The sequence below is a fragment of the Nyctereutes procyonoides genome, unplaced genomic scaffold (assembly GCF_905146905.1).
Source record: "Nyctereutes procyonoides isolate TBG_1078 unplaced genomic scaffold, NYPRO_anot_genome, whole genome shotgun sequence".
Taxonomy (NCBI): domain Eukaryota; kingdom Metazoa; phylum Chordata; class Mammalia; order Carnivora; family Canidae; genus Nyctereutes; species Nyctereutes procyonoides.
The window spans coordinates 36,341,710-36,413,798 of record NW_026575135.1 but is presented as its reverse complement, the minus strand read 5'-3'; the positions used below and the strand labels follow the sequence as shown (position 1 = coordinate 36,413,798).

The following is a 72,089-nucleotide window of genomic DNA, read 5'->3' as shown; positions in this document are numbered from 1 at the left end:
ATAATTTGAATCCTTTTAGGTTTATTGAGAGTTGTTTTATGGCTGAGTATGATCTGTCTTGGTAAATGTTCTATGTGTATTCATAGAGAAATAATCTTTCTATATATTTGTACCTTCTAAGTTTTCCTAGTCAGTTTGGATGTTGTTGGGTGGACTGCTCTATAAATGTCAATTAGATCCAGTTGGTTAGAAATATATTCTGTATATTTACTGATTTTTATATATTTAGTATATCAGTTATTTAGAGAGGGATATTACAATCTCCCTCTGCTATTGTAGATTTGTCTATTTCTTCTTGTGGTTCTATCAGTTTTTCTTTTATTTATCTGACACTCTTATTAGGTACATAAACATTTAAAATTATTATGTCTTTTTGGTGAATTGACCTCTTTTTCATTAATAAATGACCTCTCTATCCCTAGTAATAGCCTATGCTCTAAAATCTGCTTTGCTTTGTCTATATTAGTATTAGATAATTGTTTTTAATTCTTTGAGATTTTTCATATGATAATTACCTCCATAGTCCTTATACCTGTACTGTGATTTTCCATATTCCATTAGATTTCCATTATGATATGATTTCTTAATTCTCTTTTGTATTCTACTTTCACCATTCTTTCATGATCTTTTGTCACATTTTACATTTTATTAATATGACACTGAGTCAGTATTAATGAGCTAGAATGATCAGTATAGTATTAATGGTCAGTACTAATGGTCAGTGGCCAAGTAGTATATTATTATTTTATTTTTTCTAGTACATTTCATTTTTTAAAATCCAGATTTATTGAAGGACACCTGGGTGGCTCAGTGGTTGAACATCTGCCTTTGGCTCAGGGTATGATCCCGGGGTCCTGGGATCGAGTCCCACATGCAGCTCCCCACAGGGAACCTGCTTCTTCCTCTGGCTATGTCTCTGCCTCTCTCTCTCTGTGTTTCTCATAAAGAAATAAATAAAATCTTGTTTTTAAAAATCCAGATTTATTGAGCTATATAATTCACATATCACATGATTCACCTATTTAAAGTGCACATATCATGCAATTCACGCAGATTTTTAAATTATATCGACAGATGTGCAACTGTTACCTGAGTCAATTTTAGAAATTCTTGTCCACTAAAAAGAAACTTTGTACCTTTAAATGATCACACCTCTACTTTCTGCCCACCTCCTCCAGCCTCAAGCAACCAATAATCTATTTTCTTTCTTTGTAGATTTCCTTACTCTGATTTTTCATATGAATGAAATCATATAATATGTAAGCTTTTGAGATTGGCTTCTTTCACTTAGCATGCTTTCACTGTTTATCCAAGTGGTACCATATATCCTTATTTTATTCCTTTAGAGCTGAAAAAATTCTGTTGTATAGATAGATATACCATATTTTGTTTATCCATTTGTCTGTGGATAGACATTTGGGTTGTCTCTACCTTTAGGCTATTATGTAATGCTGCTGTGACAATACACGTGGAAGTTTTTGTATGGATATGTTTTCATTTCTCTTAGAAAAATATTGGGCAGCCTGGGTGGCTCTGCGGTTTAGTGCTACCTTCAGCCCAGGGTGTGACCTGGAGACCTAGGATGGAGTCCCACGTCAGGCTCCCTGCATGGAGCCTGCTTCTCCCTCTGCCTGTGTCTCTACCTCTCTCTCTCTGTGTCGCTCATGAACAAATAAATAAAATCTTAAAAAAGAAAAAAAAAAAAGAAAAAGAAAAATATTTTTAGGCTTTGTAGGCACACTGTCTCTGTCAGAACCTCTGCCTCTGTAGCCTGAAAGCAGCAATAGACAATATAAATGAATGAACTTGTGTTCCAGTAAACTATTTACCAGAACAGACAGTAGGCCAGATTTGGACCATGGGCCATGCATGGTTTGCCAGTTACTGAACCAAAGTTTCATGATGCTATGCCTTGGTGTGGGCTATTTAAATTCACCATTCTTGAATAGATCAATGCCCTTTTTGTGGAACATTTGTTTTCATATTTCTTTGATGAGTTCTTTTTTTTTTAAGATTTTATTTATTCATGAGAGACACAGAGAGAGAGAGAGGGAGGCAGAGACACAGGCAGAGGGAGAAGCAGGCTCCATGCAGGGAGCCTGATGTGGGACTCGATCCCGGGACTCCAGGATCACGCCCTGGGCTGAAGACAGGCGCTAAACCGCTGAGCCTCCCAGGGATCCCCCACTTTGATAATTTATTTACTGGCACCTCAGGTGTTTACTTTTTGTGAAACTCCTGTTATTAAACCTTCTGGATCAACCATCTTTCTTTTAAAAATCTTTTCTCTTGTCTTTATTATTTTTTTATACTTTTTTTGTAGTGGATTTTTAAGTTTACAAAATACATTTTTTATACTTAAAAAAAACATTTTATTTATTTATTTGAGCAAGAGAGCACACATGAGCCAGGGAAGAGGTATCAAGACTAGAACTGAAGGCAGATGCTTAACTGACTGAGCCACCCAGGTACCCCCCCCCCTTTTTTACACTTTTGAAAGATTTTCTCATATTTGTTTTTCAACAGAGTTGTCTTTAGGTAAGGTTTCAACCAGTATTTGTACTTTAGCCAAAGCTTCACCCCCCACACACACTTTTTTGCAGGACCAGATGCCTCCAAGTCTAAAGCCTTTCTGGAGTTTTACAGGCCAAGTGGTCTTGCTTCTCATCACTGTATCCCTTTGCAAGCAGAATTCTGCTAAGTCAGTAACAATCTTCCACAAATTTTCCATATTCCAAAATTTATTGGCATCTTTTATCTGCCGTTGTCTCCTTTCCAGTTCTCTTGTCATCTTTATTTATTGTTATTTTAGCGGACATTTGGGAGGGAATAGAGAAAATATGGTGTTCAATCTACCACATTGAGCTGAAAGTTAGTGCCATTTTTCTTCTTTTATTCTTTCTATTTTCCTGTCCTGATCCATCTCTACACACCATTAAAACTCATTCTAGTTATTGGACGCACTTTTTAGAGACTCATAGATTTCCCACCATATATAAAGCTTTGGTCAGTTTTACAAAAAAGATGGTGGACCTGAGGTCTAAAGACCCAGGTTCTAGTTCCTGGATTTACTGTCTATGCAGCGAGGAGTCAGACTTCTTCAGGAAAGGAAATGAGTGCTTACTGACTGCCTGCTAGTTGTCAAATGTGGTAATAGGTACTTTCTCCATTCTCATGCTTCTCTTTTCGTTTTTAATCTTTCAATGGACTTTCTGTCCATTTTCTGCTTAAATATATACAGCCAAACCTATTTGCTCACAAAGACAGCACAGAAATATTTTATTGTCTTACAAATTTTGATGTTTGGAGACAGTTTTATGAGAAAACACAGAGCTACCATCCTGTGAAGATCTGGCCCTAAAACCACGTGTGGTATTAAAATGTGTTCTCTAAGGTATAATTGGGCTTGGTCTCTTTTGTGGTGGAGTATGGAGATGGGGTGAAGCAAATGGGGAAATCGTGTTCAATAGTTAGTAATACCCTATCAGCTTTAATATTTGGTTTGACATGGGGATGAGCTCTAGAACATTATACATTTAAAAAAAATGTGTGTGTGTGTGGGAGGATGGAATGGGTGGTATCAAGGCTACATACTTGTTTTTGGCTCTGCTCTTGGCTATGGGGTTATATAGCCAGAAGAAGACTTAGGAAGTCTTTAGTATTGTAGGTCACAAACTTTATCATGCATTAGTCACCAAAGATCACCAGACTAGAGCTGTGCAGCTAAAAGCCTGAAAGCTTTAAAATGCAGATTCCTGGGCCTCACTCTCAGATTCTCATGCAGTAGGTGAAAGATAGGTCCTAGGAGTCTGCTTTTGTGAGGTACCCCTTCCCCCTGACACATATACCCATAGAAGTTTCGGATATAGTTGGACCAAAAGCCATATTTTGGAAGACACTGATTTGGTCTCTCCTATTTACAGAAGAGAGAAATAAGGTCCTAGGAAGTCGAGTGACATGCCCAGTTTATTAGTGGGAGCACTGGGAGTGGACCACACATCTCATGACTGTGGTGATTTTCCCACCAGAGCATACACTATTATTTTAGTGTCTAGTTACATCATGAACTAAAGATATGAACCACCAGCTTGAAGTGTCTTTATTTGTAGTAACCTCAGTTTTTTATAAATGGTTTTCAGATGTTTGGGAATAGCTCTGGGTCTCTGTCACTCTGCCTGCAGGGAGGAATGATGGGGCGTGGGGGTGGAGGGAAACCCTCCATCCTTACCCCCGCACGTAACCTGCTGGAAGCTGGCTTCTGTGTCTTTTCTCCTCGAGTCATCATGCCCCTGGAAGATTAACAGATACTTATTTAGAAAATCATCCACAGCATCCAGGAACTTGACACTTGATGAAAGGGAGAGTACGTGCTGCTGAACACCTTCTCTACCCAAGTGTAATGTAGCAACTGTTGCTACGTTCTTGGAGGAGAGGAAGGAAATGTTTCATGTGCCTATTATTTAGGATGTTCTTCCCATCTCTATCACAAACCAGCCAAACAAAATATACACATACTCTGCACTGAGTCATGCAGAGTCTATGATGTAGTACTATGTGTGGAAAAGAAAGAAGTTTTCTTCACTGCTAATAGTCATTGTCAAACATCTTGTACATTTCATGAAGAGTACTAATTGTGTATTTTCTTTCAGAAATCAGTTACAGAGAAATAAAGGGGTTTTTTAAACTACTAAAGAATATTTGTTGATATAATCTGAAATTCAAATTCTCAAATTCTCCTATTCTGTTCCTTATAAAATTGTGTATTAGTCCAAATGGGCTAGATTATGCCATGGTAACAAACAACCCCCCAAATCATAGGGACTTAACATAGGAAAGGTGTATTTCCCCTTCAGGCTTCAAATTCCTTGTGGATTGTCAGGAGGGTTTGGTACTTGGGATCCACACTGGAGGCAGCATGCTTCCTTAGCCCCCAGGGCAGGGAAAGAAGTGAATTGCTCTGCTTTCCCTTGGCAGTCAAATGCTTCCAACTCAGAGTGACTACATATCACTTCTGCTCACATTTTATTAGCCAATTCAAATTAGAGAGGGTTGAAAATGTAATGTTGCCATGAACCCAGACTTTAGGACTACCAAGATGCCTAGATGTTTGTTTCCTGACAGAAGTTTTCTTAAAATCACTGCTTAAAATTACCTTGACTTATTCACTAACATTTGAAAAAATTTAGAAGTGTAAAATCCATGTTGACAAATTTACATCTTAACCATTTTTAATTATACAGTTCAGTAGTGTTAAAATGCATTCACATTGTAATGCAATCCATCTCCAGAACTCTTGCAAAATAGTTCTGCAAAATAAACTCTATACCCCTTATATAACAACAACCTACTCCCATCCCCCCGTCACCCATACTATTCGTTTCCGTCTATGAATTTGACTACTGTAGGGTCCTTATACAGGTGGGATCATAACAGTATCTCTCTTCTTGTGATTGGCTTCTTTCTCTTAGTGTGATGCCCTCAAAGTTCATACCTGTTGATGTATGTGTCAGAATGCCCTTTTTAAGGCTGAATAATAGGCCATTTTACAGATGTAGCACATTCTGTTTATCCATTCATCTATCAGTGGGCCCTTGGGTTGGTTCCACATTTGACCATTGCAAATAGTGCCACTATGAATATTGGTGTTCCATTTTGTTTTACACAGGCTTCTTTTTTCTGTATAAAAGAGAAGCAGCATCTTCTTCAGACTTCTAGTTTGCTATTCAGACCAGTTAACAGGTATTTTAATTTAGAATAATGTTCTCATTTTGAGAATCTTTTGCCAGTGGTCACAAAAAAAGGTAAGCAAACTTTGACTACCCCCTAAGTGTTTAACTGAGTCAACAGATTAATGGATTCTTGTGTTTGGTCTTATATGTAATCTGCAAATCTTGACAGTTTTCAAGGTAGGTGACAGCATAAGGCTAGGACATTATTTTTCCTCTAAAAAATCTAGGAACACGGCAGAAAATTACATTTCATTTCTTTTTGTATATCTGACTCAAATACTGTGTGTAGTGTGGTCAATATGAATTATCATGTAAAATGTAGCCATGCAAACAAGTTGCATGTACAGCACAGTGTGTGCAGGGGCAGAGTAGAATTTTGGGAACAGTGCTGAAAGAAAAAGCAGTAGAATAGGATCCAAACTTTGCATACTAATTGCTAATGCATGGTTTTGGACACACTAGTTACAGAGCCTGAGTTTCATTTTCTTTTTGAATCTCTACAATGGAGAGCTTGGATTACATGATCTTAGTGGGTTAATACCAATTAACTGTAACTTCTAAAATGAATGGCAGTTTCTAAACTTTTCTAATATGACTTTTTAGCACAAAAATATTAACTCTGATTGAGTTTTTAGAAATGAACATCAAGTTGTGGCACTCTCTTGCTTAACACCTTCAGCCGATTCCTGTTGGCTTTGGAGCAGTGTTTCTGAGACTGTTTTTTTATTATTGTCTCTCTTTTTAGACATTTTAAAATACTTCCTCTTATTCCCCTACTACCCCCATAAAAATTTAATACCACGCATAAACTGTTTACACGTGCTGTGACACTTTGAAGGGACTCGTTGTATTGTCTTCAAACCGTTGCTATCAGGAAATATCCTCTTCTCCCCCATTCCCAGAATTCCCCAATTTTTCATCCACTTGGCATTATCACCCCCATTGAGAATATATGCTTTAGACTAAGATTGAAAATCCTTACTAGTGGTCCAGGCCTGGAAAGATCCATCCCCTGCATAGTTCCCAGCATGTCTCCCCTTCCCTTCCCCCACCTCTCCTCCACTTCCCCTTGCTTACTACTATCTGGCTACTGGCCTCCTTTCAGTTCTACAAGGGCATCAAGCTTGTTGCTACTTAAGGGCCTTTGCACAGTTCTCTTTGCTGGAGGGCTCTTTATTGTTAATTAATTAATTTATACTCATCCATCTGTTCTTCAGCTACATGTCCCTTCCCCTGAAGAACCTGTCCCTCCACTCTCCCTGCCCCAGTCTGTTAGGTCTCTTTTGTGACTCTCTCATGATGCCCTATTTGCTTCAAGCACTTATAATTTGTAATGATGTACTTACTTGTATTTTTATTGTGTTTCTGTCATCCCAGTATACAGTAAGCTTGAGGCCGTAGACTGACTTACTTTCCTCTGTATATGTCACATCTAGTTCAGTGCCTGGAATAGCTGAAAACAGTCAGTGAAGGGTTTTTCAGGAAAATATACAGTGAGGAAAAAACACCTCTGAACTTGGTATTGCTTTTTACATGAGCGTATACACTCCTGTTGAGTGTCCTTATGAAAATGAGAAATAAAATGAATGCATACCTTGTTAATCACAGCAGCACCCACGTATGTGTATCAGTTAAATATTAACTGCTGTAACAGTAAAATCCTGAAATCTTGGTGTTTTGACAAAATAGTGCTTTTTTTGTTCACATAAAATCTAGTTGGCAGGGCTGAAAGGTGGGGGGGGGGTGTTGCAAGCAGTCATCCAGGGATCGCTCTGATGTAGCCTGTGCTGTCTTTAATGTGTGGCTTCCAAGGTCACCCTGGCACCTATGACCAGGTGACCGAGGGGGAAGAGAATGTTGAGAACTGCATGGGAGGTTTTCTTGGGGTAATCTTAGGAGTGGAATGTATCACTTCTGCCCACGTCCATTTTTTGTGTTCCTGACGAGACTCAAACCTCCAGGAGGATCCCTATCCCTATGATCCCACCAAAGAATCCAGTCAGTCATGTGGCTGTACCCCCTAGCCAGGGAGGCTGGGGGTGGGGAGGACAACTGTGAACTTGGGACGTAACACAAGCTGGCCTTTGCCACAGTGCCCTTGGAAAGTCACACATGTGCAAGTGTGTAGTAGATGTCTAGACGCGTGTGGGTTTATAAATCATTGTCAGTAACTTAGAGGTCTTGGGAGCCTGAGACTCGGAGAATGGGAACCACGAAAAATAGGAGTATGTGAGTTTTATTTTGGAGGTTTCTCCCCTATAATTTTCAAAATTAGAAGATTAGATATGATGGACTGGGGGAGGGAAAGGGAGAAATGGGCTATGAATTAAAAATGCACTATATACAATAAACTGAACCAAATTTATCGCCATGCCACAACCAACCTTCCCAGGCTCTCTTGCCCAGCTGTGTTTGTGATAGTGCAGATTAGCATCTTGTCAGCTGAATGTCAGCCCGGGTGGGGTCCAGGCTGGCGGCTGGCAGCATTGGCCTTCATGAAATGGAGCCTTTTTTGCCAGTGGACTGTTTTCAGTTCCTCAGTCACCTGGTAAGTCCTATTTCTTTTGATGACCTACAAATAAAAACGAGTTCTCCATTCCATGGGGCTGTTAATCAAATAGTGTCTGTTTGTTTAAAGAAAAAAAAAAGGCCTATTGCATGTCTGGTTCATAAGACTACAAGGCGGTTGTAATTGATCTATGAAATCGTGATCCTATACTTTTCTCTGGGCCAGAGCTGACCCAGCCTTCCTGCAGGTGTCCAGTTCTAACCCACGCCGTGTGATGGGAGCAGAAATATGAGCCTGGGCATTTCTCTCCTGCACGGTTTGTGAGCCTCTCTCAACTGCTGTCCTTGGCAGAAAGGAAGAAAGAAAACAAGGATGAATGAATGGAAAGCATGGGTGGCTAGGAGGGCCGCAGTGTGACTCCTGTTTGGTTGTACTGGGGAGCTCTGGAGACTTGTTCTTTTTTCCCCTTCTGTCATCTATTGACCTCCATCATCTACCTTTAGAGAAGCTGGGAGGAAGAGCAGCATTTGGAGGCTTACATCTTAAATTCTAAAATTTCAAACAAGTTATTTGGTGAATTGGATGTTTTTTAACAAGTGTAAACATTTTCCACCTCGTGCTTTTTTCAGTTCTTGTGTTTTTCCTTTTGCATCTGATACAGATTCAGATCAGTGTTGTCCTGCTTTTCCTTCCTTCCTTCCTTCCTTTCCTTCCTTACTTCCTTCCTTCCTTCCTTCCTTCCTTCCGAGAATGAGAGCAAGCATGAGAGAGTGCGCTCATGTGTGAGAGAGCAGGGGAGGGGCAGAGGGAGCAGGAGAGAGAGAGAATCCCAAGCAGGCTCCATGCCTAGGGGGAGCCCAAGTGGGCTTGATCCCATGACCCCGAGACCATGACCTGAGTGGAAATCGAGAGTCAGTCATTCAACCAACTGAGCCCCCAAGGCGCCCCCGTTGTCCTGTTTTCTAAGCTTCCGATGAAGCTAGAAAGTGTTGGATTGACATTTTCAGAAAGTTGGGGGCAGCGGCGAACATTACCACTGAAGCAGGCCAGTAAGGTCACACTGGCATCTTTCCTGCTGCCTCAGTAGGATTACTAAAGAGGTTTGTGCTGAAGTTCCACCCAGGACCAGAGCTGGACAGGTGGCCTCCCAAGGCCAAGGTTTCACAGCTTGGTAAAACTTCACAGTGGTACTGACATGCCACAAAGTGGTGGCCACTCATTTCTCCTTGGTTTTACCCCAAATGGTCTCATTTAGAGCACGGTAGCCATGTAGAAGCTGGGTGGAAATGGCTCTGTGGGATCCCGGCAACCGCAGGAGTCTTACAGTTACGTCTAATTTGAATCTGCCTGTGAAGAGCCTTAAGTGTCCCTGTGTTTGGGAACATGCCCTTCCCTGCTGGATTTTGTTCTAGGTCATCCCACAAGTAGAAGATGACTGTTCAGAGGAATGCTCATTGAGTGGGAATTCGGGAGCCTGTCAGCCAACCATGAGCTCAAGCAGTTCTCTTTCCCTGCAGCTGGACTTGATTATGTCTTTAGCTGCCACTGTTAATGAGGCAAGCGCAGCATCTGCCGGGAGCTGGGCTGGCACTTCCAGGGCCCTCTGCCACCTTCCCATCAGTTGCTGCAAAGAGTGTTCAGGGTGTGGAGCAGATAAACCTGAATACTGGGCGTGTGGTTCTTTGAAGCTGTTTTTGAGGGGGGAATAGAAAATGACTGAACTTGACACTGAGTGGCTTGCCAGTGACAGTGTATACCTCTTATAATTTTTGTGTACTGGTTGCTTTTGTTTCGGTTAGGAGGTTTTCATAGGGGTAAGCTTGGTTTTGGTTGAAGGCATGGAAGATTCTAGCTCTGATTTTTACAGGTGCCTCCTATGTAAAGTCACTCATTTCTTGGGTGATTCCTGAAGCTGGGACAGATGACACCAAATTATGTCATTTATTTTATAAGTCTGTTCTGTGTTTGGTGGATTTACTTCATTCATTTGGTAAGTCTGTTCTGTGTTTTGTGGGTTCCCTTTCATGCAGGCTATTCCAGAAAATGTTTGCATTTTGAATACAGCACTGTAAGTGGTCAGGTCATCATAACTAAAATACTCTCCATGTTGTATTTTTTGAAACAAATATAAAGTACTAGCTTCTTGGAATTTATTCAAGAATCCCTAATCTGAATAACTCCTTTTGTTTTGTGACCTGACATAGGATCGTTTCAAAACCCATTTCTTCAAGGGGCTTGACTTCTTATTTTCTGGATTTGATTGACTTTTTTTTTTCAGATCAAACTTGATTGTTAAAATCTTCAAGAACTAAGGCCTATTATGCATCTTGTATCTTTCCAAAGTGCCCAATCTAGCATCAAGCCTAGTAGAGCCTCCAAAGATTAAGTTATCAGTATATTTTGGCTGCTATAATAAATTACCACAAACTAAGTTGCTTAAGAAAACAAGAGAAATGGGGATCCTTGGGTGGCTCAGTGGTTTAGCGCCTGCCTTTGGCCCAGGGTGTGATCCTGGAGTCCCAGGATCGAGACCCACATCAGGCTTCCTGCATGGAGCCTGCTTCTCCCTCTGCCTATGACTCTGACTCTCTCTCTGTGTGTGTCTCTCATGAATAAATAAATAAAATATTAAAAAAAAAGAAAACAAGAGATATTTATACCCTCACATTTCTAGAGACAGTAAACCCAAAATCAGGGTGTCAGCAGACCTTGTTCCCCCCAGAGACACCAGGGAACAATCTGTTCCTTGCCTCCTCTGGCTTTTGGTTGCTGGCATTCTGTGGTATTCCTTGGCTTGTGGCTGCATCACTCCAGTACCTGTCTCTGTCTTTATACCATCTTCTTTGCACATGTCAAGCTGCTTTCTGCCTCTCTTGTAATGGCATAGTCTTCTCATCTCAAAATCTGTAACTTAACCACATATCTGCAAAGACTCTTCCTCTCATCCCTGGGCATGACATATCTTTGGGAGCCATTATCGGTCTACCACACCCTTGGATGGTTTCTGGATGATCTTGTGGCCACTCATTGGATCTTCATCAAAAACACTTCACCTCAAGGATATTTGCTTCTGTTTTATTTTTGATGAACTGTTTGCTTCAAGTCATTTCTGTTTCATATCATCTTGTTCTTTATTCTTTAAGATATTATTTGCAGTGAAAATTACTTTCCCTGCAGTAGGAATGGCTATGACCTTGACAGTGTGTGCCATTAATGATGAGTCTTACATGCTCTTTGGGACTGAGGGCAAGGCATTGTAACTATCATCACTGAAACTAATGAAAAGCTGGGTGTGGTGGCCAGAGCAGGGTTATTGTGGATTTGTTGGTTAGATAACATCAAAGTCTTGGCATTAACAATAAATTTAATAATCTCCATAATCTCAGTGTCAAGGATTTTACTTTCTAAGCTTTACTCCTATCTTTTGAATTTGGTTCCTCTAGAATACCTGATGTCATAATTCTTCAACTCTACTGGGACTTGTAAGCGCTTACTCCCACCACCCTTTCACTGTACCTCATTCACCTGACTTCCCTCCCAGGCCAGCTCAGATGCCTTGGCCAATCATCATTACAACCCCCTCAGTTTCTTTCTCCTCCCTTGATGCACTCACATGACTAAACCTTCCCCCAAGTTCAGTGTACCTATCAGGTGGGTGTGGTCACTTCAAAGGGCCAGCAATTATACTATATTCCCCTTATCTATCCACTCTCCCACTCCCTCAAATTGACATTTTGCTGCTTTTCTCTTATCAAACCTCTCACAATATCTTCCTTGTCCCCACTCACAGCTTCTTTAATTGGGAAAATAAAAGCCATCCGAAGAAAATTTCCACATTTCCCCACCCACTTGCATCTAGTTGACATACTTTACCTTCTCTTCATTTGCAATGGGTAAACCATCCATTCTCCTAACAAAAGCCAGTCCTTCCAACTGACGTCCCAGATCTCATCCCCATTTGCCTATTCAAAGATACTGCTCTAATTATCTGCTTTACTGCATCCGATTTCTCTTGTTCCTTCTCCTTTTTTACTTATATGCTAGACTTTTCCCACCAGCCCATAGACATCCTGTTACTTCTGCGGTACTTAAAGCTTTCTCTTTATATGATTTGCACCTTCATTTACCACTCCTTTCTCCACTTTTCTGTACATTAAAACACAAATGATCGCTTCCTCTTCCTGTGAAGCCTTTTACCACTTGGCCTCCAGAACAACACATTCTCCTTTTCTTCTTCCTATGGGTTTATTCCTCTTCTGTTTCGCTGCTTCTCCAGGATCAGGGAAACTCTTTTCTTTCCACATTCACTTCTTGGTAATCTTAATCAGTATCATGGCTTTAATTGCAAATTAGATTCTGATATCCAGATTTGTACCTGTAGCATACAACTTTCCTAACCTTCATCCTCCTCTATTCACCACCTACTTAGCATTCCTACTTGAATATTTAATAGGCATCTCAAACATAACATGTAAAACTGAGCTTCTGATCCCCCTCCCCACAAAAAAAATAATAATAAAGCAAAATATGCTGCTTCCCCCATAGACATTCCCATCTTATTGGAAGCTAACTCAATCCTGTCATTTTCTCAGGTTAAAAACATTGGGGTTGTTTTTGACTCTTCTATTTCTGTCACACTGCACACTCACTAGTAATGTTCTGAGCTTCTTGTTTTATAAGTGCAGAAGAAAGTCACTTCTGACTACCTCTTTAATCCTCTCATACCAGTTTCCTCCATCCTTACTGTTCTCCAGCCACATTGGTCATCATGTAACCATCTTCATTCCTGCTCCTCAACATGGGAGGCATCTTCTATCTCAAGGCTTTGAATTTCATATTTACGTGTTTATAAAAACAGGATGAATATATTGTCTTTATGCTCATTTTTACTTCCTTGGTTTGGGAACAAATATGAGTGTGTAGGTGGTTTTTCTAAGGTAGTTTTTCTAATTTTTCTTGCTATTTGCTAAATTAAAAAATATTTTGAAATGAATTGACATCTGAGACTGTTGTGTTCTATATAATTTTTACAGACTTATCTTTCCCCTTTGCAACAAAATAGTTGAAATTCTCATGGTCTTGTGCATTTTTGAAAATCACTGTGACTCACTTCTCAATTATGATTCTTTTATCTTTAACTCTGTGGGGTATCTCCCACACTCCTTGGCACCATAGAAATAGCAGAAAAAGAAAGAAGGCACCCCTAAGTTAATAGAAGTTCACAGATGACAGAGGACATGTTAATGACCAAGTCTTCTCTCATCCAGAGCCTGCAAGGGAAAGAACTCAGGCTGGGTGGTGACTCAACCACATAACTAGCATTATGACAACAGACAAACCCCATAACCTCTGTGAGTCTTTACCTTCCATATCTGTAAAGAGAAAGGGGCTGAACCAAAGGGATTGATCTCTGAGGGCTTTTTTAGTCCTAACAATCTGTGCATGTAGGCAAGAGTACCACTCAGGTCATAAATACCTGTTAAATTATATTGAGGTCTCTCCCCTTTCATACCTGCTCTTTGCCAGCTTTTATGTTAAAATTTTCCACCAAACAGGAACACCAGAGGCAAAGGGCTTCCAGGCAGGTACCACCCTTTCTGATTGCCAAATGTCTCCCCAACCCAACCACTGCCTGCATGGATGGGCTTTTGCTAGAAATTGGCCAGCTTTAGTCCCCTTCTACAAATAAACTTTAAAGTACTCGCTTGAAGAGTGAGGAGCTGCCAGTGGTACTGGCAGTGAGTTTTATAATTATTTTTTGATGTTTTCCATGTGACTTTTGGTCTGAGGGCAGAGTGTTTGGTTGGGCTGTATTGATGGTTTTCCTATGGTTATGGTTTACACCTGCTGGCCATACAGGAAACTGTCGTAGGAGAGCTCCTTGTTCCTCTGGCCCTCTCCTAGCCTCGGGACATGCTGACTTCCATGTCTGTAGCTGTAACCATTGCCAACCTGTCCATCATTATTTGTGTGTCACCCGTGGCTGCTGCTGAGGAGAGGCTTGGACTACTCAGCTTAAACAACCTGAATCAAGCCTTGGAAGGCATTTTTCCTACCATGATGTTGAAGATAGTGATGAAGGGTAACCAAGGGTAACCACATTGCTGTGAGCCAAGGTCTGGGCTGGCCTTATCTTTAATACTCACAACTGCTCCTCCAGGAGTGGCTTTAGATCCAGGTAGGGAAAGATGAAAGTGACCTAGGTGTTAATTAGCAAGCAGTAAAAGGTTGAGCTAAATTGGAACTCAGACTTTTCTAACTTCGTAGTGCATATTCTCTCTTCTACTCTATCCTGCCTCTTAAATGTAGGTGGTGTTAGACTAAGATCCCTTATAGTTAATTTTGATGGGTTGACCAGGAGTCCAGATCTTTTAATGTGTATCAATTCTCTTATGGGGGAAAAAAAGGAATTCTTATTTTTAAACAAGCTTAGAAATTCTCTTTGGCAATATTAATCCTTTGTATGTTGGGGGAATTGTTTTACTTGTTGATTTAGATTCCATTGTTTGATCATTATTCATGCACATCTTCTAATAAAAGATGAAGATAATTGAGATTAGTTGAGAATTCGCCTACTAAAATTGTTGGCTGTATTATATTTCCTCATCTCTTTCTTGCGTAAGATAAAAAAAAATCACCGCTACCAACAAAATCATATAACTAGAAATTAGGAGAAGAGGGAGACTCTAATGCTTTCTTTTAAAACACATGGATATTGAGATTTGAATAAAAGTGATAATATTTTACAATTCCTATCTGTTTAATTGTGACAAAGTACACCTGCTTGCTTTTAAGAAGAAAAGTAATAGAAGTTTAAGGAGGGAGGAAAGTGACGTGGACACCCGATAACTCTTCTCCAGTGATATTCTGATGAGTTAAGCATAAATGAATCAGAAACAGATGGATTTTTTTTCCCCTGAAAATACACATGGGTTTAAAAACCAAGGGAAAATATGCTTGGAAAAAAATGTTCTTTGTTAAAGCCTAAATGTTTGAAATATAATTTAAAATTTTCATAGGATCCAGCAAGTAGTTGTGTGCACTCATCTCTAATTGAGATGGGGTGTGTGCATAAGTCGAGCATTTAAACTATTCTGTGGAGCTGCTGTCAGGGAGGCATAACAGTCCTGTAAAATGACATAAGGCACAAGGGCCTTATGTGCAAACTCGTTTCACATGGCTTCTTGGGTATTGAGTAACATGAATTTCATGTAATTTGATTCTTGAAAATTTCATAAGGTTTACCTCAACCTTTGTGTGTGAAAGTGGAAACAGTTTCAAAGGGATATATCCAGGTGCTGTGCTGGGCATCTTTACTCCCCATCCTTCTGCCAAGAGTGGAGTGTCATCTCCATGACCTTGTGCTCAACTGATTCTCCTTTACTTTCTTTGGTCATTGTTTCAGGTTTGATTGAGGCCAGTATTCCCTATAATTTGTTCTAGCTGCAGGTATTCCTATGGATGTGGACTTAACTTTGACTTTACTACAATCTGGCAAACTTGTGACTAGCAAGAGATGAGTTCTAGAAGAGATCACCCAGTCATCTTTCTTTGTCCAGGTCCTTCATTGTTGACTGGAGTACTTGTGAGATCTTTGAGGAACTGTGGTAATGGGTGACTTTTGAGAGCACACTTTTCCAAATTATGAAGCTATTTATCCCAAAGAGATGCACTACCTTCTCCTGATATTTCTGGTTGGGTATATTGCCCCTGTCCTAAGTTAGACATGGAGAAGATCCATGTTTTGGCAATTCATTAGGCTGCTTTTCTGCCTAATGCCTCTGCTCCTGTTAGGAGGAAAAATATCCCTTACACTTACACCTATGCTTGCTCCACACTGAACTCCCTAACATCTTTCCTTTCCTTTCTCACAAAAACCATTAGTTCCCACTTTTACTCTCCATTTTTATGGCTTGGTATCTCTGTATGTAATTTAGTCATCTGATTTCACAAAGACTGCCTTATTTTCCTTCAGTATTTAGAAAATTCTACAATTCCAAACCATTTTTGCTTCTTACATGGTCCATTCCCTTTTGCTGGCAAACTATTTCTTTCAGCATAAGTATTTCTTAATCTTGCAAAGACCTTCTTCATTAGATATAGTTTTTAACTCTTATAGTCAACATCTAGTTTTTAATTAGTTTCTTTGGTTCTTTTCAAACTAGTCTCTTCTTGGGTCCCTATTCATAGCTTTTCTTACTTGTGAGTTATGTTCTATACCATCCTCAATGTCTAAAATATCTTTTCACCTCATCAATGTCTTCATTTCACTCAAAAATCTTCAAGATTCTCTTTAAAAATAGAGTATATTTGGCTGATAACAATGATGTATGACTTCTGATATATAAAATTCCACCTCAAGGGAAGCTGTGTTCATTTAATGAAAGAATGATTATAATGATCGTGATGAATCTAGCTGGGATTTCTATTTTTTCAGCTGGTTTTTAATGTTCTGCATCATTTACTTACTTAAAGCCCATGTATTGAACATACGCCATATTCTCATTAAGCACTGGGGATACAAATATGAATAATATCTTACCTGGAAAGCACATAATTGGAAGAAGACAGGCATGTATAAGTTATAGTACAGTAGACTATATACTTTGAGGTTCAACTGAATCCTGTGGGCTCATGAAAGAAGGAGTCATAAAGTCAGTTCAGGAAAGGGATGGTGTGAGTGATAAAGTGACATCAGACTTGAGTCTTCTTGGCTGAGGGAAGAATGTGGAGAATGAGGGTAGTGATAGAGAAGAGCATTTCCGAGGCATGAGAAGTATGAGGTGCGGGTGGGGGTAAGAATAAAACAGTAAGTGTAGTTAAATTGTAGACTGTGGTAAGACCAAAAACAGGACATAATACAGACTGGCAGATTAGACCAGATTTGTGAAAAATCTTTGCACAGTGGTAGGGAGTTTGATGTTAACCTAGGGTTATTGGTGGTTGTTTCATGCTTGTGTATGTGTGTATGTGTGTGTGTTTCAGCATGATGAAATGATTTCTTCTTAAGATTTAACCCTTAGACCCTTGTGGAGGAAGGATTTGGGAAGGGAAAAGATAATTTGGGGAAATGAGTTAGCTTAAGTTTCCCAAGGATGTGGGTGAGAGAAAATGAGGGCTTGAGCAGAGGCTGTGGCAGTAGGATGGAAAAGAAGGACAAACTCCATGAACAGAATTTGGTAGCAGACTGAATTCAGGGCCAGATATAGTGGGAGAAACAGCTGATGACTCTCACCTGCACAGCTTGGGTGGATGGCAGTAGAGTTTAGTGAGACTGGCTTTTCTTCCTGTATCCCTATTTGGAGCAGGTAGGTAATTTAATTGTTGAGTTGGAATTGGCTGGGAGGCATCAAGTAGAGCTGCCTCGTAGGCATTTGGAGATGTGAGGTGGGTGCCCAAGAGGTAGGTGGCAATAGAAATAGCAACCTGCCATCTCCTTAGACTTCCACGGCCTGCAAAAGGTACTTTGTATATACAGTGACCCTTGAATAACATGGGGTTTATGGGTACTGGCTCCCTTCCCCCCATAGTCAAAAATCCACATATAACTTTTGACTATCCCAAAACTTAATCGCTAATAGCCTACTGTTGACTGGTAGCCTTACTGAAAACAATTACCACATATTTTGTATGCTATATGTATTGTATACTGTATTTTTACAATAAATTAGAAAAAGCGATTAAGAAAATCATAGGAGAAAATACATTTACAGCACTTCACTGAATCCATATAAGTGGACCATGTAAGTGGACCCACAGCAGCTCAAACCCGTGTTGTTCAAGGTCACCTTGACACTTAAAGTTCTCTAGGACAGCACTGTTGATACTCACATTACTCTCTTCTCTTAGCCATTTTCACATTTTCTTGACAAATTGTTCCATTATTTTCTCCTCTGTGGCTCTAGATTTTGATGTTGATCTCTTTTGTAAAAAAAATAAGAGTTATTATTTTTGGCTTCAACTTCAGACCTTTTGGAGTGATAACAATTGAATTTCTTTATTCCATTTTCAAGTTGCAGTTCTTTGGCCAACCATGTCTTTGTATCATAAAAAGAAGAACCCAAGCGTACTTCTCTTGGCTTAGACATTATAAGCAGGTGATTTTGCAGCTGTTGTCTCTTGGAAATCATCCCGCTCTTCTCCTTATCTCATTGGGCAAAAAGGAAACTCTCAAAGTCCGTGATTTTTAATTTGTAGTTATAGAAATTCCTGGTTTGATTTCCAACTAAAACAGCCAGTGTGGTAGTTAGAAAGTGTTACTTAAAAAGGCTTTAAGCATTAATCTAGTTTTTGAATACTTGTAATTTATTCCGTGATTGAAGAGACAACTTTATATGCAATTTTAGTATTGAATCAATACATTTTCTTAGTTGATGCAATCAACAGGGAGAATATCAAGCATATGTCAGACTTCATTTTTCAAAGATACTGAGATTTCAAGATAGAATCAGGACTAATATCAATAACTAGTATGTATAATAATATGCAAATGTTTATTTAAAATATATTGCCTACGGATATTGTATGGTTCTACCCACCTATATGAGGTATATAATAGATAAATTCATAGATATGGGAAAACATAAGTTACTAAGAGGTGAGAGGAATGGAGAGTTGCTATTTAATGGGTACTGAGTTTTTGTTTGGGATGATGGAAAAGTTGTGAAAATGAACAGTGATGATGGCTGCACAACACGGTGAATATACTTAGTGACATTGTGCACTTAAAAATATTGCCTTTTCACAAATGGCGAGATCCCATCCTTTTTTATGGCTAATATTCCATTTCACACACACACACACACACACACACACACCACACACTCAACCACACCTTAACATGGTTGGACATAGAGGGCATTATGCTAAGTGAAATAAGTCAGACAAAGACAAATACTGTATGATTTTACTTATATGTGGAATCTAAAGAACAAAACATAAAGAAACAAAAAAATGACCCTTAAATACAGAGAACTAGGGGTTACCAGAAGGAGGGCAAGTGAGGGAATAAGTGAAATAGATAAGGAGTAGATTAAGAGGTACGAACTTCCAATTACAAAATAAATGTTACAGAAATGAAAAGTATAGCATAGAGAATATAGTCAATAATATTGCAATGTTGTATGGCGACCGATGGTGACTACATTTACCATGGTGATTACTAAATAATGTACAGAATTATTGAATCAATATGTTGTATACCTGCAACTAATTATATTAATTATACTTCAGTAAAAAAAGTCTTGCATTCTCTAGATAAAGTATAAATATATATCATAAAATTGCTGACTGAGTGTAGCACAACTTATTCATCAAATTGGTATAATAATATCTAAGTTATTTGTTGATACTTAGAAAATTATCAATATGATATTGTGTTTAGTATATGATGTCTTAGTCTGAACTCTGATGTGACACAGGATACCTCATCAAACTCTTCCAAGTTCTCCATTAAAGCAGTGGTCAGTTAAGTGCCTGTCACTGGTGCTTTGTTACAACTGAATGATGACTGGTTGACATGCACCTAGAAGCCAGTCCTTCACACATGGCCTGGAAACAATGATTACTCTGACTCCCGTGGAGAATGTTACTACCAACCCACCCTTGGTTACCCTTCACAGACACTGAGGCACACATGTCCTTGTGCGGCCACCTCCAAGACATTTCAGCAGCCACTGGAAGTGACTCACGTCTGTGCTGGCACCATTCCAAGGCCCATTACCTGCTCTATGGCTGGCATAGTTAGGTAGCTTGTAATCTCAATGAAGGATGTCTTTTTACCAATTGGAATTGAAGTCTTTTACTATGTTTACCACCAGTACATGTGATCGCAATGTCAACTTTGGTTATTCACTACAAGATGTTTTATATAAGAGAGTTTATAAGAATAATGTTCACTGAGTCGATTATAATGGTTTATTTCTTAGAGCTTAACATTTTTTTCCTGGACTTGATCTAGATGGCAAGTTGAAGTCTTGGGTTTTGGGTAGTTCAGAGGTATTGCTATTGGTTTGGAGATGAGATAGAAGAGGATTATTATCTCATAATGGGTTAATGCAGAGTTTTTTTTTTCATAAATAATCTTTCTCTGGAACTCTTGGGAGGATAGTGGCAAGATTGCTTTTTAAATCATTTGGCTGTTTTATTTGGACATAGATTCACTTATTTTGCCTCTTCTTTCTTTGAACCACTTCAGAAATATGAAAACTGTGACAGCTCCTCAGATCATTCTTTAGAGACCTTCATCATGGTTCTAGAAATATGGCTTCTTGTTTGTGCTATTTTGCATTAAACTTCATTGGCGTCCTTTAGAAAATCTGCTTCTACCACAGAAAACTTTTATGTGTGTTTATAATTCTTCGTACTGAAAGATGAGCTCAGTGTATATGTGAACAAGGAGAATGGAATGAAGTAGCGTCACTAATTTATTAAGTACTTGTTCAAATCAATTGTGACAGCCAAATCAACATGGCCCAGTTAATAGTACTTACCATCTATTGAGTCAGGTATGTTAGGCTTTTTACATAAATTCTTGCCAGAGTGATTATAAAACTTAGTATTCAAGTAGATGAACTTGTGTGAGAGTGGACAGTAAAGAGTAAAATGATAGATTTCTCTGAAAAACAGTAGTCAGCAGGTTGGCTTTATTATATATAAAATGGTATTTTAAAATATTTTAAAAATCTAAGAAAGAAAACTCATATTATTTCATATTAACTTAAAATTTTTAAATTTCTGTTGATTCTCTGAGTAGTAGAATAATTATCCAAGTAACATATATACACAACTTAATTACATTGGCATTTCTTTCTCCAATATGGTTAGTATTCTTCTAAAGATTATTTATTTTTAAAAACATTTCGTTTATTTATTCATGAGAGACACAGAGGCAGAGACATAGGCAGAGGGAGAAGCAGGCTCCCTGTGGGGAGCCTGCTGCAGGACTCGATCCCAGGACCTTAGGAGCCAAAAGCAGATGCTCAACCACTAAGCCACCCAGGGGTCCCTGAAGATTATATTATTAAAGTATAGGTTTTATATAGAAATAGTTACCTCCAAACTTCTTTCAATTCACATTTTTAATTAATAAATTTCAAATGGTGGTCTCCTTCAAATGTCTCTTCCCTGTAGACCTTATTATTTTTGATAAAAAAATTTTTGAAAAAAATTTTTGCCAATTTATACACAGGTACCTGGTAAGTCAGAGAACATTCTAGTAAGTAGAATATATTCCCAATTTTATATTTTTAAATAATTAGATGTAAAATTATTTTAACCTGAATGAGCTTATCCTCCTTGAGTCTCCATCTAGAAGACTTTTCTTTCACAAATATGTTTATAAAACTAAATTCATCAAATACTTTGCCACTATGATCCTTTTTAATATTTTGTTAAATTTAAGTGCTGTGAAATTTGAGGTCTCATACTCTTCATTCTATTTAATGTAAATTTTCCAACTAAAGATAGCAATTCTGGGACGCCTGGGTGGCTTAGTCTGTTAAGCATTTGCCTTCTGCTCAGGTCATGATCCCAGGGTCCTCGGGTCAAGCCCTGCATCAGACTCCCTGCTCAGTAGAGAGCCTGCTTCTCTCTCTCCCTCTGCTGCACCCCCCGCCCTGCCCCCACTTGTGCTCTCTCTGTCAAATAAAGAAAATCTTAAAAAAAATAAAGATGGCAATTCTGGATTCCTTCAAAGGTATGTTCCCACTAGTGAAACTAATTCAAAGTACAATTAGAGAGTTTCAAATTAAATCTTGCACACTATCTGAGGTCTCATTTAATTAGTTCAGTTGCTTCCTTTCTTTTGTAGGAATTAATTTTAATGTCTTCCTGTTTAAAAGCTTTGCTTTTGGAATAGCAGTTTGTTCAAAGCTTCAAAAACCTAACTCTTGGTATTTCATTTATACTTTTATTACTTCATTAAAGATTTCTAATGGATTTTTAGCAGAATGCAATAAAATTTAGAGAGTTTGTTTACAATAATAGGTCAATACCATTGTAAGAAACTAAGGTTGACTTTATGAAGGGTCGAATCCATATGTAAGAAACTAAGGTTGACTTTATGAGTTTTCTAAAATCTGATTAATGTTTGAGAGCAAGGAGAAAAGCCCTACTACTATGTGGAAGTGTGTGTAAGCAACATCAGCTTTGCCACTAAAATTTTGTTTCTAGTTGCTTTGACTGTGTGTGTGTATACATAAACTATATAGTTAAATAGTTTATAGTTACTTAACTATAAAACTGTATACATATATATATAATTAGACAGTTACATATAACTTTTGGGTTACTTTATAAATATAACTATACATGTGTGTATGTATATATATGTGTTTGTGTATGCATGTATATTATAAAATATACATAAAATATATATGCATGTTAAAATAAAAATTGTAAGGCATTGTCCTTGTAACACACATGCATATACATACACTACACTTGGTAATTTTGTAAATTACATCTATTTTGATTGGTTGACTATAACAGTTGGGCACTATTTTATTTTATTTTTATATTTTTTGAGACTGAGAGCACACATGAGGGTGGAGGGTCAGAGGGAGAGGGAGAGGGAGAGAGAGAATCTTAAGCAGGCTCTATGCTTAGCACAGAGCCCAGTGGCCGTGCTCGATATCATAACTCTTGAGATCCTGACCTGAGCTGTAATCAAGAGTTAGAAACTTAACTGACTGAACCATCCAGGTGCCCCAGGACACAATTTTAAATCATTTCAAGTATATTTCTGCTCTATGTTTTTTTAATGTTCTGAGAACATTTTTTGCCAGTACGCTCTGCTCTACTTAATTTGTGTTTATATTTACATCATGAAAATAAATACTTTCATTTTCAATGATGACCTTTGAACTGAGTTTGCCCTGCATAACAATATTATACACTATTATCAGCTGTTTCACTTAAGACAGAGTCAACTTCCCAAAGCTTCTTTCCCAGAAAGTATTTGAGGAATCCAGTATATGAGACCTTCTCTTAACTGACTTCTCTGAAGTATCTTTGACAGTGATCACTTAACTGCTTGCAAATCAAAGCCAATAAGCGGAGCATTTAGTTAATTATATTGCTTTGTTTTTCTTTTGTGCACAAGAAAACTTGGAATTGAAATAAATGAGTAGAGAAACAGCTATTTTGCTTCAAAGTTATATATTACAGAGCCATGTATAAACACTTTATGTAGCTGCACATGCTGTACCATCATCTTCAGGTACCATCTTGGGAAAATAATTTTTGAAATAGATGTTAATGCTGTTGAGACACAGTGAGATCTCTGATGTTCACGTGGTCAAACGTTCATCATGGTGGTAAAGGTTGAAAAACATTCTGTTCCATTTACTTATTCATACTCAGTTGCATTTTGAAATGCAACCTCTGTACTTTGTTTCTTACTGTGTGTTTTTATTTTTTTGAGCTCACTGCTGTCAAAAGGATTCATCTTAATATTACAAAATATTACCAAAAAATTAAATAGTTGCACCTTTCCACTGCAATAAGTGATGAAACCACTATAACCAGAGTATTCAGACTACCCTCAGTGTGCTCACTAGTTCTTAGAACCACTCAGCCTTTATATCCTATACATAGTTCATCAAGTGGTTGGCTGGAATAGCAGTGTAGAGTACTCCCACCATCATCTGAGTGCAGGAGTAGCTGTCCCAAGCAAATGGTATTAGGGAGTGCCATGGATACTGTCCTTGTCAGTGAAGTATAATTTGTGTCAAGACAAGAAAGCATCTAGAAAACAGGATCAGTTGAATACTGGGTGACTCTAGATTTAACCCTGCATTACAGTGAGCACTGTTTTTTTTAAAAAGCAGCTTTATTGAGGTATAATTGACAAACTGTACATGTTTCAAGAATGTACAGATAGAATTGATATATTTTTATACATGTGCACAGGTGACATTATCATCACAATCAAGATAATGATCATATTCATCACTACCTAGAAGTTTTTTTGTACCCCTTTGTAATCTCTCTCTGTTGACCCTCCCACCTTTCCCCACTCTGTTTGAGGCAACCACATTGATCTGCTTTCTGTAACCATAGATTAGTTTGCATTTTTTTAGGATCTCATAAAAATGGAATCCTGCAATATACTTTTTTTTCATTCAGTGTAATTTTAAGATTCACCCTTGTTACATGTATCATTACTTCATTCCTTTTTATTGCATAGGAGTATTCCATAGTATGGATATATCACAATATGTTTAACTTTTCACCTGTTAATGGACATCCGTGTTGTTTCCAATTTTTGTTTATTTTAAGTAGAATAGTGAGAATTCTTGACTGCACAAATGTCTCACATATTAGTAGATAAGACCATGGCAGAAACTTGAAGTACAATGTGGTCTATATTAGAAGACTGCAATATTAGAAGATACTAGAAACTAGTTAAACAATTTTGGCTTAATTATTTATTTATTTTAAGATTCATTTATTTTAGAGAAAGAGGAAGAAAGAGAGGGCAAAGAGTAGGGGCAGAGGGAGAGAGAAAGAGAGAATCTCATTCAGACCCCCCACTGAGCATGCAGCCCTATGTGAGTCAGGGTTGTGAGATTAAGCCTGGAGCTAAAGTCAAGTGTTGGATGCTTAACCAACTGAGCCACTCAGATGCCCCAATTTTGGTTTAATTTAATGTAAATGTTAATAAAAATATTTTAAAAACAAAAACAGCACTAATAGTAGGACAAATGCAAAACTGGATGGTGTACCAGGACATTAGGTGTAGGCCATGACTGTAATTCAATCCTCTATGAGGTTGGTTCTATTACCCATATTTATCATGGGAGGAAACTGAGGCTCAGGCTGTGGAAGCATTTTATGCAGGATCATATAGCTAGTTAGGTACATATGTATGCTTCTGAATTTTTATCCCACCATAAATCACTGCCATTTTAGTATCTGAGGACCTTAAGTATACCATGAAAGGGTACAATGTCACAAAAAAAAAAAAAAAAAGAAAAGAAAGGGTACAATGTCAAGGAATCCGATACTTGCATTAAATGTTTAAAAGGGCACATACTTGTGGAGCCATTATATTGAGTATAAGATGGTTGCATAAGAGGTTACATTATGACCCCTGTTCTAAAGAGGGCTTCAGGATGCTGAGAGCAGGTGGTAAAAGTGGGGAACATGTTGTACTAGGGCCAGAGAGGGCAACTCCTAGTCAAATTCTAGTGTAAGCAAGCTCAGTGAGGGGATACAAGGGATGGAGGTGTTTGCCATAATGTCTTTCCCAGTAGGAATGGAAAGGCAGGCTAGTGGGTCAAGGAAAAATTAATTAGATAATTTCTACCATTAAGCAGGGCTTTGAACGAGAGTGAAAGTCTTTATTTATAGTTCAATGGGGAAGACATCCCAGGGCCCTAAGAAGAGGGCTGACTGTTGTTCCTGTGTTTCCTTTTCATTAATCAAGTATTGTAACTGTCTAAGACCCTTATTCATTGTTTGGAATCCAGCCACTCCAAACCTAGTTCTCAGGAGCATGGGCAAATGATATGTTTCTGTCGTACTCCTCTTGGGCAGGAAAATTGTAACCTGAGGACTCAGTCACCTCTCTTCTCTCTTGCTCTCTCTTTTTAAAAAGATTTTATTTTTTATTAGAGAGAGAGAACAAGTGGGGAGGAGAGGGAGAACCAGGCTCGCCTTGAGCAGGGAGCCCGATGTGGGACTTGATCCCAAGACCCTGAGAACATGACCTGAGCTAAAGGCAAATGCCTCACCACCTGAGCCACCCAGGCATCCCTCATCTCTCTTCTCTAGGCCTGACGTGCTTGGTGTCCAAATATGTCCTGCGCACTCTGCAGTAGCACTCCCAGCCAGTGTGTGGCATCAGTCTGTGCAGAGATGGCCACATGGGTTGTCAAGTTTCTGACGGGATTCCCTGAAGTGGTTCTGACAGGTCACCATGCCTTGTTTTGACACCATAAAAACAATGAGTACCCCCAATTTTGTTACATGCTACCATCATGTTTGTGTTCGTTTTTTTTTTTTTGGAGACACACTAAAAATCAGAAAAGTAAAACAATGGCATATATAATGCTATAAAAGATACTTCTGTACCTTTCACCTAGAATGAATGTGTATTACATTTTGTCACATTTCTTCTCACTTTATGAAAATATTATACATTACAGATAGCAATAAAGTCCTCCTGGAATCTTTTTTTCCCAATCCTATTTCCATCCTTTCCTAGGGACACCTGCTACCATGAATTTCATCAGTTCCCTCATCCCTCTTTTTATACTTTTAATGACATATATACGGTTGGATGTATTTTAAAATTCTAAACATTTATATAAATTATATATATTACACTTCATGAAGCAATTTGTAACTATTTTATGCCACGCTATGCTTTGTGATCTAATCATATTGCTACATGGAGATCTAGTCATGAATTTTAATCACTGTTAAATATTTCCATTCTATGAATATATCAGAGTTTATGCATTTCTGTTGAGAAACATTTGGTTTATATCCATCAGAGTCACAACAGAAAAGAGATGGCTGCACTCATGCTGGGTAATTGAGGACAATTTAATAAAGGATTTGTTTACAACTCTGTGGGCAACATTTTAGAATCCAACAAGGGAGGGTACAGTATCCTGCAAAAGCAGAAGTGCACTATGACCACCTGATGCATGACACAAAGCTGTTGTTCCGAGAGAGAGAGAGAGAGAGAGAGAGAGAGAGCTATTTACAGAGGCCTGACATGAGCTGTATCCTTTATAGAGATGCAGCCACATGTTTCCTTGTGATCCCTCACAAAAAGGGATCCATTCTCTTTTATTCCTCTGAATTCTTGTTGGGATTCCCCATTCTCACAACTGGAAGAGAAAGGGCCAATGGAGTCATTGCTGTAGTCCTTGAAGATTAACTTCTCACAATAGGACATCATGGAGAAGGTGGATTCTGGATCTAGGAGGGTAAAGAGGAGATACAGAACACACTTTAGTTTCATATAATTTGCTACTGCACACAGTGCTTCAGGGGCCATCTTTGTCCTGCATCCATACCCACCTGTCTAGAGTTTCTCCAAGGTGCACGTATAGCAATGGAGTTACTTAGTCTTAAGAAATGAAGATTTTCATTTCATGCGTATTGCCATCTTTTTTTTTTTCCTCCTAAGTAGTTGTATTTTCATCAGCTCTGCACAGGAATTCCTTTTTCCATGTCCTCACTGGCACTTGGCATTTTATTTTTGACAGAATGGTGAGTTTGAAATGGTGTCACAATATGAATTTTGAACATACCTTTTCTGGTTATCTGCGAGGTTGATTACCTTTGCTTATTTTTTATTAGATATTTGAGTTTCTTTTTCTGCGTTCTACTATTCATATATATTACCCATTTTTCTACTGAGTTGTTAGTTCTCATTGATCTGTAAGAATTCTTTATGTAATATGGATTCTAATCCTTCCCTTCTTATATATGTTGCAAATATCTCCTCCGAATATGTGGCTTATCTTATAATTTCCTTTATGATCTTCTAATATTTTGCATTTTTATAAAGTTATTCATGTTTTTCATGTTAAATATTCAATTCTTTCTGTGTTAAATTTTAGTTTCTGTTTATGAACAATTTTCTGACCCCAATATCATTTATTTTTATTAAAGTTTTGCTTTTACTTGTAGGTCTTTAATCCATTCGGAATTTCTTTTTGTTTCCTGTGAGAGACATCTAACTTACTCTTTTCCCATTGAAAATTCAACTACTCCAATATAATTTACTGACTAATCTATCCTTTTTTTTCTATTTATGATGCCTTCTCTCTCATACTGTTTCTCTTACAAGTATAGGATTTTGTCTGGGCTTTCTATTCTACTGCATTATTCTTTTTGAATATTCCTGCATAGATACAACCATATTTTAATTACTACAATTTAGGGGCACCTGGGTGGCTCAGTTGGTTAAGCATCTGCCTTCCTTCGGTTCAGGTCATGATCTCAGGGTCCTGGGATTGAGCCTCACATTGGGCTCCTTGCTCATTGGGGAGTCTGCTTCTCCCTCTGCCCATCCCCCTGCTCATTCTTTCTCTCTCTCACACAAAAAATAAATTAAAAAATCTTTAATTACTACAATTTAACATGTTATATTAAAGACATTCTTCAGAATGTCTTCACTGTGTTCAAACCTCAGTTCTTTTGCATGAATTTAATTATTAATTTGTCAATTTTCATAACATTTTTGATTGGAATTATGCCAATTACCTACATTAATTTGGGTAGAAATAAAATCTTTATGATAGTAAATCATCCCATTCTTGAATTTAGTTATTTCTCCACTTAAGATCTACCATGCCATTTGATCAAGTTTTGTAATTTTCTCAGAAAGGCTTGCACATCTTTGGTTGGATTTCTTCCTAATTGCCTCATTGTTAATTCCTAGTTATTATTGAGAATGAGCTTTTTCTTCTGTTATATTTTCTAATTGGTCATTTTCAGTGTGAAGGAATGCTATATAATTACCATGGAGAAATGTTATACATTTCATTTATTACTTTTGTATCAGATTATGTTATTCTTTGCTTAAAGTCTTCCACAGGCTTTCCTGTGGTTAGTGTAACATCCAAAGTCATTATGGTGACTTGTACAGACCCACTGTCATCTGGTCTCATGACCCCTTTTTGGGTTTATCTCCTTAGCTCCCCTGTTCCTTTTATGAATCTATATACTGTAACATCCTCTGCTCCTCATTTTCTCCTTTACTATACTTTATTTTTCTTCTTAGGTCTTATTGCTAACTGGAATTTTGTTATTTCTTGGTTCTCTTCCTACTTCCCCACACTATAAGTCACCTCCACAACAATGCAGACTTTGCTTTACCTTCTGCTGTTTCTTCAGTATCTAGAACAGTGCTGACACATAATAGGCTCTTAATAAATACTTGGTGAATGAGTGAATACATGAATCCAGTAACTTTGCTGAATTCTCCATTAGAAAACTCAAAGACAAAGTATTAGAAATCTGACAGTCTACAAGTCACAACAGTATTGAAAGAGATGTACCTTTATTGTGCCTTTCTTCCCAGGACCCTGATGTGAGTGCACATAATTGGCCAACCGAACACCTTAGTGGACACATGTTACTTCAACATCTTCTCTGAAGCCTTTGAACCTTCTTGTGTACCCCGGCCCTTCTTCCCATAGACTGAGCTGCCTTCCCTCAACACACTAGAAGGACATCCCTGGTGAACTTCAGTGTTTCCCCTAAATGTATATTCAGGGCCTCCACATCTACTTTGATTGTACCCTTTGTAACACCGAGCTGTATGGCAATTTGGCCAATAAACTACAGCTGCTCTTAGGAGAAAGCTTGGTCACTACGTCCATGGAATTTCAGGTTGTTTTTGCTGCTCCTATTGATGGTTGGCAGTACATTTGTCACAAGGTACACAAATGCCTTTGTCCATTCCTTCATTTATTCATCCTATAAGCTTTGATTGAACAAAGGGCAGACTTAAGGCACTCTATAGGGTGGGTAGATTGTATGGTAACTGTGGTACACCCCCGACTCTTGGGCAGTTCATACGCTTATGGAAATATTTAAAAAGTGTGTTCAGGGAAACCAGAGAAGAAGAGTAATTCTTCCTACCTGGAAGAATCTTGGGAGAGTTCACAGAAAAGGCAACAATGGAGCTTGGTCTTGCTTGTTAAAAGTTAAGTAAAATTTCCAAGAAGAGAATGAAAAACTATCTTTATAAAAGCAAAGTGTTTTTGATCTAGAATTTCACTTATAGCAATTTGTCCTACTGATGTACATGTGCACAAAGATTTACTTCATTGAATATTGTTCATAAAATCAAAATAATGAAAACTATTTAAATGTCCATTATGGTGGCACATGATGTAATGAGCACTGGATGTTATATACAACTGATGAATCACTGGACTCTACCTCTGAAACTAACAATACATTATATGTTAATTAATTGAATTTAAATAAAATAAAATTTGAAAAAGAAAAAAATCAAACTAAAGGGGTGCCTGGCTGGCCCAGTTTGTAGAACATGCAATTCTTAATCTCAGGGTCTTAAGTTTGAGCCCCATGTTGGGTGTAGAAATTACTTAAAAATAAAATCTTTTAAAAATGCACTATAAATTGTACAGTTTTTCATTTATGCATAAAAAATTTGCATGACATTTAATTATGATTTTATTTTTATCAAATATACCTTACAAAGATTTCTCAAAGGAAAAAAATGTCCATATGAGACTGGTATAATAGTGAATTTCAACAATATTAAGTAAATCTGCACTGATTTAGAAAGATAGAACATTGAATTTGAAAACAAAACTCTTAAGTCTTAGAATAACACATGAAAGGAACATGATATGCTTATATGTGCATAGAAAAATTCTGGAAGGATACTGTTTTAGTTATCTATTGTTGCAAAACAAACCACTCCAAAGCTTAGTGGTTCCAAACAACCAAGGTTTTATGCTCTTGACTTTGTGCATGAAAAATTTGGGCAAGATAAACCTAGGAAGGCTTCCTGCTTCTCCAATTAACTGGGGTCTCCCTTCGAGGTAGAGTGAATGGCTGGAGTTGGCTGGGTGGCTTGAAGGGGACATCTGTCTGGATGTTGATTGGGTTTCTTGGTTCATTTCCACACTACATCCATATTTAATATGCCTTCTTAACTCACAAGTCTGGTGTCTACGCCAGGGTAGTTGGAAGATGAAGGGCTAGCCAGAGGAGTCACTCTCTGTCCCCTCCCATCTCTCCCCAAGGGGTATCTTCCCATAGGAAGCATTGGCTTCCTCACAGCCTGGCAATCTCAGAGCAGGAAGGCTTCTAATAAGGCAGCTGGCTTCTCCCACGGTGAGCATTCTGAAAGGCCCAGATGGAAGCTGCAAGGATGCCTGTAACCTGGCCTTGGAGGTTCCAGAACATTACTTCTGCCACATTCTAGTCTTAATGCAAGTCACTAAAACCAGCCCAAATTCTAAAAATGGGAAGCCACCTCTCAATGGTAGATGAGCAAAGAATTTTCATCTGTCATTAATTGATCATAAATCTATTTCTTTTTAAAGATTTTATTTATTTATTTGAGAGAGGGAGAGAGTGTGTGCATGCACACATGAGTCAGAGGGAGGGGCAGAGGGAGAGGGAGAAGCAGGGCAATGCCAGGCTCCATGTGGAGCTCCATACAGGGCTTGATTCCAGGACCGTGGAATCATGACCTGAGCTGAAGGCAGACACTTAAAGGACTGAGCCACCCAGGTACTCCAATCTTAAATCTGTTTTTAAGGTAGGTTAAAGATAGTCTTTATTTTGGTTTCTATATCTAAATTCAGTTATATGAGATGTTTGTTAATAGTAATTGCCTCTGGAGAGTGACTCAAGGGTATGGAGTATTAGGGAGACTTATATTTTATTGTATATTTTTTTCAGAATGGTTTAATCTGAAAAAAATCATTGTATCTGTATGACATTTTTAATTAGAAATCAGCCCCCAAACATAGTCATTCATAACAAGCTCAGAAGGCATAGAATTGTGCTGTACTCAGCTTTTTAAATCATCCCTCAGTGTGCCCATGAAGCATTTGCTCTCTTGCACAAATAAAAGGGTTAAATCTTGAGAAGAGAGGAAGTAGAGGACCAGAGTTTTAGTCTAAGTTAATAACTTTAAGTTCTAGATGGGGGGGTGGGGGATTGAACACAGTTAGGTCTGTTTAGGGTTTTCACTGAAAGTGGAAATCACTCTGTACAGGAGAGGTTCATGTTTCCCCTAAACTTCCTGACTTCCCATTCCTTCCAGTTTAGCCGTTTGATGGTGCTGGACCTGGAATCTGTCATGCCTAAGGTGAAAAGGTCCTGGGCTGCTCTTGAACTTCTGAGCCCCCTTAGGGAGTGGAAAGAGCATCCAGCCAGCAAGACGGGGGCTAGGTGCAAATGGGTGTGAGCTCAGTTCAAAATAATAAAGACAAAGGTAACGGACAGTCAGAGAAAGATTTAATCCACCACCTTGCATGTCCATGCCATGACTTTCTCCTCATAATGTGGAAGAGCCCACCTCTCAGATTGAGAGGTCTGTTTCCTGTGGTCCTCTAGTGCTTGGCAACCTTTCAGGCTGTGGAGTGACCAAAGTGTCTCCTCCTTTCCTGAGACGTGGAGTAAGGGACTCTTTTGGCTCTACTGTCAGCAAAAGGAAAGGAAGACTTTTGCTTTTTTAATTTGCTTGGTTTGCTGAGACATGACTCTTAAAAAAATTCCAAATTTAGGATTGTGGTTATAATGGCTTTTGGGCTTCTAATTTTATGTTTCTTCATTCGATTTTTATTTTAAGAAATATATATTTTTTTTAATTTTTGAAAGCTTTCAAAGGAGAAAAGAATTTTTTAAGTATTGGATGAAGTTCTTATAAATGACAACCAATACCATGGAAAAATCTGAATATTTCATTTTTTAAAAATCTCAATAGGCACAGTTATGCGTGAGACTAGAATTATGTAAATCAAATATTTTATTGGATAGAAAGTTGTATTTTTCATGAACCCATTTTACCTTTAGTGTTTTTTTTTTTTTTAAGATTTTATTTATTCTTGAGAGACACAGAGAAAGAGGCAGGCTCTCTGCTGAGAGTCTGATCCAGGACTCAATCCTAGAACTCCAGGGTCATGATCTGGGTCAAAGGCAGACACTCAACCACAGAGCCACCTGGGTGCCCCACATTTTAGTGCTTTTTGAAGAGATTATAATACTTTCCTTGGAGACACATGCCATCAGTGTTTTGCAGAGAGTTGACCCAGGTCTTAAAATCAATTATCCTATGTATAAAAAAATGTTTTGAACAAAGAATTCTGATCTCATTCGTTTGTTGGGCTATGCTGCTTGGTACAAATAGTGTTGGTAGTAATAAACTATTGATAGTATTGATGGTAATATAGATTATTGGTAGTATTGTATAATTGGCAGTATTGTTGGTGCTGTGCTCTTCTCCATACAAAACAATTAGAAACTCTAGTGAGGTTTTATATGAGTTAAGCAAAAGAAAAAAAAAGATTTGAAAATAATAAAGTTTCAGAGGCACCTGGGCAGCTAGTTGTTGAGCATCTGCCTTTGGCTCAGGGCATGATCCCAGGATCCTGGGATTGAGTCCTGCATTGGGCTCCCTGCAAGGAAGCTGCTTCTCCCTCTGCCTATGTCTCTGTCCCTCTCTGTGTCTCTCATGAATAAATAAATAAAATCTTTTTTTAAAAAAACCCCAAAGTTTCAGAGTAAAGCAACTTATTCATGAGAAACAGTTCACTATAACAGTTTCAGTGGGCTTAGGTGCTGGCAGGCCTGCGTGATTGCAGGATGATTTCATGTCGTGCTCCTCTTCTCTGTTGGGACTGCCCAAAGCCTTCTCTGTGTTGTCAACTGCAGATGTTCTTTCCTTGGCTTGAATTGGAAAATGTATGTATGGAGTTCACTCTTTTTCTCTTTTCATTAACTTGCAACAATTAAAATCATCCTGCTTAGGTGCCTCTTACTAGTTACCACTAACACGCATGCTAATATGGCATGGCGATCAGATCAGATCATCTGGAACATATCTCGTATTTTTCTAGATTTTCATGAGAATGAAAACAGAATATATATCTATATCTATAGCTCTGTATTTTAAATCTATGAAAATAAATCTTCCAGAAGAACTCACAGACCCAAACACCCTCAGTTTGAGAAATTCTATTGGAGAATTAGAGCCCAGAGGAGCCCACTATTATCTCCTTAGAATTCTATCCTCTGTCCCTTTCTGCCTTCCAGATACTCCTGGGGCTTCTTCTCTTTAATCCCCACCTGTTATTACTGCTGATCAGCCTGTTTTTGATACCAGTGGACTCTGACAGATAGGGCCACCAGGACAAGGCTTCAAGGCTTCCATGTTGGCCTTCCAGATTTTTGGGCTTCTGACACCTTCATCCACAAGCTGTCTCTTCATCTCTACTTCTCCAGCTACTGCTCTATTGCCAGCCTAATTTTTCTCTCTCCAGAGGTCAACCTCCAAAGGTAGGGGAAGCCAGAACTGTGATCTGGCTTTTGTTCCCCATTATAGTAAGTTGATTAGTGTCCCATCAAATTCATGTCCACCTGGAACCTCAGAATGTGACCTTACCTGGCAATGTGATTAAGATGAGACCATTCTGAATTGGGGGTTGACTGGTGTCTATAAGAAGAGGGAAAGACCATGTGAAGAGGGGGGCAGAGATGGGAGCAATGTAGCTACAAGCCAAGGAACCCCAGCCACTGAGAATCACCAGAAGCTAGGAAGAGGCAAGGAAAGATCTCTCTCCACCCTCAACCCCCAGATTTCTTCAGAGGGAGCATGGCCCTGGCCACACCTTGATTTTGGAGCTTCTAGCTTCTAAGACTGTGACAGGAATACATTTCCATTATTTTAAACCTCTCAGTGGGTGGTACTTATGGCCGCCATGGGAAATGAATACACCCACCTACCAAAAACACACTGATCTTACCCTTTATCTGCCTTTCCTCTAGCTGGTTTTCTCTTTAGTCTTCCTTCTAAATGCCTCTTCCTTTGTTTTTCCTTTTTGTGTCTTGAGGCCTTTGGCCTCTTCCTAGTTAACAACACTATTTCAGAAGGGATGGGTAAGTTTTAGCGGTGGAGTACAGGCAGGCCATCATATCACACAAAACCCTCTTCCTAGTGCCTAAGAACAGCCCCACAGACAATACAGCTGCGATAAATGGTGTTAAGATCTGTTTTTCCATTAGACACTCAGATGAGATAATGGGGAAAAGAAGCAACTTGTAGAAACATTCCCTCTATCTTGGGAAATGCAGTCTTGTTTATTAAAGGCTCAAGTTTTGTGAGCAAGTTTATCACATTAATTTCTGTTACAGGAAGATTATTTTAGCTGATGTTTTTCTTCCAAGTAAAATTCATGGAGTGCTAACAATGTCTTAGGCTGGGTCTGGAGCCAAAATAATTTGCTTATCCTTAGATGAAGAATGGCTCATTAATTGGGCATTGGACAAAATGTTCTTTTCCTCTGTTTGTCCTTAATTACATTAATTAGCTGCAATTTCTGTGGCATTGTATGTTTTGTGCATAACACATTCCAGGCGAGTTCAAGTAAGGTGACTTAAAAATTGGATTTGTATATCAAAACCCAAAACCCAAATCAGACCAAAACCCACATCTCTCCCATGCCAATGAAAAGGAAAGTAAGCCTTAAAAATTACATCTGAGCACATGTGAGATCTTGGCTGATATAAACAATATGTACTATTATAGAAAAGATAGCCCCGTTAAATTCCATGGGAAATTTGGGCTTGTCATGATTCTGGGCAGAAGTTGAGAAAACCCATATCAGCTTGGTATTAAAACTGTCATATTTAAAATCAGAGCTAAATCAAATTCTGAGTAGGCAGAAATGTAATTTTTTTAAGTTTTACCAGAACCCTAAAAGTATGGAGTAGATTACCTTACAAATATTTTTCTGAATCAATTATCTTTCCTTAAATTATTCTAAAGTTTTCTGTCTGTAGGAATATTAACTCAAAAAAAATTACTCTTTGGGGGTTACCTGAGTAGCTCAGTGGTTGAGCAGTGGACTCTTGCTTTCAGCTCATGTCATGATCTCAGGGTGGTTGGGTTGAGTTCCGAGTCAGGCTCCACGTTCAGCAGAGAGTCTGCTTGTCATTCTTTCCTTTTCCCTCTCCTTCTGCTCCTTCCTGCTATCACTTTAAAATAAATAAATAAATCTTAAAAAATAATTACTCCTATCATACTTTATAATTTCAAATGCCAACAAAAATTCTGTATGTGGTTTAAAATGTGAAAACCTTGAAAGGACTTCTAAATATCTTGAATGTGTTTAAGTTCTCAAAGAAGGTAAAGGAAAGTTGACTTTGTGCCTAGGGTTTTGCTGAACAGCATTTAGACTTTTGGCTATATGATTAATGTCATTTTTCATTTAGTGTAAGCCTTAATGTCATACTTTTCCCTTCATCTGCTGCCTTCAGGGTCTGCTACTTTTGGCTTTTCTGTATGATTATTTAATGAATGCTGTAGAAATAGATGATAGTGGTAACCCTTCTTTCCCCACCGACACCTTCATGGAGTATTTGAAATATATGACAGTCCTGGTAAATTTTTAATCTGACCTGTTTTCCTTTTTTATATTTTCCTCTTTCTTCTACCCTGACCCCTGCTTCCTGTTTAAGAGTGCAATGTTCTCAGTTTGATTTTCCAAGTATGATCTGACTTAACCCATAAAATGGGTCTTTATGACCATCTGCTCACAGTGGTTTGGGTCCTGCTTATCTTTCGGCTCTATCTCAAGAGTCACTGAAAAGAAGTGTAGCATATTTGTTAGGATGAAGTTCAGCTGTGATAGAGTACCCAAAGTATTACAGTGCCTTAAACAAGATGTAAAAATACATTTCTTTTCCTTATCAAGCATCGATGGTCCAGGCTGGCTTCTGGCTTCATGGTTCCTGGCTCCCTCTTTCTTGAATCTCCGTTGTATTGTCTTCAACACAGTTTTTAGGTTTGGTCCAGGATGGCTGCTCCTATTCCATTGTCATGGCTACTTTCAGTCCAGCAAGAAGGGACACAGGGATAAAGGAAGGCTTGCCCTTCCCATGAAGGACACTTGTGGGAAGCTGTATGTATCAATTGGCTTGCATCTTATTGGTCCAAACCTAGTCATATGGACATGCCTAACTGAGGGAGATATGGAAATGGGGTCTTTATTCCAGGTAGCTATTTGGCCAGCTAGGGACTTGGGATTCTATTACTGAGGAAGAAGGAGAGAAAGAATACCAAGGAATAAGCTGCAGTCTTGGTCACTGTTACAGAAAGAAAAGTCAAGATGCTTTAGGGAAGGTCTCAAACTCTGCCACTGACTGTGCAACTTTCTCTCAGACCCCCTCTGGGTCTCAGTTTCTAATCATCACTTATTTTGTAAACATTAATTGATTTTTGCTTTGTGCACAGCACCATACTCAGTATGGAGTGGATAGGGAAGCACCTTGCACAGTGGTTGGCATATGGTAAATGCTCAACTAACAGGAGCTATGTTGGGTTTCTGGACTGTTCATGCTTTTCCTTTCCTGATCCTAATTTAACATGATTATAGTTCACTTGTACAAGTCTTCACTAAGTTAATATCATTCTGGAAATGAATAGTTCAGTTAGGACAGAAAGTGGTTTTAAAGTGAACCTTACACCATTTTACTCTTTACGTTTTTTATTTAAAAAACTTTACTTTTCCCTTGTATGTTCTAATTGCCTTGGAAACATACTTTTCAGGCAACTTAGCATAATGCACCAAAGGGACTTTGGCCTCATTTGGTTCCTTTTTATTTATTTTTCAAGATTTCATTTAAATTGGAGTTAGTTAATATATAGTATATTATTAGTTTCAGGGGTGGAATTTAGTGATTCATCAGTTGCATATAACATCTAGTGCTCATTATATCAAGTGCCCTCCTTAATGCACATCACCCAGTTACCCCAACCCCCCTCTCCTCCAGGTACCCTCCATTTTTTCTGTATGATAAAGAGTCTCTATGGCTTGCCTCTGTTTTTATCTTATTTTATTTTTCCTTCTATTCCCCTATGTTCATCTGTTTTGTTTCTTAAATTCCACATATGAGTGAAATCATATGGTATTTGTCTTTTTCTAATGAACTTATTTTGCTTAGCATAATACCATCTAGTTCTATTCATGTCATTGCAAATGGCAAGATTTCATTATTTTGATGGCTGAGTAGTATCCTATTGTGTATGTACACACACACACACACACACATACACCATTTTATCCATTCATCTGTTGATGGACATCTGGGCCCTTTCCATAGTTTGGCTACTGTGGACGTTGCTTCCATAAACATTGGGGTGCATGTGCCCCCTTGAATAGCTATTTTTGTATCCTTTGATAAATATCTAGTAATGCAATTGCTGGGTCATCGGGTAGCTTTATTTCTAACATGTTTTGAAGAACCTCCATACTGTTTTCCAGAGTGGTGGCACCAGTTTGCATTACCATCAACAGTGCAACAGGGTTCCTGTTTCTCTGCATCCACAGTAAAATGTGTTATTTCCTGTGTTGTACATTTTAACCATTCTGACCAGTGTGATGTGGAATCTCATTGTGGTTTTGATTTGTATTTCCCTGATGAGTGATGTTGAACATTTTTTCATGTGTCTGTTGACCGTTTGTATATTAAATGGTTCTAAGTATATATATAGGCTCTGCTAATTTTCACTATGTGAACTTGGACAAGTTTTCAATTTCTCTGAGCTCGTTTTTTTATCTTTCTGATAGGTATAATAATAACCATTCGTGAATTTTCAACTACTTATAAGGAGATGTTGAAGGATGGTGGTGCTACACTTGTCACTCTCTTCTTTTTGTTGCAACAGTTCTTCAATGATTGCATGCAGTTGGCTTATTCGATTTCAGTTTCAGATGCATTTTGCTCTCAAGCATCCTTTACCTTTGTGTGAAGTACCAGTGGTAGAAAGGAGCATGCTTTGTGAACTTACTATACTGGCCTGTGACCCTTTAATCTGGAGGCTAGCCCATTCTGGCCAATTCCAGTGTCAGGGAGCTGTAGGGTGGAGCAGCATTCATGTGTTTGCCTGGCTCTAGCCCATCCTGAGAACTCCATGAATCTGGGTTCCTTTTCAGGACTTTGGGGACAAAAGAATTCCCATGCTAATGCTAGAAACAAAGTAACTCATTTTTTTTAAAGACATGGGGGATTTTATTTTTTATTTTATTTTTTAAAATTTTTATTTATTTATGATAGTCACACATTGAGAGAGAGAGAGAGAGAGAGAGAGAGAGAGAGGCAGAGACATAGGCAGAGGGAGAAGCAGACTCCATGCACTGGGAGCCCAATGTGGGATTCGATCCCAGGTCTCCAGGATCGCGCCCTGGGCCAAAGGCAGGCGCTAAACTGCTGCGCCACCCAGGGATCCCAAAGTAACTCATTTTATACAGAACTTTATCATGTAAGGACATGTCTCCTTGCAGTAGGGAGATTGATTATCCTTACTATACAGATGACAAAAATTGAGTTTTGTAGAGGCTGAGCTAGCCAGAGATCACAAAACAACTGAAGGGCAGAGCTGGGGATTGAATCCAGGTGTCCTAATTCCCAGGTCCCTTTTTATTAGGTGTGTCTTGATCTCCTGGCAGACCAGATTGGGAACTACAACCCAGGCAAGGTCTTACCAGCCTCAAGGGATACCTGAAGGCCTGTCATGAGACCACACTCTAGGACTGGGAGGGTAAGGAAAGCTTGACCTAGAAATGTACTCTTCACTATGAATTTGCTTCACAGTGTATATCACAGGATACTTTCTGAATACTTTCCTGTCAGTCTTTTTTTTTTTAAGATTTTATTTATTCATTCATTAGAGACAGAGAGAGAGAGAGAGAGAGAGAGAGAGAGAGAGAGGGAGACTGAGAGAGAGGCAGAGACACAGGCAGAGGGAGAAGCAGGCTTCCTGCAAGGAGCCTGATATGGGACTTGATCCTGGATCCCGGCTCACACCCTGAGCTGAAGGCAGATGCTCAACCACTGAGCCACCCAGCTGTCCCTCCTGTCAATCTATTTACATTTTTCATCCTGATCATTTGTTCACTATCAAGTGTTATGATCTTTGTAGAAGTAAACCCTGGTTAGAGTGAGTTTTCTGACATCTCCCATATCAGTACTATGCTTTACCTTATATATCCAGAATTAGAGCCAAAATCCAGGACCAGCTTAATGTGTGTAAAGAAAACCTCCTATAGCATGATATCTGAATCGTTAATGGGTGTAATTGTTACTGAGTGGGAAAATATGAGATCCTGGCAAAAGCAATACTTAATGTTCAGAGATTTCAAGTTCTAGATCTGTTTGTGATCTTTGTGGAGTTTCCTTGGACCAACTACATAATTTTCTCCATATGATATTTTTTAAAAATTTTAATGTTAAAAAGTGATTCCTGATATCATTGTATATTTTTCTAAATTTCAAGTATGTTTTCATCTATTTTTCTTAAGAATTTTTTTTCCTTTGAAGACAACCATGCACAGCATGTCGTTATTTCATTGGTTCAGCAGTGACGTCATACTCTAAGTACACATCCTTGTTGCCAAGTTTCCTGGTGAAGTAATTGTCAGTTGGTATTTCAGAACCCACATCAATAGAAACTATTTCTCATGATGTCACCCTGCATCAGGGCAGGGGTCCAGAAGATAGGATTCCCTTTGACCTTCAGGGCCCAGAACTGTGCAATTAGCTACCTTTTGGCAAACTGCCCTTGAGATAAGTACATGAGGTTAAGAGGTCTGTTTGAACAGTCCCATTAATGTACTTTTTAATTTTTTATTTATGATGATTTTTCCAATTCTATCCAGCTCCCTTTCTGAGGCTGTTTTTTTCCTCATTTTTATTATGGAAAATTTCAAACATACAAAAGTCAAACATATAAGAGAGATTACTATGAAAATCCATATGCCTCTGCATTGATTCTGCAAACAACATTTTACTGTGTTTGCTTTGTCACATTTATTCATTCATCCCTCTATATGGGTGGAGTTTTTAAGCATCACTAGATATAGAAGAAGGCTAGCTGTAGACTATAGATATTTGGAAATTTTAGGGGAAAATTAGAGCATAGCTATGAGTCCTCCAAGAAGATAGTTTATTACAGAAAGAGTAACTTAATACTCTTTAAGTTAATGATATTATTAATTAATAATATATAATAAAGATTATATAATTGTTATAATTAACAATATAATACAGTTATTGTTAATTATATATTATATTAATTATTATAACAATATAATGCAATTATTATAATTATTGTTGAAGTAATATGGCAGCAGTATTGTTGACATCAGTGTACTCTCATGTCTGCATGTTGTTGACTACAAAGGGATAGACATTCAATTCAGGAAGCAAAGTTCTGGTGGCTTCCTGCTTTCTAATGAGTCTCATTATGTAACATCAAGTAGTCCAGACTGACATCCAAATTGAAGGACACTAAAACTGTTATGGCTCTTTATCCCTCTAGCCTAACAGAAATCTTTGTTAGAAGATCCTTTCAATTTTGTTGTTGAAAGATTCCCAGGAATAACAGAATTCTATACCCTGTCTGTTCATTTTCCTACTTAAAAGCCAAATTAAAAAAAAAATCCTCAATGATGACTTGCATAGTCATGCTGGCTCTCACTTTTCAATTCCCTTTCATGACATTTAGCTGTGCCTTTGACATCAAATAGATTCCTGTCCCACAAATTACTAGTCTTTAGTTTACTAAAACTAAAAACTAGTCAAACATACACCATAAAAATGAGTCAAACTTTTACAAAGCATGAAAAAAAATTGAAAAGTGAGAAAAGCATGTTCCTTCAACCACCCTGGTCTTTGAGAATTGATGAAGTTTACAAGGTTTGTTATTAGTGATACATTATGCATGGAAAAATAGCTTCCTGGGTAGTAAAAGTATTCTGTTGGTATCTTAATGTAACACTATATGCTCTGGGTGGCTTTAGTTAAAAATGGCTGCTGTCTTGTTTAGAAAATGTCATCACTGTGGGGTGCCTGGGTAGGTCAGTTGGTTGAGCATTTGACTCTCAACTCTTGATTTGGGCTCCAGTTGTGATCTCAGGATCATGGGATGGAGCCCTGCCTCTGGCTCGGTACTCCCTCTGGGAGTCTGCTTGGGATTTTCTCTCCCTATCTCTCTGCCCCTCCCCCTGCTTATACCAGCTGTTTATCTCTCTCTCAAAAATAAATAAGAAAGAAAGAAAGAAAGAAAGAAAAAGAAAGAAAGAAAGAAAGAAAGAAAGAAAGAGTCATCATTGTGTAGATTCTTTGCCTTTAAAACTCTTTATTTCCTGGAATCATATATTCTTCAAACTCTGAAAAGAATATTCCAATTGCATGATTCCATTTATATAACATTCTTGATAAGATAATAGAGGTAGAGAACTGATTAATGATTTCAGGACGCTAGCAAGAGGGAAAGAGGCAGGAGGTGGGTAGAGTTATAAAGAAGACAACACAAGTGATCCTGTATGGTGATGAAACTCTTCTGTTTATTGACTGTAGTGGTAGATACATGAACATACAGGACAATATTGCACAGAACTAAACAAATGAGCACCTGGGTGGCTCAGTGGTTGAACATCTGCCTTTGTCTTAGGTTGTGATCCTGGGGTCCTGGGATGGAGTCTCCCCTCTAAGCCCTGTCTTGGGTTCCCTGCTCAGCCAGGAGTCTGCTTGTCTCCCCCTCCTTCTGCTCCTCCCCCCTCACATTCTCTCCCTCTCTCTCAAATGAATAAACAAATCTTAAAAAAATGGAGGGGAGGGGACACCTGGGTGGGGCAGTGGTTAAGCATCTGCCTTTGGCCCAGGTTGTGATCCGGGGGTTCTGGAATTGAGTCCCACATCAGGTTCCTTGCAGGGAGCTGGCTTCTCCTTCTGCCTATGTCTCTGCCCTTCTCCATGTCTCTCATGAATAGGTAAATAAAATCTATTTTTTTTAAAAAAGGAACTAAACACATATATACACCCAAGTGAATGTAAGCGCACCTATGGAGATCTGAATAAAATAGGTATATCATACCCTGGTTATGCTACACTTGATCTTAGCCAAAAGGCCAAGAAGCGATAATATGCTGGTTATGATATTGTACTATTATTATGTATACTATTGTACTATTTGTTCCCATTAAGATAAACTGTTTGAAGGGCATATGGGATGTCTCTATTATTTCTTACAATTGCATATAAATCTATAATGATCTAAAAATAAGTGTAAGAACTTTTATTCAATGACTCCTTTGAGAGAAATAATTTTGTTTAAAAACAGAATTCACACGTTCATGTCATCTAGCTTTTCTTCCATCTAGAATTTTTACAATTACAATAACATATATTGGACAACTTGGAAGTGAATTGAAATCACAATAAAGTAAAACTTAATTTTAAAAAATCTCATTGTAATTTTTATTTCTATTTTCTGATGTATATTTCTGTAGGACAGGCTCAGTTTCTTCCTTATGAACAGTACACAGAAGAATATGATTTTATACCAGAATAGAAGCGAACAATTTATTAGAAAGAAGAAATACGATACAACTAAAATCTAGCGTATTTTATACTTTGTATCTCTAGAGAATATACTTACATTAAAGAGCAATGTATTATAGACCATAAAGGCATGCATATTGATTTCTCATTGATTAAATGCTGAATATTTGGTATTGTGGAATAAAAAATATTCCATCAATGTTAATTACTAACTGATGTGCTGGATATAGACTGATTTTTTAAAAAATTAAAACAATCACACCACTTATTATTTAAAATTTATCTAATCATTGGAGACAAAGCAAACCAACTGAATCCTGGTAAAGATTGCTATGGTGTCCTTAAAGAAAATTCCATTAGGCATAATTAATTCAAGTATTCAAGGTTTTGACAGTTTCTACAACTAAAATTATTTTCATAATTTCAGTTGAGTGGGGCTTGAAAAATTGGTTCTGTAAGAGTTGGAGGCCCCAAGTGTATGCAAGTACCCATCCAAGTGCATGTGGTTGACTGCTTCTCCAGGCTGCAGGAATGCTAGATAGCTTTGGTCCTTAGAGGAGCCAATTCAATACCCTAGAAGTCAAGCCAAGCAGCTTTTTTTTTTTTAATTTTTGCTTATGACTGCACATCTATTAGCCAGGGATTGCTGCCTGTCCAGTCATTGTATCTTCTTTGTTCTTCTCCTGCCAAATTTTGAACAAGTGAAAAGAAGCAAATTGATTTCCTCTTACTGAGTACCAATTTAGTGGAACAAAAGCTATTTGTTGTATTGTTGCAGCACTAGTTTAAAGTATACACATTTTAGGAATGCAGAGGCCCATCAACAATTTGTAGGATAGTTCCAGATAAAGATGGAACTCTCAGGAGAGCTTCTGAATATATGAAATGAGCACCTCAAGGCACAGTTCCTGCTTTAGCAAACAAATCTGTTGGGAAGACAGAGAAGGAATGAATGATTATAAACATTGCTGCATTGGAATGCTATGATGGAAGATGTATATTGTTTATTTACTGATTTGCTAATTTTTTGTTTTAATCTTTTACTATAAAACAAAACACAGACACAAAAAATCACAGAAATTAAATATATAGCTTAATGAATTATAAGGTGAAAACTATCCAAGTCAAGAAATAGAACTGTTTCCATGAGCCACATGAGGCACAAACCCTTCCCTTTGGTAATAACCTGGATTCTGCCTTTTGTAGTAATTTTTTACTCCTTGTGTTTTACCATCAAAATGTGATTGTGCAAATGTGAACCAATAGATAACATGGTTTAGTCCTGCCCTTATAAAATAAGATATGCCTTTTGGTTTTCTTCTCTAATCTATAAATCCACCCATCCCGCACCTCACTCTTTCTTTTGCTTTCATTTTTCCATCATAGAATGAGGGCTGTTTGACCAGTAGAGTTACCTATGCCCAAGTTTTGTTGATTCCCCACTCATACATAGTGGGGAATGTTTGTGAAGTGAAGTTTGATAGTGAAGTGAAGTGAAGTTTGATATGGTCCTCTGTCCTTGATATTTCTGCAAACTCTCTATTAAACCTAGAGACTGGTGAGACTCTGGTTGTATCTTTTTGGCAAGACTTTATCACTTGTAGCATACACTGTCTTGTCTTTTTTGTGACTTTAGCAAATGATACTTTTTTTTTATAAATTAATTTTTATTGGTGTTCAATTTACCAACATACAGAATAACACCCAGTGCTCATCCCGTCAAGTGTCCCCCTCCGTGCCCGTCACCCATTCACCCCCACCCCCCGCCCTCCTCCCCTTCCACCACCCCTAGTTCATTTCCCAGAGTTAGAAGTCTTTATGTTCTGTGTCCCTTTCTGATATCTCCCACACATTTCTTCTCCCTTCCCTTATATTCCCCTTCACTATTATTCATATTCCCCAAATGAGTGAGAACATACACTGTTTGTCCTTCTCCGATTGACTTACTTCACTCAGCATAATACCCTCCAGTTCCATCCACGTTGAAGCAAATGGTGGGTATTTGTTGTTTCTAATGGCTGAGGAATATTCCATTGTATACATAAACCACATCTTCTTTATCCATTCATCTTTCGATGGGCACCGAGGCTCCTTCCACAGTTTGGCTATTGTGGACATGGCTGCTAGAAACATCGGGGTGCAGGTGCCCCGGCGTTTCATTGCAAATGATACTTAATGCTTATATCTCTTTATCCATTGAAGGCTGAAATGGTGATATTCTAATTCTAGCATTTCTTTTCAATTATTAGTTGGATTACATTTTATTTTATTTTTTAAGATGTTATTTATTTATTCATGAGGGATAAAGAGAGAGAGAGAGAGTGGCAGAGACATAGGCAGAGGGAGAATCAGGCTCCCTGTAGGGAGCCCAATGTGGGACTCAATCCCAGGATCCTTGGGATCATGACCTGAGCCAAAGGCAGATGATTAACCACTGACACCCAGGTGCCCCAGTTGGATTACATTTTAAAGAGATATTTCTTCTTGTCCTTTTTGATCATGTAGTAGTACAGTTCCTGTAAAAAAAAAGTGCTTAGTATTTCCTTTTATTTAGCAGTTACCAAGATAATGACTTAGTTTTCAATTATCCTTTGAAAGTGACCAATATTTTAAAATTTCATTATGAACTCATGGATTTAAAGGTAGATGGTGTTGGTCCATTGGAGTTTTTATTATTGAAATTAAGATTGACTTAATTGAGATACTTCTCCAAAAGCCATGATTACTTTTTGTGAGAATGATATTTCAGGACCATAATATGAGCCCTAAAGAAAGCTTATTGCTATGAGGTTAATCATTGTCTCTAGGACTTTCAGTAGACGTAGATGGGAAATTAACAAAAACATAGGTATGAATTCATTCCTAGATTTGGAATTTCTGGGAATTCGTGGTATATTCCCCTTTATAGTTCTTGATGTGTGTGTGTGTTTGTATGCCATATTCTTTCCAGATAACTTATACTAACCTGTATTTATACTGTTACATTATTTATAATTTTATGATTAATTTAACTCTTTTTTGCCAATCTGATTTGCAATGGTTTGCTGTTCTATGTTCTTAATTTAGATTCATTTCTAAGTTCCTTAGTATAATTGTAATTGCTTAAAGATGGGCAATAATAGTAATAATAACAACAATAACTACTAACATTTCTTGATCAACTACTGTGAGTCACTCTACATAGCATTTACACACAGTCCTCAAAGCAACCCAAATTAGATAGGTACATGTTTGACTTTTTAAATGATGAAAATGGGATGTAGGGAGGTTAAGTACTTCCAATTAATATATAATTGAATTTTTAGTTTCTAATTTTTAAATTTTAGTTTTCTTATCATACTCTACCTGATTTAGTTTACTTTTTTTAAAGTCTGCTTTTTCTTTCTTTACACAGGTCTTTTTTTATGTCCTATTGAGGATATAAACTGTTTTTATGAAATATTCTTTTGGTTCCTTTAGCAAAAATGTTTTAAATGTATACACTTTTCTATATTTTCTCCAAATATTGTCTAACGTTCCTTATTTTGCTCAGGTTTTTTTTCTTTGTTTTTTTCACCCTGGGACAATAAAGAAATCTATTCAGACTTGGTATTTGCCAACAGACTGGGTGTGTAGCTTGCTCTTGGCCTTGCTCACTGACCACTTGTGAGTTGTCAGATCTCATTTTCTGTTACACAGCTAGAGGGCAAGTTGCTATGCACTGCTCTTACTGCAGATATTGTTGAACATTTGTATAATATAGCTTCAGTTGTTGAGGAGGAATCTTCTCTTACTCTCCAGTTCTCTGAAACAGAACTGATTAGTTACATCAAAGATTACACATCTTAGTGTATATTGGGTTCATCATATCTGTGTCCTCCACCATCTCATGGTACTACACATCTTGATTCCACACCTCCCACTTTGCTGCTAGTGGTTCTTTGTGTGTGTGTGTGTGTGTGTGTGTGTGTGTGTGTGTGGCGCCCATGTGTGGTCTATGTATGTGTTTTCTTCCTGAGTATTGCAGTTTCCATATACATGTTGGAAGAGAAGAACTGACAGGATGGTATGAGAACAGCATGCTGGACCTTACAGATTTCTTATTCATGCTATAGAGGTATGGCTGCCCAACCTTCTCGTTAGTTCAAATGCTAAGTCTTCCACAAAAGGCTAGGCAAAACAGGACAGATGAAACTAAATCCCTATATCCCTTCAGATAGGCAAGTGTACTTTGTTTCAGCTGGTAAAGCAGACATGGGCTACTGAAACTTGATTCTTTGCTTACCTCTATTGGTAATGTAGTTCACAGAATTTTTCCCATATTCTCACATTGTGTTCTTTTCATTAACTAGAGCTGGTTTGTGTCTGGATTTTCATAGAGATTTTAGTATATTAGTATTGGGAAGGGCTGTGTTACACACGAGCTAGCACCGTGCCATTTTCAAACCAACATCCATAAATGAATTTTGATTAGTGGTTATTTTTGGAAGACTTCTACCATGTTGACCGTCCTTCATTGAGGTTTCAAACATAATTTCTTTAAATGCAGAATAATGTATAAGTAACTCAGAGACATTTTATATAGGATTTTATCTACCCTATATACTCTTAGTACTGACTTTTAATTGTACTGACCCTTAAGATATTTTTGATGTAATTCACCATTTGTTTCTTTTGAAGCCACTTTCTGAATTCTGCTTAAGGAATTCTGCATGATAAAGCTCTGTTCCTCCTCTGATAGCCTCATGATTAAATTATACTACCCACTGCTTAGAATTTTTTCTTTCCATGTATATATAATTGTAATATAGAACAAATAGAACAGAAATGGAGTGTTTAAGTACACTTCCAGGTAAAATCAAATTTCTCCTTTATACTGGGGGAGTAAGCTTTACAGGAAAGAGGAAGGGACGTGTGATATTAGAGAATGATATTTTGGGGGAAATTTTTATCTTTCCTCAGCAAGGAATAAAATGTTTTTCTGGAATACTAAATGAGAATGAGTTATAAGCAAGGAAGATCTGAGATAGAGGAGGCCAATTTTGCCTTCATGAGGTACCAGGTTTCAGACACATCGTTCAGCCATATGTTAATAAACAACAAGGAATCATAGTAAATCAACACCCTTGGAAAGATTTAAGGTCTTATGCAGTAATAATCTCTCCTTTCCACATCTTACCTTTTTATCCAGAGCTAAAAACTGTACATGAAATTCTCTCATTAAATACTGTTTATTGTCTAAAAAGGAGATCACAAGAAATATGTGAGGTAAAAATGAGGAAGAAAACCTAGTGGTAGATTAAAAACATATGTCTTATCTACCCATGAAGTTATTCATAGTGCTTTTAATAAGTTGTATGTAGTTAATTTTTGAAGTCTAATATTTGTAGCTTAACAGTGAAGTAGAAAATGATGTTCTAAAGGAAGAAGTTATTTTAGCTATAAGCAAACTTTTGTTTATGTTAAGAATCTATATTGCTTGCTATATTAAAAAGTCTGTAATAAGGGCACCTGGGTGGCTTATTTGGTTAAGCGTCTGCTTTCAGACACTTTCAGCTCAGGTCATGATCTCAGGGTCCTGGATCGAGCCCCACATTGGGCTCCCTGCTCAGTGGGCAGTCTACTTCTCCCTCTGCTCCTGCCCTGGTCATGTTCTCTCTCTCTCTCTCAAATAGATAAATAAAATCTTTAAAAAATTAAAAATGTGTAATAAAATTCTTAATAAAGGTAAAATTATGAAAATAATTCATATAGCACAACACTAAGATGAAAAGATATGATGCTGGGTGCCTGGGTAGCTCAGTCAGTTAAGCATCTGCCTTCGGCTCAGATCATGATCTCAGGGTCCTGGGATCAAGTTCTGCATCAGGCTCCCTACTCAATGGAGAGCCTGCTTCTCCCTCTGCTACTTCCCCTGCTTGTGCTCTCCTGCTCTCTCATGCTTACTCTTTCTCTCTCAAATAAAACAAATAAATATCCTTAAAAAAAAAGAAAAGATATGATGCTATCAGTATATAAAGTTATATATATGTATATATATATAACCAGTATATATAGCATATATATGTATATACATATATAACTATGTGTGTGTGTGTGTGTATATATATATACACACACACACACACATATACACATACATATACTTCACCTCATAGACAGTTTACATAATTTCAGATAGAATTTGGTCAGGACCCCAGGTTTATTTTTTTTTTTGAAATAAGGCACAATCACATAAACTTTTGTGTGTGCACCTTTGAAAAGATAAAATGATAGTCATATCATATTATGTTATATTACACTACTGTAAAGTACTTGGAATAGATATACACTTACTTAAAATAGAAGATTATTGGTTTTCTATTTCCACCAATGTCCTCTTTAATGCCCTCTATTTAGAAATGTTATGTAAATTCAAGGACTTTACTTAGAGTATCCACAGAATGACTATACATAATAAAAAAACACAGCTCTCTTGTTTGTATAATGAAATGAAGGCTTAGGGGAGCATGTGAAAACAAAGGAATATAACTGGGATTTTCATATAGACTGTATGTAAGAGTGTGTGTGTGTGTGTGTATGGCTTCACATAAAAAATTCAGTGACTTGGCATTATCCTATGTGACATTGTACTAATAAAATAAATGTTAAGTCCTCTTGGAAATTTATTTTCTTGGCCACAAGGAGGGCAATGTTAAAGGAAGACATTTTTGCCACATTTCTCTCCTACGTTCTGGAAGTGGTTTACATGCAGGGTCAATGACACAGCAACATATTTCTTAGGATCAGTCAGGAGAGGCTGTATTTTAGTTGCTGATTTATATCCATAGGTTCTTAGGCCCACTAAGGTTTAACTTGGTTTCAGTATCAAATGTCCCTGTGTCTGGTACTGGTGGCTCATTCTTTTAAAATATAAATTTAAGTACTTCCTTTTTACCTACCTATCTATCTGCCTACCTAATGAAAAAATTGGGACAGGTATGGATCACTGAGTGAGTAACCTAACCCTGAACTTCTGGGCTGACCTCTTTCCTCAGCTTTCATTTCTTGGCTGATCTTCAGATTGTGTATTCAGAGGCCTGTTGTACATTTCCACTTGGGTTTCAGGAATGATTTTTCTTATTTAATGTGATTTCATTGTCTTTGCCCAGCTCCCATTTTTTGTTTTAGACCATCAGTATTTCCTATTTCAATTTATATTTTACTTTCTATCCAGTTACCTCAACAAACATCATGGGAGCTATCTTAGACTCTTGCTACATGAACCCATTATTTCCTATGAACAAGACCTCAAAGCCATCTCCTCCATTCTACTCTGACTGCGTTGTTGGCTGTTTTTCTGAACAGGATGCTATCCTCTTCACCTGGCCAATTATTCACACCTATTTTCCTGTTTAAAACTCATGTATAACTGACCACTGTCCTCAGGGTAGCTATGGAGGACAGACCTCGTGGTGAACTTTCCCTCATGCTTTAATTTTATGCTTCGGTGATTCTGAGCCATGTGGGTGTTGAAGCTACCATACCGACCACCCTTTGTGCCAGTGCTGTTTCCAATGAACAGAATGACAGTCCCCTTCTCTACATGATGTGCTCTTTCTCACCCTTCAAGTTTCAGCTCCTGTGTCTTCTACAGGATGTTGTCGCTGGTTTCCCTCCCTTCCACCACTTAGATTGGATGAGGTGCTTCTGTATTCCACTGACACCATGTGCACTCACCTGAGTGTACCTCTGGCATTGCATTTGCCAAAAATTATCTGCTTATGTGTCTTCCCCATGATACTCCATGCTTCTCGAGGGTTGGAATCAGGTCTAATGCGTTTTGTACAGCTCCTGGAGCATAGGAAATGATTAATTTTTTAAAAAAGATTTTATTTATTCATGAAACACACAGAGAGGCAGAGACATAGGCAGAGGGAGAAGCAGGTTCCCTGCAGGGAGCCTGATGTGGGACTTGATTCCCAGACCCCAGGATCACATCCTGAGCTGGAGGCAGATGCTCAATCACTGAGCCACCCAGGCATCCCTAGAAAATGATGAATTGAATTATATATACAATTATTAGTATGCCATGCTTTGATTAATAGATGTTTTCTTGATTATTTATATGTTTACTGTTTGTTTATTAACTTTTTTTTTTTCTTTGAGAGAGCATGCTTGATCTCACAACCCTGAGATTCATGAGTTGGAGGCTTAACCAACTGAGCCCCCAGGTGCCTGTCTTTGCTGTTTAGTAATTTTGCTTAGTGGTACATGTATATCTTTTTACACATATGTACATATACATATAAATAACTAATTCTGTTTGTATATCAAGACTTTGATTTTTGAAATATGGCCTTAAGGCTGTTTGTTTTGTGGAGGGAAATTAGGTATAAGAAAATTAAATGTACCATCAGAACACTATTTTTCTCAATTGATTTTTTGGGGGGATGGGGTAAAGATAAAAAAAAATGTAGTCAAACAAACTGCCGAGTATCATTTTAATATTAAAACAACTTATTTTCTGAAGCCAGCTTGTGGCTTTGAAGAATTATTCCTTGTCTTCTCATCTGACAAGAGCAAATTTCTTAGGATCTCCAAACTAGTGAATAGTTATGTGCCTTAAGTTTGTTTGGCTTGCTAACCTCCAAATGCCCGATACCTATCAATGCTCATTTACCTTCAATTTTAAATGGGCTTTTAAATCTATGATACACATGGTCTTAGCCAATTAGAGGTCTGAGGAGTCTTAGAATTGGTCTATCATTAAATTAACCAATGAGTATGAAATTTAAAAAGAAAAATCCTTAATCCATAAAATAACTGTGGTGTAAGTGGAAAGGTAAACATGTTCAGTATATGACTTTATTTATTAGAGTAATTTTTTCCATGTCAACAGCTGTTTTTAAAGTGTGGCCAAATTTAAGTAGCTCTACAAATTTCAATGGGGCTTTTATTCAATTTTATTTTCTAAAATTTACTTATGTCTTAGTGATTTTTCTGCCTGCATACTTGACTATGCCTATCCAAACGATAATTTGAACTACTTAAATGTGACCACCAATCAAGAGAAGGTCATCTTTTTTGTTTCTTACTTCATGGGGAAAGAAAACTAATTGAATGAGTATTCTTGGCACATCTTCCTTCTGGGATTTTAATCAGAATTAGATTAGACCTTCTCCCTAAACCCTCCATATCTCTATTCCATATTTTCCATCTTTCCATTTCTGTGTGCCACATTGTGGAGAATATTTGTTTTTCCTTTTCTATCTTTCAATACACTAATTCTTCTGTCACCAAACACAGCCACTGGATTTTAATTTTGGTAGTTAGATCTTTCATTTCTAGTACTTCCACTTGACTCTCTTTCTTTTTTTTCCAAATCATTCATATCACTTCTTAGGCTCCCCAATTCCCTGGAGATCTTTTCAAGCTTGTCATTTACTTCATTAAACGTGGTGCTCATAGTTACTTTGGTAATTTTAGTATCTAAAGTCTCTACAGCAACAGAGTTCTTTCTGTTTGTTGTTTATGCTCGTTCTTGCTCATGCCTTGTTTCCTGTGTTCCGCATTAATTTTCACTGCTTGCTTGCCATCAACCTTGGAAATTGCTGGTGTGAGCCAACTTTATGGTCTAGGATGAATGTGCCCTTCTTCAGAGGGGCTTTGCCTTTTCTTCTACCAGCCACCTGAGGGCGCTCTCTTGTAAAAACACCTACATATGGTTGAGTTGTTCTGGTCCACTTAGGCTACCAGCACTCCTGGTGCAGATCTCCTCCACGGCCAGTTTGTGACCATGGCACGCTTAGATACAGCCTCTTTATGTCCGGTTTCTTCTCCTGTCCTGCCTGGCACTAGGCCATCTTTCTCTTTAGTCCCTGGAGGCAGCCAGGAGTGGAGTGGGGTTTGGTTTTGCCTGAGGATGTAGCTACTGGGGCACTTATAAATCAGTGTAGACCTTCCACAATGAGTTGGCGTGGGCTTCTAAGGGTCAAGAAGCAAAGGCTAAAGGGTGAAGTATTAGTGCACGCCCTGGGGGCAGAGGTGGCCAGATGCTTTTAAGAGAAAAAGCACACTACTTGCTTATATCTTTCCTATACTTATGATTGTACACTGTCAGTGCTAGTCAGCTTTTGGTGAATACATGTTCACCATCAATGTAACATGGCCTGATACTAGTTTTGTGATAAAGCCATGAAAATCATACAGCAGTCAAGTAATTTAAACATCTAATTAGAGTTGTGGCCCTGCCAGACATGAAGACTATGAACAGAAGTTTAGAATAGGATAGGATAGGATAGGACAAGATCATGCGCTGTATAGAATTGCAGACTCAACTCAAATGGCAGAATCCGTTAACGTGTGGCCTGCTGACAAACCATTCCATCTCTAGGGAATAAATGATTTAAAGGAACTCATCTGTGTAAATTTCAGGGTCATTCAGCCTCATGGCCACTCCTTAAAGCTCCTTCAGAATAAGCAGTGTCAGGGAATTGCCATTTGCCACTGAAATAGTAAAGCCAGTTCTTGGTATAATTACTTCCTTTGAACAGATTCTCAATTCTGGCTGTGTATTTCTATCACTTGAATAACTTTGGAGAAAACAAAACAAAACACCTCATTCTCCAGAGATTCTAAGTGGGTGAGAATGAAGCTAGGCTTCAATTTTATTTTTTTCTTTAAAGACTCCTTGGTGATTTTATTTATTTTTTATTATTTTTTTTAAAGATTTTATTTATTTATTCATGGGAGACAGAGAGAGAGACAGAGACACAGGCAGAGGGAAAAGCAGGCTCCATGCAGGGAGCCTGACATGGGACTCGATCCCGAATCTCCAGGATCAGGCCCTGGGCTGAAGGCAGCGCTAAACAGCTGAGCAACCTCCCCACCCCCCCACCCCCCCCACCCATCCCGGTCCTGGGCTGCCCTCCTTGGTGATTTTAATGCATAGCCAGGGTTGAGAATCTCTTCCTTAGGGAATATGCAGGTCCTTTAACCCTTAAAAGTTTAATATTGAATATAAGGAAAACAAATATTTGTATTAAAATTTTGCATTGTATTTGAGAATAAGCTCTGTATTCTCAATGTAGTTAGTATTTAAGGCTTTTGTTAATGTTCAGGAGGATTTGATGTTATTTAATTGACTATTTGTGATTCCATTTTAAAATACGTAATTAGGGCACCCCAAGTCGGGCTCCCTGCATGGAGCCTGCTTCTCCCTCTGCCTGTGTCTCTGCCTCTTTCTCTCTGTGTCTCTCATGAATAAATAAATAAAATATTTAAAATAAAATGTGTAATTAGTTTTAGGATTTGGGATCTTGAAATGTAATAAGGCAATCTGGCTAAATTTATAGACATAATTGGACTATTAAAAGAGCTTGAGAGACCACATTTATGTCTGAATAGATTTATTAGGATTAATAACCAAGGAACATTTTGTTTGTTATTCAGACTTTGAAGTTTTTTAAAAAGAAAATCCCACATATTAAAATTTAAAATGTAGCTTGAAATGTTTATGGGGCTTAATATTCTAATTTCATAAATGAAACCAAATATCAATTAAATTTTCTCTTGAAGGTGATTTTAAATACATGTTATTTGGTTTCTAAATAGATAATGCAATTTCTAAGTTTAATTGCTTGGGGAATACTAGAATTTTTAATTTATAATTTTAGTTGATTGAATACTTTCAAAGTAGTCACAGGGTATTTTTTTTTTAATGTTCAAGAACAATTCTTAACAATACCAAAAACTTACTTTGACAATTGTAATTTTTCTGTTTTCTTCCCAAAATAAAGGTTTTTTTTTCCTATGTATAAAAGTGACACACAATTCAGAGTGCAGTAAGAGGCAAGGAATGAAGGGAAACACATTCGTAGCCTCAGTCTGAGGTGGTTAGTTTGACATATCCTTTCTAACAACTGGCTGGCTAACAGATGAGTTTAACTGATATATGTATCTTTATCTTTCTGTCATCTATCTTTAATATTTGACTAAATGGGATGATTTTATATGTGCTCCTTTATAACCTTTTTACTTTGACAGTCTCTTTTGACTGTTCTTTTAACTTTTAACTATAAGGATTGCATTGTATTCATTATAGGGATTTACTATAGTTTATATGAGCAGTGTACCAATTAATAATGTCATTTTCCAACTTTTCCATTATAAACATAACTGTGAGGGACATACTTGAGTTTTTACCTTTAGGCCAGTGTGTGACTATTTCCAGAGGAATCATTTCTAGAAGAGCACATTGCTCTGAGTTATGAATCTTGGGATGTATTACCAAATTGCTCTCTAGATGATCCCCAGGCCTGTAGGATTCAGAGAAATACACCAGTTCTTCTGAGAGAAGTTGAGCATTTTCTTTTGAAATGACTTAGTGGCTATACTCTAGTTCTGGGTTAGGTTGATAGTAGGGGGAAGAGTTTGAATGTCTGGATCAAAATCTTAGCCTTCATGTACCCCAGCTACCTTTGATATTTTAATTGGCACTTAAATTCTCAATTTTCTCATTTTGTAAGAGAAGATAATATTTATCTTAAAGCAATTCCAAGAGGGAATGGCTGTGTGAAAGTAGTAGATTGGAGCCTAACACACAGGAAGAGCTAGTATATATAAATTTTCTCTCTACTTGGGTATGAACAGTTGGAATTCGGTTGGTCCCTCCTAGTATCATCACTCTTTGAATTGCATAAGAGATGGGGCACAATTTAATTTTTCAGCTCCTGCTAGAGACTTCACTCTGACATCTCTTTCTGAGTAACTGATGTTTAATAAAATTTTCGATAGAATGAAGTGATCATCCTGTTTAGTATGGAAGCTTCTTGTACGTTTTTCATGATTGAAATACATTTTCACAACATTAAAACTTCCTTTGAAGAGATCACTAGCGTTGCCATTTAAAATAGTTACAACAATGTGTCTTTTTGTATCCATATCATAAAATTTAAGCGGACAGATTTAATCATAGGGAAAATAAAATCTTGATGAACACTGTATACTTCCAAGTATTGTTCAAAGAGGTATCTGGGCTGAGAAATAAAGGTGAGAATTAGCTTTCAATATACAAAACAGGGAGAAAATGATGCAAAAACATTTGCCTTATTGAGTTTGAGGAGATGCAACTTAGTGAAAAGAATTTTTCCTCTGAATGAGCAACATTGCATAAATTAGGTAATTATACATGGGATCCTTCAATCCCTAAGTATCACTTAGGAAGCAAACTTAGAAATCATCTAGTTCAATTCCTTCATTTTACAAATGAGCAAGATGAGATCCAGGAAGGCCTTGACATATATTTTATTTCTTTCAAAAGAAATCCCTGGGGATTTTGTTTGAGTGCATTGCAGACACATGTTCATATTCTGCAAGAGGAAGCTGATACCTGGAGAATCTGAAATGAATTGGCAGTGACAAACAAGGATCCAGGCTGGGGACTCTTACACCAGTGTTCCTATAACACTGGTCAACATGCATGCTGAATAGGCAGGAATAATAAAGGCTTTATTTCTCAGCCTGAAACTTTTCTCTTTTTTTTAAATTTTTTTATTTATTTATGATAATCACACAGAGAGAGGGAGAGAGAGAGAGAGAGAGAGAGAGAGAGAGAGAGAGAGAGAGAGAGGCAGAGACACAGGCAGAGGGAGAAGCAGGCTCCATGCACCAGGAGCCCGACGTGGGATTCGATCCCGGGTCTCCAGGATCGTGCCCTGGGCCAAAGGCAGGCGCCAAACCGCTGCGCCACCCAGGGATCCCTGAGCCTGAAACTTTTCAATATGAGAAGGAAAATTCAAAATCAATTCAAGTGGGAAAGCAATTGGCCAACAAATAACGAATGCATTGTTTGCAGACAGTTTTGTTGATCCTTGGACATTTCTACGAGGCTCTTGGAGTTCATGAGCGCAGAGAGATTTTTAGGGATGTACTTTAAGGGATATTAGGATGCCAGTCCCATATTCCCAGTATTTCTACCCCAGGTGACTTGGCCATTAGAAGACACGCGTTTCTCTCACTGCCCAGCTGCACTGACTACAGATTCAGCAGTACCCTTTCTGACATAGTGCAAGTCCAGGAACTATAGGAGGAAAAACCAAAAGAATAGTCCTGAGTATGTATATGAGTGAAAAACAGTGGACAGAGGTGGACAACTTGATGTGAACAAACATCAGAAAGACTCTTATTGTGTAAATCCATGTTTTGGGGTCTTCTCCATTCTCTGTCCCCTGTGCTTGTCAGGGGTAAGACACCTGCCCCCAGGGAAGACTGTACTGAATTGAAAGAGACTGGATCAGGGGATCCTTTTGACATTCTGCTCACTGCCCTTAAGGAAGCTGGAGGTGTCAGGTAAGCCCTCCCCTTTGCCCCCACCACAAACCCAAACTGAGAGTAGGCATGCAGCACAATAACTTGCTTCAAACGCCAGGTGTGTATGCAGTACTGGTATTTGGCCTTAAAAAAATTTATTACAGATGTCTGGGATTGAAGACTGTTGACTAGGTGCAAACATTACCTCATACTCCATTTGACACTAGCACAGTTGAGGGGGGGCAGATTATAAAGGTAAATAAAAATGTGCTAAAATGTAAACGTATGCTATTTCTTCAGCAAATTGGGTTTTCTTGTTATAACCATTTCAGAGTTTTATGAGTCAGATAATAGAAATCCTGAAATTAGGTACAGATTTACAGCTTGTTAGGGCAACAGTTCCCACTAATCCCTTGAATATTTGATCCTCACAGTCTCTCTCATGGACTTAGGAAGAATGGCCTCTTTAATGTCATGTCTCTTTTAGAGCTTTCAATCTCTGTAAATTTTACTGAGGAACCAAACCAATGATTGTCTTTTTGCACTGAAAGATCTGTGTTGGCAGTAGTGAGCACACTAGGCACTTAACAGAGATTGGTGTTTTTGTCATTGCGTTCTTGTCGATTTTTCCCATCCTGATGGTCGGTTCCCAGATGGTAAGCACCATATCACACTTGTTTTGGAGGACCAAGGAGGCAGAACACAGAAAACAATAGAAGCCATTCGATGACTATCAGTAACAAAATGGGGCTAAGGGGAGTTAAATGCCATAGCAATCTGACCTCATATTACATAGGTTGAGAAATGACATGCACATCTGATCTGTATGGCTAAAGCCAGGAGGATTTAAAGGAAATATTTGTTTTTTTATTTTATTTTTTTAAAGATTTTATTTATTTATTCAAGAGAGACACACAGAGGCAGAGACGTAGGCAGAGGGAGAAGCAGGCTCCATGCAGGGAGCCCGACGTGGGACTCGATCCCAGGACCCCGGGATCATGACCTGAGCCAAAGGTGGATGCTCAACCACTGAGCCACCCAGGCACCCCAAAATAAATATTTATGAATGAAGGAATATTTGGATCATTTTGAACTGGTAGAATTATTAGCATGTTTGCAATGGGTTACTAAGCAGCCTTTTTAAAGGGCTGGTGAGGGGAAGGCTATCTTGGCCAATGAAATGACCTGAAGTGTGCCTGTAGAAACATCTACTAATGAAAGAATTGATTAACCCTGAAATCCTTGTCTAAGTCTGCCAGCAATATGTAGTGGTGGTTCCAAATGTCCTGACTTTGCTTTGGAGCTGTTGAAAACTTTGCTTGTATCCCTTTCAAACGTCAGTAGAATCAAGTTCCCTAAATGTGTTGCTTGACTGGTTGGAGTCGAGTGTGGACTCAGTCATCAGGAGTTGAGGCAGTGGCTCTTGAAAGAGCTCTTGTATTCTTGTTAATCTTTCTGTGACAACCCAGGATATGCATCCTTGTCTTTGCTGAGACCCCCTCCTCAGGATCCCAGCCTGCTTCTGCTGTTACACAGGTTATGACAAATATGTTTTGGTCTACTAAAAGAGTAATTGCAAAAATCACTCATATTTCAGTTTGTGGTTTGTCATTTTGCATTGCCCGATGTTGACCACCGCTGTCACTATTCTGACATTTATGGCTGTGTTTCATCTTGGAAACCATGTGTGGTTATAACCAGGAGTTGGCAGTTACAAGAAAAGAGTAAAGTGAATCTAGATTGGCATTGTTTCATTCTTAGAGATTCCTTTCAGAAGGTGACATAAGAAATACTAAATTGAGAAGTCCGACATGTTCAAGCCTGTTTATGGTGTGACCTGATTCTGAGTTCATTGCTGTACTCCAGTGACATCATTGTTGTAGTCACAAATATAACACTGGGTTTCAAAGATTAACCTTCAAAATTATTCTTTCCCACAACGAGCAGTAACCAGTTAATGCAGAATTAGAGATCAGATGGCTCCTATGTGAATAGCTCATAAGTATCTATTTATTTATTTATTTTTTTTGCTCATAAGTATCCCTAGGGATTATTATACTTATGTGAAAAATCACAAGTGTTCACACCATTCCATGTTTTATTAGTTACATAATTCTTTTATAAAATCCCTTATCGGTCTTTTAAAAAATCAATTTATTGGAGGTGGTGGCCAAGAGTACCATCATTTTTAAGTAAAAATGTCTGACTTCACCTGCCAAGAGTAGCCAATCTGCTATTAGGTCTGTTAATGATTTAACTTTCTTCTGCTGATGTCAGCATGAGTGTGTTACTGCTTTCAATTATCAGTTAGATCTCTGCTCTTGACAGAGGAGAATATACATAGATAATATATGTTAGAAAAATGATTTTGGTTTTCATTATGAATTATGACTTTATATGAATCATGGTAAAAGTTTTATTTTGGTCTACTTCATTGTTTCTTAATTTTTTTCATATTTTCCTCCAAGGAGCGTATTTTTAGACACTATTTTCTCTAATGGCTCTCCTTGTCCTACATGAAATTAAATACTAAGAATGAAAATATTTTGTTGCATAGGGTTTTATACACAGTCCCATGACTGAATTTTCACCCTCTTGGGAGTGAGGCAATCACTGAAAATGGATGGTTTACTTGAAATGAGCTTAGGTATAATAAAGGAATTTTAAAATTTTTCTTACTCCTTATGAAACAAATTTTCAGTGCAGAAAAATCAGAATGCAAAGCAAAAAGAATAAACTTATCCAATCAGATAGTCATTGATAACATTGATGTACATACTTGCAAATCCTTATCTTGATATTGTGTATCTTAGACAAAAACACTGTACTGTATATAGTGTTTTAAAACTTGTTTTATTCATTTAATATTCTGTAAATATCATTTTTAGGCCAAAAGTAGACTAATACAATATCATTTTTACTGATTTCATGTTACATTGATTTGTCATAATTTATTTAATCAACACCCTATTGTTTGACATTATAGTGGTCTTAAAAATCATTGCATGATTGAAAATCATTTAAAAAGTCTCTGCACTTTTCTTGTAACTAAAACATTTTGCACATTAATCCCTTAACATTTTTCAGAAGGAGAATTAAAAGCCATGTACACCACAGAACCTTTTTGTAAGAGTCTTATACCAGTTTCAATTCCTACCAGCAGTAATTGGGGTTATTCATTTTCCAACAATTTAAACAACAAAAAGTATTATGACTTTTTAAAGTATTTCTTATTTTGACGTGTACAACCACTGATTTTAGTAAGTTTTCCTTTATTTCTAGGAAGGATGGTTTGTATGTTTTTCATATATTTACTGCCCATATCTATTTTGTTAGTCTTTTTCTTTTTTTCTTAAGATTTTATTAGAGAGAGAGAGAGAGAGAGAGAGAGAGAGAGAGAGCAAGCATAAGAGAGAACAAGCAGTAGAGAGGGAGAAGCAGGCCACTCATGGAGCAGGGAGCCCAATGTGGGGGTCAATTCCAGGACTCTGGGATCATGATTTGAGCCAAAGGCAGCTGCCTAACTGACTGAGCCACCTGGGTGCCCCTTGTTAGCCTTTTTCGAACTTAAAATATTAGCATCTGATTTTTTCTTCAGCTTTGTACAAGGTCAGTGTAAAAAGAAAAGCAGTGACTGGATATAAGTTTACAATATGGCAAAACAAATATTTGTATTTAAGATATTGACTTGCTAAGTCAAAAGTGGTAGTATTTAAACAGTCTTTTTGGGGACAGGAGAAGATTAGGGGATCAAGCAGGAACAACCTACAGATTTAGGGTTTAGTAAAATAAGTGATCTTTCACTAAGGAGAAGACATCTTGTAAATTGCTTACATGGTACAGAGAGCCATGTATCTATCTGTAAGCCTACTTATGTGACAGGGTTGACCTTTTGAGAAACAGTTGTTTTGGTACTTTTGTAGTTGACCATTTATGTAGTTTAATCCACATTATTGATTCTTGCAAGTTTACATACTTCATCACTGAGATTTTTGGACTTCTTTCATTTTTTTTGTTCTCTTTATTGATTCAATGAATTAGATCAGCCCATTGCCACAAAATAGTAACTAATTTATGCTAAGACTCTCCGTGGCCATGAATATTACTCCACAAGAGGAATTTCAAGATCTGGGATTCTTTCCCACTTTTCTGACAGTAGATTTTTGTATCAAAATATGTCATTGCATATATTTTATTGGCTTCACCTGAGCTGACGTCATTATACTTAACTTAATGCTCACATTTAATTAATTACTAAGCCCTGTTTTCAACAAGAAGAAGAACCCAGAAACCAGACGATTCCTTTTTTCATTTCCATGACTTATTTATTTTAATAGCTGGAAATTTCTGCCTCTTACTCCCCAGTTCACCCATTCTCCTCCCCTTTGGCAACCACCAGTTTGTCCTCTATATTTGAGTGTATTGCTCTTTTTGTTGTTGTTGATTTGTTTTGTTTTTTAGATTCTACATATAAGTGAAATCATATGTACTTGTCTTTGGCTTATTTTACTTAGCCACACATATTGCCATGAATAGCAAGATTTCATTCTTTTTTTATGGGTGAGTTATTCTATTGTGTGTATATGCACCACATCTTTACTCATCCATCAATGGGCACTTGGGCTGTTTCCATATCTTGGCTATTGTAGATAACACTGTAATAAAAATAGGTGTGCATGTATCTTTCTGAATTTTTTAAAAAGATTTATTTATTAGAGTGAGAGAGAGCATGACAGCACAAGTAAGGGGGGGATGTAAGAGGGAGAATCAGACTCCCCACTGAGCAGAGAGCCCAATGCAGAGCCCAATCCCAGGACGTGGGAATCATGACCTGAGCTGAAGGAAGTGCTTGACTGAGCCACCCAAGCACCTCTGTATCTTTCTAAATTAGTGTTTTCATTTTCTTCAGATAAATACCCAGAGGTATTTGGGTGTATGGTATGTTACTTCTACTTTTAGTTTTCTGAGGCAACTCTGTGCTGTTTTCCATAGTTGGCTTCACCAATTTCCATTTCTACCAGTAGTGCATGTAAGAATCCCCTTTTCTCTCCATCTTGCCAACACTTGTTATTTCTTGTCTGTTTTCAATGATAAAAAGAACTCAAAAAGCCAGATGATTTTTTAAAATGAAATATGAAGAAATGACCCCAAATCATTTCTTATTTCTAAGCTGAGCTATGTCTCTGGATAAGACCATTTGTTTGTTTGTTGTTTTGAAATGATATGTTATCAAAAGACTGATCATTGTAGTATTTTTGTTCAAAACCATGACATCGGTTCTCTGCCCTTTGGCATATGAGATAGTGACTGCTACCTCAACATTAGCAGGTAGGAAGGTTATAGGTAGATAGATAACAGTCCCTTTATGGTTAGGATTCTTTTATCAAAAATCTCAGTAATAAAGTAGATGATAATACTATAAAAACAAGAATACATTAACTTTGGGCAGAAAATCCCACATCCTTTTGTGAAGACTTGATACTAAAATCTAATACAGGATAGAGTCAAACGTTGTATGGAATTCACATGTGGTTAGATGCTGCACTAGGAGTGGGTTGAGTACATTTATCTTCACAATAATATTATCACCCTTATTTAAAATGTGAGGGAATCAAATTCCCCATGACCTTGACCTCCTGACCAATCTGGAAGCAGTGTCTATGTTCCTGCAATCCTTTGCCCTTTCCAGGATGATATATGTAAATGGACAGAAATACAATATTCATATAAAGCAGTGATAAACACAACATAGTTATATATGTCAGCAGGTGTGTCTGAGAAGTGCCTGGAGAAAGAATTCTAAGTATCTGACTGGTTCAGGGACAATAGAGGGAGCACCTCAGGAGCCAGAGGAACTGCTATTGTTAACTCAGTCCCAAATACCTTAACCTTTTCTCAGCTGTTGAAAAAGCCAGTCTTCTAAGGGGTGAATGGTCATGGCAAAGCTCCTGTCGCCCAGATCCCTCTCCAGGCAGCCCCTGTTTGAGTAACTCTAATTTGCCACTGTAGTGCCTGAGACCCTTAACAGAGAACACGAATGGCAACCTGGAAAACCTTGATTTCTGCGATTAGGGTTTCACTCTGTACAAAAGCTGGGAAAGCCTTCATCAGCTCCTGGGTTTTATGATCGCCTTACCCCCAACCCCGCCCCCGCCTTACACATGCATCCCTGTGTGACTTTTGCTAGTTAGCTTCACATCATGTCATAGTCTGAACTTGGGCTGTGCTGGAAGGGAAGAACACTTTACATTCATTAAGTCTTCCTCCACCAGGTGCTTTCATATTTGGGTACTCCTCAGATTTTGTGGTTAGACTGTTTCACATGCTTGTCTGTCTTTCATCCAACTTCCTTTACTAAGTGAAAAGTAGTCTAATGAATTATTTGACTAACTCATGAACGTTTCTTGCTTCCTCTTTGGAGGTGCTTCTCTGGGAGCGCAGACAGGTCTCTGTATCCCCAGTACTCTGCCACCATCTCTTTGCTCTCTTCCCCCTTGCCCCTTATCTCCTTTTGGATGGAGACCCTCAACCACCAAAGGCCCCATGCTTAATCTCTTTCTCCAGGAGAGGTAAAAACATGTGTTGCCTTTCTCTGCCCAGCTTCCTGTCTTACTTGATGCGGATTCTTACCCTTTCTATGGTATGACACACTACTTGCTCATGGGACATGAGAGTGGGCGTTGCAAACAACAAGGAAGATCCCCTTCCTACACATTCAACTTTCCTTGGTTATATAGCAGACCACTGTGGAGAGATTGAGGGGAGAGCAGAGTTCATGGCTGGAATGGGCACCTTTCTAGAGGCCATCATCCTATGAAAGTTTATCCCTACTTGCTACATTGTCTACAATTCTCATGTTTTAGAAGTAGGTACTTTCTAATATATTGTTGATTGTAAACTATATTTAATGCCATTCATATTGTTTAATCTCTGCTATCCCTTTTGTTCTAGATGATTTTAAAAATTTCACCAATGATGGTTTTGTTAATTTTGTTTCTTTCCAGAAAAATATTTGTACTTGGTCTCTTTAACCTGTGGGAAAAACATGTTAGTATCCCATCTCTTATGAGGTAGAGGATGGAGAGGTCACACAACTAGGGAGTAAAAATGAGATTAAAAACCAGGTTTGTGTAATTTCTAAAACCATACGTGGTGCATTATCCATGCTGCTTTCCCCAATTATCAATGACCCTTTATTGAATTTGAAAATCAAACTGAATGGAAAATGGTAAATGTGGAGAGAAAAATATTAATTTATGTGAATTCATATATGATGTGAAGTTTACTAAGTGAATAGCCAATTTATGTGTTATAAGTAATCTATCCCAAAGCTGTATTCAAAAGATGACAGAGGCAAATAATACACTCTTACCAGCATGGGATCTAGTTCTCTAGAGATTTACATGGAAACTCTTCATTGAAGAGAAGAAGGATCATAAAAACACTGGTAGGTTATCTCGTCGGGTGGAGTTGTAAGAATTATGAAATCATTCAGAAGGGTGTAGCACCATCTGGCCTTTTATGAAGTTTGGGAAAGTGTGACATTCACTCCTATTCAACATGTGAAATTACATATTTTGTCATGACTATTTCTTTCATTTTTAAGATTTTTCTCACTGTGTGTTTTCTAGAATAAATGGATATTTATTGTGAAAGTAATTTCTGAAAGTCATGCCTTTCAGATTGCCCATAAATCACATAATAGGAGGCTGTCACAGCTCACAGAATTCTATTCAAATAGAAATTCTTTGGCTATTGGAATGTGCTTACCTTTGTGTCTACTGATCATAAATTTCCATTTTTGGGTAACCTCTTCCAACCTAATGTAAACTGGTAAGGTTCCGTCATTTTCGGAGATCTCAATGTGGTCACCATTATCCTTGATCTTAGTTACTTTTCTTTCTTTTTTTTTAATTTTTATTTATTTATGATAGTCACACAGAGAGAGAGAGAGAGAGAGAGGCAGAGACACAGGCAGAGGGAGAAGCAGGCTCCTTGCAGGGAGCCCGACGTGGGATTCGATCCCGGGTCTCCAGGATCGCGCCCTGGGCCAAAGGCAGGCGCTAAACCGCTGCGCCACCCAGGGATCCCTTAGTTACTTTTCTTGCAGAAATTACATGGGTATGCTTGTTAATGGTATTAAGTTGGAGTGTGGTTGATCCCTGAAGTTTTTCTAAATCAGAATGCAATTTGGATCTCACTTTTATTAATGAAATTGACTATTACATTCTGCAAATTTTTGTTTGTTTTCTTTAGCATTTTGAAATTTGCAATTGTCTTTTTTTTTTTTTTTTTAGATTTTGTTTATTTATTCATGAGAGACACAGAGTGAGAGGCAGAGACATAGGCAGAGGGAGAAGCAGGCTCCTTGAGGGGAACCTGAAGTGGAACTTGATCCTGGAACTCCGGGACCATGCCCTGAGCCAAACTCAGACGTTCAACCACTGAGCCACCCAGGCGTCCCCAAATTTGCAGTTATCTTGAACTTCATGACTAAAATTGTGCACTCATATCTTGTGGAATTTGGCTACCCCTTTGTTGAAGAATGGATACATCTAAGATATTCCTTAAGATCTGAGTCTCCACACTGATAGGAGTCATACTTCTTTGTCTTACCTTTGTCTATTTCTTGAGATATCAGAGGTCTTCAGAAACTAAAGTTTGACTTTTTAAAAGACCCATCATACTACTTTCTGTGCTTCTTCTCATTATAGATTATTTTTCACCTCAGCAGAAACATCCCTTTAAAAAATTGTCATTGTATATAGTTTGTGTAAGTGCTACTCAAAATATTTAGCCACTATTAGGGACACAAAATCTCTGGCCAGCTACAAGGGACATGGCTGTAAACAGCTGGGGTGGCTGTGTCCGTGTACTCTGATTGAGTGACTGCTGGTGGGGATATTTGTCAAGCATGTGTCTTGAATAACTTTGTCTTTTTGCTTTTTACTAATTGCACAGTATCATAGATCATAGAAAATGTTGACAGAGAGACCACTGCTATCATCGTTTAAAATGACACTGATGAAAGACCAATTAGAAAATCACTTCCATGTCCTTTTCATGTGGACCTGTAATCATTAGATAGTTCAGCACAATTCAGAGATTTTTTTGTGTATCCAATTCTACTCTTGTTTCATCTTCTGCAAATGCAGCATACTTCACAAATATTAATTCCTAGCACTTGTACATAAAGTATGAGTTAACTCTGCTCTATTTAAGATAAAGTTAACAAAGCAGGGAGAGTAAATCTAAGTGCCATCAGGTCAGTGGTAAACCCAGGATAAAGATTCAAAAGAAACATTTCATTTATAATCCTGATTTTTCATGTTCCTCTGAAGTCCAGGCATGGGCTCTTCTAGGTAGACAGAAATGTTTATTTAAATATTTTAAAGTGATTTATTAAGATAGATGTGTCAGTATTTTCTGTATGTACGTGAGATCCTTGAGAGATTATACAAAAAGGAAATAGATGAGAACTCACCCTTTGTAGGACCAAAATTCCCTTTAGCTGAAAGCAGGCTTGGAGAAAGACATTTTGCTGTTTTTAGAGAGGCATGTAATCTGTATATTTATTTTCTTTCTTATACTGGAGACCCCTTCTCATAGTCAGTGTGTTGCTTAGCACCGCCTATGGGATTGTGAACTTTTTCCCCTTCATTTACTTCCTTACATAACAGAGAAAGGGAGGTGGAAGTTAGGGGCTAGTGATATCTTTTCCTTTAGCTGCAGTTCATATATATATATGTATGTATATGTATATATATATGTATGTGTATATATATATTTATATTTATATAAATAAATATGAGAGAGAGTTTATATATGTATATATATGTATATATGTGTGTGTGTATATATATATATATATATATATATATATATATATATATATATATGCCTTTTCTTCATTAAGCAGCAGGACTCAGCTTCTTTCCAACACCTTTCTGAAGGGCAAAAAAAGGGGAGTTGAGAACTACTGACAGAATGATTGCATCATTATCTGTTAGGACTGGCAAAGACATGGGAAATCAAATATTTTTAAAAAGATTTTGTTTAGGGGCACCTTGGTGGCTCAGTGGTTGAGCCTCTGCCTTTAGCTCAGTTCATAATCCTGGGGTCCTGGGATTAAGTCCTGTGTCAGGCTCCCCACAGGGAGCCTGCTTCTTCCTCTGCCTATGTCTCTGCCTCTCTCTGTGTGTCTCATGAATAAATAAATAGAATCTAAAAAGAAAAGTTTATTTATTTATTTGAGAGAGGCAGGGGAGAGGAGCAGAGGGAGAGAGAGAATCCTCAAGCAGACTCCCCACTGAGCGCAGAGCTGGTTGGGGTTGCAGGGCTGTATCTCAAGACCCCAATACCATGACCTGAGCCAAAACCAAGAGTCAGATGCTTAACTGACTGAGCCACCCTGGTACCCCGGGAAATCCTATTTCTAATGGAAATAGGAAAATACTCACTTTGTATAACTCAAATAACTGAGTATTTGCTTTGACCAGATGGATGATAAGAAAAAAATCCTGCATTCTCTCTGCTGGCAAAAGAAAGGCAGCCAGAGAAATGTAAAGCAGATAGGTTGAAGTGAAGAGTTAAAATGAACCTAAAGCCTCAATAAGAAGGAACTCATATTTTTGCCCAAAAGGAAGTTAAGTGCTTACATGTTCTAGTAGTGTCAGAAAAACCCTTTCATTTTAGGTTAATTTGAAATAGTTTGGCCTGCAGGAATGAAAAGACTGAAGAAAAAAATTTAAGTAACTTTGGCTTTATTATTTTAAAGATCATAGTAATTTGTTCTAATTCTAAGCTTCTATTCTGCTAATTCCTTGTCACATTGTTTCATCAGAGAAAGTGTGCAAGAAAAGGCTTGCCAAGATGACTTCACTTAATAGAAGAGATACATTCAAAATCAGTAGTATGTGTATATGACAGGAGTTAGAATGCTAGCAACTTAAACATACTATATTAGGTAGGGCATGTGGATGGAAGTGCTGGTTTGGGAATCAGATGATCCAGGTTTAAAGCCTGGCTCTCTCCTACCCCAGTGGACTTTAAACCCTGACTTTGCCTACTTCTGCCTCTTTTCCTCATCCCTAAATTGAAACAATATGTGTACCAAAGGCACAGGGGTGGGGTGAGTTCTAAAGTAATAAAAGTGCCTCAGAATAGTGGCCAGCCCACAGCAGGTGCTCTAGCAGAGTCACTTGTAACTACTGAGTTAGTATTATTCTTCTTATACTGCTAATAATTCTTATCTGTCCTTTCTCCTGGGCAAACTTCTGGCTCATCTCTATTAAGTGATCACAATTTAAATTTCCAGTGTCCAGAGTGTGTTTCAGGGTATTTAAAAAAAAATCCTTTGCAAGCTTCCTGTTCTGCTCTGTCCCAACCAACAACCTGCCCAGGAGCCCCTCCCCCCACCCCCAGCCTTCATTAAAGGACCTGGCAAAGGATTAATAATGACAAGTACAGACCTTGACTTGTTTTTCATTTGATGGCTTTTGCTTCCCTGGCTCACAAGCCAAGATGTTAGACAAGATGGGTGTGGGGATAGCAGAGACCCTTTTAGTCAGAGGTGGAGATGATACTGATTGCGCCCCAATGTTATTTTCAGGTAAAGTAACTGCCTCTTTTGTTACTTGTTCATAATGTGAGCAGAGCTGCAGATAAAACACAGGGATCCCTGGGCAAGGTGCAGTGCTTTCCTGGAGAACTTTACAACACACTGCACAGCAGTTTTGAAAGGTCATCATGGTGCTACTTAATATTCTTAATGTACTGGGTTTTGTTTTCTGTATTGAATCCCAAAGTGCTTTCAGCTGCTTGCTAGCTGCCAGCCCTTCCCCTGCCCACTCCCTCCACCCCCCTTCCCTGCTCCCCCCCCCCAGAATTTTCTACATTTTCTATTCCTTTCCCTCTCTCTCTCCCCCACCCATCTCCTCTACTTTCCCCTTCTAGGTCTTTATGCTCCACATCTCATTCCCTACTCCCTTCTTGCTACTACTCCCTGGTTTTTTTTTTTTTTAATGGAAACTGCAGTGATTCTGCAGTGTAAGCCCACAGTGGGTAATGCACATTTACTTTTGCCTTTCTTTTTGGTAACAAGCCAGAGAAAAATGGTGAGTATCCCCTTATTTACAAATAATATACACGTAATTCCATTTAATTGGAAATAGTTGAGGCTACTTTCTCAAGTAGCCTCCTTGCCACTTCAGATAAAGAACCTACCCAAGCTTTCCTCTGAGCAGGCATTTTGCCTAAAAATTGACTCTTTGATAGTGAGTCTCAGGGCAGTGTACATTCCAAGGTGCCATTAGCCTTTAGTGTGTGTGTCAAAAAGTAGCATAGAGATTTGGATACATCCCAATCAGTTAGAGTCTAGCTGAAACTTGTACCAAGTATAAAAGAAAAAAATTAAATGAAGCCAACTGGTCTAAAAATAGATTCCCCAAGTAGGATTTGAAGTTTTTCATTAAGGACCTTTCTTGCATTTTGATATTAACTATAGCAAATTAGGGTGTTGATTCCAAGTTTATAGAGCCCAGTTATCTTGTTGAACAAAGAATGGACTGACATTGGTTGTGATGAAGCAGTATTATGTCATATATATGGGTGAGGGAATACATATGTATCCTATTATAAATCAGAAAACTTGTCCCTCCTAAATATTCTAGCCAGGAAATTAATTCACTGGAAATCTTATTTACACATATGTTGGTAATGTTTATTACTTGTTCATTCTGTGTAAATGGCTCTACTTTTATTAAAGACAAGTATCTATATGAAAAGTATTTCTTTTCTGCTGAGAGCAGACCTCTCAGCTCAGCGATGCCTGTACTTCACTGAAAATTATGAACAAGTGCTGGCTCTTGAATTAACACATGATTGTTTTGCACAGGTGAAGAAAAAGTGCTAATATGTAACCTGAAGGGTTTTTTAAAGATCATACATGCAATATGTGATATATGCTAGCATTTCACAAATGGTGGTCAGTATTTTAAGAAAACATATTTTCCATGAAAATGGAGGCCCATGGAAAAATCACATCCTTCATACTGGGTCTCTTGCCTTTCATTAAACTTTTGTATCTGATATGTCATTTGCAAATATCTTCTCCCATTTTGTAGGTTGTCTTTTAGTTTTGTTGACTATTTCTTTTGCTGTGCAGAAGCTTTTTATCTTGAGGGTGACAGAACATGAGAGACACCTAACTCTGGGGAACGAGCAAGGGGTGATGGAAAGGGGAGGTGGGTGGGGGGTTGGGTGACTGGGTGACAGGCACTGAGGGGGGCACTTGACGGGATGAGCACTGGGTGTTATACTATATGTTGGCAAATCAAACTCCGATTAAAAAATATACAAAAATAAATAAACTTTTAAAAATCTTTAAAAAAATAATACTTAAGCTCCTGATGATTCAAATTAGCTACTACCTCCAACTATCTCCTACTGAAAATGCCATACTGAAAGCTTTGGCTTAATGTTACCTGGAGACACTGGTACCACTGTATATCTTCCCTTAAGAAAAACAAAAATAATATTCACCAATATAATAAAAAGTTGGGTCATTTTCCATTAATGAAAATTGGACCTGGGATCCCTGGGTGGCGCAGCGGTTTGGCGCCTGCCTTTGGCTCGGGCGCGATCCTGGAGACCCTGGATCGAATCCCACGTCGGGCTTCCGGTGCATGGAGCCTGCTTCTCCCTCTGCCTGTGTGTGTCTCTGCCTCTCTCTCTGTGACTATCATAAATAGATAAAAATTAAAAAAAATTAAAAAAAAGAAAATTGGACCTTTTAGGCATCTCATCTAGTCTTAGCCTTTTCCTTATTAAAAAGTTTCTTTAAAAAGCCAATTTAACCCAATAAGTAGAAACAGACATGTTAAAAGAATACGTATTTAACATATGCACATATGCTCACAAATATATGACCACATATATACACACATATGTATGTTTGTGGAAATTCGAGCACCATGTCATTTATTAATGGAAACCAATGCCTTCAGGGAAGACAAAGCATAGTACTAAGACAGAAACTAGTAAAAATGAGAAAAGTTGAAAAAATATGATTAACATACACATGTAAAAAATGATAAAGGAGTCAGGGGACTGGGAAGCATAGCTAGGTACACAGGGGGAAGGCTGAAGAAACCGTAAGTAGCTGGTCATGAAAGTAACCCCAGGCTGTAGGTCTGTGATATCAAAGAACGTGTAGGAATGGTAATAGGCTCACAGATAAACCTAAATTGATGGAGAGGCCTTTCTAGAAAGAAAGAAGGAAGTGAAGTGAGGATTCCTGGCTTCTGTATGTTGGGAAGATTTCCACAGCATTAGAGTGGTATAGCTATATATTTTTCCTTTTAATAATTGGATATTACCAGGTCATCTGGGGAAGGAAATGCTTCAGAAAAGCAAGTGGTAATGAGGGGGAAAGTCTTAGAAAGTCAGACTGTGGAATGGGTTGGTGGGTTCTTTATTAGTATTTAATTTCCTGTCTG

The 72,089-nt window shown here is 37.9% G+C and overlaps 1 pseudogene; it reads right to left on the bottom strand.

Moving 5' to 3' along the window:
- Positions 1-42,748: 42,748 nt before the first annotated feature.
- On the bottom strand, positions 42,749-42,899 carry LOC129495326 (U2 spliceosomal RNA; annotated as a pseudogene).
- Between the last annotated feature and the right edge of the window lie 29,190 nt (positions 42,900-72,089).